At 34.3% G+C, this 72,089-nt stretch overlaps 1 protein-coding gene and 1 long non-coding RNA gene across 4 annotated transcripts; one reads left to right on the top strand and one right to left on the bottom strand.

The window, feature by feature from the left end:
* Positions 1-41,869: 41,869 nt before the first annotated feature.
* On the bottom strand, positions 41,870-53,700 carry LOC131594788 (uncharacterized). The gene is made up of 2 exons (XM_058866991.1): positions 49,646-53,700; positions 41,870-46,288 (listed from the first exon to the last, which is right to left on the bottom strand). Exons 1-2 carry the CDS (start codon positions 50,654-50,656, stop codon positions 46,223-46,225), a joined length of 1,077 nt encoding a protein of 358 aa, XP_058722974.1. The 5' UTR covers positions 50,657-53,700; the 3' UTR covers positions 41,870-46,222.
* Positions 53,701-54,042: 342 nt separating this feature from the next.
* LOC131594789 (uncharacterized) lies at positions 54,043-55,681 on the top strand. Of its 3 annotated transcripts, none has more exons than XR_009281529.1 (4): positions 54,044-54,275; positions 54,410-54,629; positions 54,719-55,123; positions 55,360-55,681. It is a non-coding gene; the product is annotated as an uncharacterized LOC131594789 (long non-coding RNA). The 3 variants fall into 3 exon arrangements; XR_009281528.1 differs by having other exon boundaries at positions 54,051-54,275; positions 54,410-54,593; XR_009281527.1 differs by having other exon boundaries at positions 54,043-54,275; positions 54,410-55,123.
* The last annotated feature ends 16,408 nt before the right edge of the window (positions 55,682-72,089 follow it).

Here is a 72,089-nt window from a genome sequence, read left to right as displayed (position 1 = left end):
AACAAAATAAATGAATGGTTTAAAATTTTATATAATATACATATATATATATATATATATATATATAATAAAATATATAACAAAATTAGAAAAAAATTAATATAAATAAACATAAAAATTACAAATTATAGTGATTATAATTTTTATTAAATAAAAATAATAATTTAAAGGTAAAAAATAATTATAATAAATTGATATAAGCAATAGAGAAAAAAGAAAGAAGAAGAAGTACACGAAAGAAAATAATAATTTTGAAATAATAAAATAAAATTGAGGGTATTTTAGTAAATATATTAATTTATTAGTTATCAACAGTCACATCCCCTCCCCTCCCTCCGAATCCCCCCGATTCGGGGGACGCAAAAAGTGTGATTTGGAGGGATTTTGCTCCCCTCCCCTCCCCTCCTCTACCCTCCTAAAAATTGAACCAAACACATTTTATTATAAACATTCCCTCCCCTCCCCTCCATTTACCTCGAACCAAACACACGTAACACTTTTCAAATCCCTCCATTCTCCAACTGCCGTGTGTATTTTAGTAAATTCTAAACTATAACACAATATGTTATTATTCCAGCATTCCTCCATCCTCAACTGTCTTATATATTTTAATATAATAATCTAACGGCTGTTATGCATTCTTGAAACATTCGTGATATACTTATTCGTTATGAATTTGCATCTTTCTTTATCTATTTATCTATTTATTAGTATTATTTAAAGGTAATGTTAACGAGTGCTCCTAAGGCACTAGTTAAGAGATGAAAAAGGTAAGTTGAATATTATTTAATAAAATTAAAAGATAAATTTTTATCTAAAATATATGTATTTAATGCATTGAAAACATAAATAATTAACTTTTTTATAAAATATTGTGTGTATTCAATGTATTTAATGTTTAACCAGTGTCTCTGGGGCACTCGTTAGCATGACCCTTATTTAAATTATTAATAGTAACTCATTTGTGTTATATTTTTTAATAGACATTCAATCCATCATAATTATAATTAAAGTATATCAATCAACATTGCATATATTTATTTATTATTTAAACTATAATAAATATTAATAAAATAATTTATAATACATATTAACGAACATCAATTACAATGTTAATTATCAATAAAATGATATGATATAATATTATAAAATAATAAAATAAAAATAGAAGATAATTGTTAGGATTCCATATAAATAAAAGGCAGGAGTGAAACATTTAAAAAAAATTTAAAGATTATATTAATTTCTTTTAATATAATAAACTTATTTGAACTTTTCTTATTATCACTTCTCAAATTTTTTATACTGATCAATGTAAATAAATTTAATTGATGATACTATTAAATTTTGTTAATAACCATTAAACATTAGGGTAATGCTAACGAGTGATCCAGGGACACTAGTTAAGAGTTTAAAATGGTATATTTCGTTTATTAAATACTTTTATTAAATATGGTGAAAATTAAAATAATTGACTATTGTAAGAAATAAAAAGTATGTTTTTCTTAAAAACACTTGTATTCAATGCATTGCAAGTTTAAATAATTGATTTATTTAAAGAATATTTTTATATTTGGAATCCTTAACCAGTGCCCCTGGAGCACTCGTTAGCACGACCCTAAACTTTATTAACACTCACTAACTTTTATAAATTTAATTGCCATTAATATATTTCAGAAAGTGAAATATTTTTACTCATTAAATTATTTGTTAAAATCTTAAAATGTTTAGATAGATCATTATAAACATTTTTTTATTTCAATGTAATTTTAACATTTTTTTCTTATTTTGGAAAGGTAATAAAATATATTTAATAATTTTTTTCACTATTATAAGTCTCGATTATTCAGAAATTTACAAACTTAAAAATTATAAATTTCTAAATATAGGTTACAATAAAAGTAATAATCAAAATCTTTCACTTTAATCGTAAGACAAAATCAAGAATTGAGCCGGATGATTAAATATTTTGTTACTGTGTCATTTTTTTAGGTTATTCTATTTTTCTTATATATTCTTCTATAATATCATTTCTATTAATTATTTGATATGAACTCTTCATATTCTAAACTCTTAAATATTATAAGGAAATTGTAATTTTTAGTTAATATTATTATATTGTTATTATTATTATTATTAAATTTTTGTTTATCAAATTATTATTAACTTTTAACTTTAATTACCATTAAAATATTTAAGACTTACTCTTTTTACTCTAAGATCTTAGAGTGTCTTAATATCATCACAATTGTTATTAAATAAAGAGAAAGAAGATAAAAGAGAAGAGAGAAAGATGAGAATAATTCTTTATTATTTTATTGGTTTATCTTTTACAATGAGGTTGGTCCTATTTATAGGACAATATACAGACAATGTAATAAATACAAAATATTATAAATAAGGAATAAGATGTTCGAGGGACAATCATCCAATTATTCATAACACCCCTTTGGATGATTGTTTTGGATATGCCTCGTTAAAATCTTACTAGAAAAAACCCATTGGGAAAAATCTAGTGAATGAAAAAGAGTACAATATCCTTTGAATGAGAATTTTCTCGTTAAAAACCTTACCATGAAAACGCAGTGGGACAAAACCATGGTGAAGGGAAAAAGAGTGCATAACATATTTATTTCTCCCCCCCATGCATACATTTATATGTGAGACAATATTCTTTATAGTAGTTGCTTAATAGTTCTTCTTGGAAGTGACTTCATATATTGCTAATAGTTATGAAGGATTTGATGAAGTTGTTTCTTAGATCTCCATGAAATTGGTGTACCTCGACAAGTAAACAAGTGACATATTTGTGATATACCATTATAAGCACTACGCCAAATTTAAGTTTTAGCAGCACCCCTACTAAAGCGCTTCTAGTAAAAAGCGCTGGTATAGGTTGCACTAAAAACAAAATAAAAAAACACGCTAAAAAAGCGCTCTTAAAGGGGGGGGGGTAATGAAAGCGCTTTTCAAAAGCGCTCTTATAGGGGGTGGGTATGAAAGCGCTTTCTAAAAGCGCTCTTAAAGGGGGGGGGGGGGGGTATGACAGCGCTTTTTAGAAGCGCTGGTATAGAATGGGCTACGAAAGCGCTTTCTAAAGCGCTGCTATAGGGGTAGGCTACGAAAGCGCTTTTCTCCTAAAAAGCGCTGGTATAGGGGGTTCTTCTAAAGCGCTTTTCAAAAGCGCCCTCGTAGGTGTTTTAAAATTAAATTAATAAAACTTGCCCCAATTAATTTCTCAGTCTCTCTTCTTCTCCTCGCGACAGAATCCCTAAATCAATTTCTCAGTCTCTCTTCAACCCTCCGCCACGACCTCCGCCACGACCTTCAGCCGTCTCCGCCGCTCGTTTGCCGTCTCCGCCGCTTCAGTTGCCGTCTCCGCCGCTTCAGTTGCCGTCTCCGCCGCTCGTTTGCCGTTCTCCGTTCTCCCTCCGCCTCTGGTTTGCTGCATGTCCCTTTAGGTAATTTTTATGTAATGTTTGTGTTCTCTTCTGCTTCTATGTTGTCTCTTCTGCTTCTTATTCATATTGAATCATCTGGTTCATATCATTCTGTATTCTAGTGTTCTCTTCTGCTTCTTATTCATACAACGAAGCTTAATTACTGCATTGGTCTCTTCTGCTTCTTATTCATATATTGTCTCTAATGTTATGATATCATTGTATGAATTAATGAATTCTAATGTTCAATTGAGTGTATGTGTTTGTGAGTGTATGTGTTGGTAACTTTGATTGCTCGATTGATGCTTTGAGTAGTGTCGGTAGTTTTTTTGAATTTGATTAGGTTTTTGAAAATTCCCGGATTATATTTGGTTTGGAAATTGGATTCTTGTTGAAATATATTCATAAAAGAGTGAAGATAATTTGAGTGATTGTAGGTTATGTGGTGTGTAAATACAACACGACACCGACAAATTAGTGAAGATATTTTGAGTGCTATCTTATTGATTATTAAGATTTAATAGTATCCTTTGAAATTAACGATAGAATAACATTCTTATTTAGATTTTTCCAACTAACATGTATATAAATATTGTTCACATCTTTTCATTGTTAATGAGAAATATTCAATATTCAAGTAAAAAGAAATTAATATCATTGATGTTAGAAGTGACTCTTAAACATAACTTAGGCACTATTTAGATAAACAGTTTAATTAAGTACTATATTACATTAGTGCATATCATATAAGTGCCTATCTATAAGCTATTTCTATAACAAAAGATAAAGATAAAGCATCTAGCCAAAACATATTTGAGCATTTCGGTTTTGTAAATTCGGGTGTTTGTAGTTACTAGCTAATTCATAATTGATTTCATATCATTTAAAATAATTGAGTTCTATATTGGGGTTTTTTTGATATTGTGTTAGTGTTATGCTGCACACTTTTGCAGCACCATTGACTACCAAAACTTTCTCTGTGGGAAACCAAACGGAAAAGAAAGAAGTGTTATGCTGCACATATAGAAATTAATGGTCTATTTTGTTTGAGAATATATTCTATTTTCATATTTTGCTTTCAATTTAAACTATAAAATTACTATTTTATTTTCATTTTATTTACCATTTTAAAATAATTGTACAGGAATCAAGTTTATTGAACAAATAGTTGAATATGCCACAGTATGCATATACTTCCTTCACTTTTATGATATTTGTATTTAACTGCATCGTGTGTGTGTGTTTAATTTTACAGTTACTTTGAAGTCTCTGGTTTCTACTCGTACAACGCCGATTCAAACCTACCCATCTCCCACATCAAGTCTAACTCAGGTTACTATCCCTTTCTTCTTGCTTATAGTTTGTTATTTTCTACTTATAGTTTATTGTTTATGGTTCTATTTAATATCAATTTAATGTCTCTCAACCAGTTTTTTGGTTTGTGGACTTATATTACCTTGAAATAAGGTAATGTCTTCTTTAAGAAATCGGGTATTCTGATTAGGTATTCTATTATGATGATAGCTATTTATTATCTTGACAGAATTCCTTAGTACCTGATAGAGAAACCAAGAAGCATTTGTTTAGCTTAATTAAGACATGGATAAGACATGGATGAATTCAAACCGATTGTCGAAACAGTACGAGAAAGGGGTATGGGAATTCGTTGAGTTTGCGGTTGCGCACTCCGAAGACCCGCTTCGAATGCCGTGTCCTTGCTTGGGTTGCTGTTATGGGGGTAAGGTTGACGGGAAACAGTTGGGATCCCATTTACTACGGTTTGGAATTGATAGAAGTTATACATGTTGGACAATGCATGGTGAGAAAAGTAACGGGAATGCTGAGTCGAGGTGTAATAGGAAGTATGCTTCAAACGACGATTGCACAGACACATACGATTGCGATCGAGTCGAAGAGATTGCAGAAGCGCTTGAAGAAGATCTTGCGGATTGTCCCAAAATGTTTGAGAGGTTGGTAAGCGATGCAGAGAAACCGTTGTATGATGGTTGTTCAAAATTCACAAGATTGTCTGCGGTGTTAAAGTTGTACAACTTAAAGGCGGACAATGGATGGTCGGATAAAAGTTTCACAGAGTTATTAGCCCTTATGAAAGATATGCTACTAGAGGATAATGTTCTTCCCAATCGAACGTATGAAGCCAAAAAGATGTTGTCCTCTATTGGCATGAGCTATGATAAGATACATGCATGTCCAAACGATTGCGTTTTGTTTCGAAACGAGTATGCAGCGTTGAATGAGTGTCCTAAATGTGGTGCCCCTCGATATAAGAAAAAGTTGTCTCCTGCTAAAGTCTTATGGTATTTTCCTATAATTCCGAGATTTAGACGCATGTATCGTAGTGAGACCAATTCAAGACACTTGACTTGGCATGCAGATGAAAGAATTATTGATGGAAAGTTGTGACATCCGGCAGACTCACCACAATGGATGAAAGTTGATACTGATTATCCTGAATTTGGAAAAGAAGCAAGAAACCTTCGGTTGTCATTGTCTACTGATGGAATGAACCCGCATGGTATTCAAAGTATCTCGCATAGCACATGGCATGTGATTCTTATGATCTATAACCTACCTCCGTGGCTATGTATGAAGCGTAAGTACATGATGTTATCTATGCTAATTTCTGGGCCTAAACAACCAGGGAATGACATAGACGTATACTTGGCACCGTTAATCGAAGATTTAAAGTTTTTGTGGGACAACGGTGTGGAGGTTTACGATGGGTATAGGAAGGAAAGTTTCAACTTGAGGGCGATGTTGTTTGGAACAATTAATGATTTTCCAGCATACGGAAATCTATCCGGGTACAGCAATAAAGGTCAAAAGGCGTGTCCCGTTTGTGAAGATGAAACCGATACGACACGATTGGAGCTTTGTCAGAAGAATATCTTTCTCGGCCATCGTAGATTCTTAAATTCTAATCATCACTACCGTGGGTGGAGAAAAGCATTCAACGGAAAGGCCGAACATGGTACAACCCCGCCTTTTTTGTCAGGTGATCAAATTTTTGAAAAGGTGAAAGATGTGAGCACTCAGTTTGGCAAGCCTTTTGCACATTCACTTGTCAAGGGTGGGTGGAAGAAGAAGTCCATGTTTTTTGAACTTCCATATTGGAAGTCGTTGTACGTAAGACATTTCCTGGATGTTATGCATATTGAAAAAAATGTATTTGACAGCGTCATAGGTACGTTACTCAATATACAAGGAAAGTCTAAGGATGGCCTTAACATAAGGAAGGACATGGTAAACATGGGGATGAGAACTGAATTGGGACCCGTGACGAAAGGAAGACGAACATATCTGCCACCTGCTGTTTACACTCTATCTAGAAAGGAGAAGAAAACATTGTGTAAGTTCCTCAGTGAAGTTAAAGTTCCAGAAGGCTACTCTTCAGATATTAGAAGACTTGTGTCCATGAAAGACCTCAAGTTAAAGAGTTTGAAGACGCATGATTGTCATGTTATAATGGAACATTTTTTACCAATAGGTATACGTTCTATTCTGCCAGAAAAAGTAAGAAGCGCAATAACTAAGCTGTGTTTCTTCTTCAGGTCAATTTGCAGTAAGGTGGTCGATCCCGCGATCTTACCAACATTGCAAAAAGAGATAGTTGTTACTTTATGTGATCTTGAAATGTATTTTCCTCCCTCGTTTTTTGACATAATGGTTCATCTAGTCGTTCATCTTGTGAAAGAGACACAATTGTGCGGACCAACTTATATGAGATGGATGTACCCTGCTGAACGTTATATGAAAATATTAAAAGGGTACGTGAAAAACAGAAGTCGACCGGAGGGTTGTATTGCCGAACGATACGTTGTTGAAGAAGCGGTTGAGTTTTGTACTGAATATCTGTCAAATGTTCAATCAATTGGACTCCCCAAATCTCATATTGTCGAAAAAAAGAAGGAAAAAGGCTAATTGGAAATAAAGTTGTGACAGTATCAATGGTCAAACGGGATCAAGTGCACTTGTATGTTCTGCACAATGAGATTGAGGTTGAGCCGTATGTTGAAATGCACAAGGTTGTTCTCCGAGATTTAAATCCAAATAGAAATGAGAACTGGATAGTACGAGAGCACAATCGAAGTTTCATACCGTGGTTTAGGGATCATATTTATTCAAAGTATCGTTCAGATCCTGCTTCAGTAACAGAAAGGTTGAGATGTTTAGCCTATGGTCCAACTGTAATTGTGCTTTCTTATAGCGCATACGCTATTAATGGATACACATTTTATACCAAAGAACAGGATGATAAAAGTACTATGCAAAATAGTGGTGTTACCTTGGTAGCTGAAGCAATGCACATATCAAGTGCGAATGACTTAAATCCGAAATTTGCAAATTTGTCATATTTTGGGGTTATCGAGCGCATTTTGGTGTTTGATTACGCGAAGTTTCAGATTCCTGTATTTGGTTGCAAGTGGGTTGAAAATAATAGTGGCATACGAATGGATAAGTCAGGATTTTTGCAAGTGGATCTCAATAGGGTAGGGTACAAAGATGAGCCTTTCATTCTAGCCTCTCAAGCTAAACAAGTGTTCTATGTCAATGATCCGACAAGTACGAAATGGTCTATAGTGCTTTTATCTAACAAAATAGTTGATGAAAACATTGAAGATCAAGGTGATATTGGTGTTGGCATTGAATCTTGTACAAGAAACGATCAAAATGAGAATGAATCTTGTACTAGAAATGATCATAATGAGGGTATTTGGATCAATCCAACCGTCCGCGTTGTTAAGAGACGCGTAGAACACAATCCTACCAAGAAAAGAAAGAGACGTTAGTGATAAAGGTAATAGTATACATATTCCGACTAATTTGTTTTATTCAATTTGTACCGATTGTTTTAATCAATAGTATAGTACTTATTCAATTTTGGTGCATATTCTCGTTTTGTACATAACTTTTGAACCATGTATCCGTTTGTCGACTTCTTTACATGTAACTATACTATTTTGACGATTCTGGAGCTGCTCATGCACTTATCTTTACATTTCGGGACTGTTTTTTTATCGGTTTTGCTTGTACCGATTTCGTTTCCGATACACTTGTACATGCATGGTTTGACTTCCATTTGACTTGTATAGATTGTTAGCTTATTAATAGTGTGCTAATGTGCTTTAGTTTGTTTGATACAGGTTCAATGGCTCCGGATGGAGATGCTCCTAAAGAAAACTCACAAGAAAGAGATGCTCAAGAAAGAGATGCCACGGATACAAATGCTCCACCTGATACTGAAGCAAAAGAAGTTGCACGAGGCATCACCATTATGAAGGGAATCGTTCGACATAGAGACCAAGGATTAGTATACCGTTTGGATTGGAATTCTGATAAACAAGCAATTGGTCCTAATTCTGCAAAGTTGACAAGCTATATTGGTACACTTGTTCGTATGCATATTCCGGTCTCCACAGCTAAATGGAATCTGAAAAGCGAAGAGTTGGATGCGAAAAAAAAGCGATTTGGGACGAGCTTCAGGTATATATCATATATGGTTAATTGTTGTTATTATCTTGACGATAAATTGTTTAAATTACTTATAATAACACACTATGCGTATGTTTTTTTGCAGAGGACTTTTGAGATACCAGATGATCGTAGACGCTACATACTTAGTTTGACCGGCAAAAGATATAGAGGGTGGAAAGCTTTTTTGACAAACACCTATCTTAAGGATAAAGATGGAAACTTTCTTGAAGAGGCACCGGGACGGCCAAAAAAGTATGAGATCTTCATTGGTGAAAAAGATTGGACTGAGTTTGTAAATCAAAGAGATGAAGATTTTCGGAAAAGGAGTGCCACGAATAGCGCGAGAGCATCCAAACCCGCGTATCCATACAAAAAAGGGCGTATGGGATATGCACGCTTAGAGGATAAACTTGTAAGTAAATAGAAATGCATTTTAATTAATTGTCTAAATGTGTTTTATTTGACGATTTTATCATTTGTGTCAATGCATAGTTAGAGGAGACTAAAAGTGAGGAAACCTCACTTCCTGTACATGTGTTGTGGAGGGAAGCTCGTGTGGGCAAGAATCAAGCTGTCGATCCCAAAGTTCAGAGAGTTTTTACTGAATGTGTAAGTATAATACTGTGTCTTTAATTAAATCAAATGTTTTTTAATATATAAATGGATTTTTAATGTAAATGAATTACAGGAGACCTTGTCGCAATCGGCATCCACCGATGAGGGGAGCGTACTTAGTAGAGCACTAGATGCTCCTGAGTATCCCGGTCGGGTGAGGGGTAAGGGTCATGGTGTGACTCCAACCTCTTTTTACAAGAGTCCTAGGAGAAGAAATCCTACCAATGAAGAAGTGTTGCAAAAGTTGCAGGAATTGCAAGCACAAGTCTCTGAATTGCAAAGAGATAAAGAGATGTATATGAGAGAAAAGTGCAACACTTCATCGGTGAATGAAACTAGTGATAAGGCTAGTATCAACTATCAAAGGAAATTTCCCGAGGTAATTATAATTTTTTTACCTTTTAAATTGTTCTATTTTATTAATGATAATGACTTTATATTTACTATTGGTTTAGGGCATTTCATCTTGCCAACTATACTTATCGGAACCGAATTATCGACTAGTTGGCAAGGGAAAAGTGCACAACACTTTGGGAGATTTACTTCACCATAGACCGCTCCCGGATGGACACCTGAAAGTATCGGTGGATGTTGTAGTAAATCATGATGCGATGCTACCGGTACCTGACATGGTCTCAGAGACGACATTGCTGCGAGATGCAATAGGATCATTTGTTGCATGGCCCTCGGAGCTCATTACCATTAGTGATGAGGTATATTGAAAACGATTATGAATCATTTAGTTTTCGAATATCAATTCTAAACCGTTTATTAATTATTTTTTACATTTTAATTTTAGACTGCTCCTATAAAACCTGCAATTAAGGGTAAAGGGATTTTACAGGAGGAGGAGTCCGTTGCATCACTAAAAGAGGTACATTTAAAGTGTTAATAATTAATCTGAATCTAAATCTGCATGATTTTATATTTTACCTAACTTATATGATTTTTAGGCATCCGCTCGGGAGTCACAACAAGTGACGCAGCAACTTCGTACCGTACCACCCACTGGTCCTCCGAAGCCAGCGGGAAAAAAAGGCGGTGCTTTTGTGCCTCGATACAGGTCGACGCTCGCAACAATGGTTGATATGTCCGATATGAAGGATGGTGCTTTACGTGAAATCGATATGGATGAAAGTGTCTTCGGTATTGAATTCAAGTCACTTATTACAATTGATGACTTGGAGGAGATTTTTAGGCATGATCAACTAGGCGTCACTAACATGCACTCATACATCCGGTAATATTCACTCATCCGATATATTATTTAATTAGTCCCACAATATAATTTATTTACACATTTCAATGAAAATAATCTAATGTTTATTACAGTAGAAACTCTTTAAATTAATACTCGGTAAATTAGTAAACTCTCTAAAATAATAAATTTGTCCGGTCCCGACTTGGGCCAATGTAAAAAATTGAAAAACTTGATAAAATAATAAGATAATAATTTTTCGGGAAATCCCTTTATAATTTTCAGTCCCATGAAAATCATAAATTAATAATTCATAGAAACTTAAAAATCATGTAAGTTATATATGTCAAACTTGCTTAAGAATACATTGAACACATTTGTTCATCTTGTTTACATTTACTGTACTTCAAAAGTCAGTATTGATTTCCAATGAATATGAACACAATAGTTATTAATTTACGTTGAGTCCCAAGGTTCGCTGCAACGTAATTCTTAGAGGCATAGACTAATTTGCCTTTTTGTTTGGTATGTACAATATAATTACTTAAAAACTATTTAAATTAATAATTATTAATTTATCGATAAATTAATAACTCTCTAAATTAATAAATTTCTCCGGTCCTGACATTATTAATTTAAAGAGTTTCTATTGTATGTTTTTATTTAAGGTTGTTGTATGACAGAGTGTTGCGCGCGAATCCATTGTCTAACAGATTCCGTTTCGTGTCTTCCGCCCATTGCAGCGGAATGGCAATTGCTTCGGAACCGGAATCAGTTAGACAGCGCTTAGTCGATAGATTCATGTCCACCGGCAATACAGAAAGTCTGCATCTTTGGGCGTATAATACCCGACCAGTAGGGTTAGTTTCTCATTCTTTGTTCATCTAATCTCTGTTTCTTTTGTGTATAGCAAAATTTTCATATAACCTATTGTTTTAATTTATAGAGCACACTGGTTGCTGCTTGCTGCTTGCTATCAACCCTATAAGGGAAGTCGTGTATTATCTGAATTCGGTAAATGGTGAATGGACCAATTATCCGGCTATGAAGGACATCGTTGATTTGTAAGTGGGATCGTTCTAAATATATATTCGTGTATATTTATATATTTACTTATTTGTGGGATTGATCTAAACATATGCTTTTATATATTTGTTAATTAGATCAATACAAGTGTTCCGAAGTCAACGGGACGCACAGGTATCCCGAACTAAATCTAACAACATTACTTGGATCCAAGTGCAGGTACATTATTTTTCACAATTTTGCTTATAATATATTTATGCTACTTGATAAAACAAGACAACTATAGAGTCTTATTTGTTTTTCTATGTAGTGTCCGCAACAGCGAAACAGTTACGATTGCGGATACTTTGTATTGAGGTTTATGAAAGAAATCCTTCAGGCAAATCAATTAGAGATTCCGCTCACGGTATGAATTTATAACTTAAGATGATTTCATATAATTTATTACATTTAACTAAATGTATCATTCATATTATGTTTTTGTTTTGTAGTACCTTGACGAATTTCGTGCTGCTGGGTACCCGAGACTTAAGTTGGAAGAAATAAAAGAGGATTTGTGTCAATTTTATATTAAGCGCTTTTTCATGTAGGATTTGTGTCGATTTGAACTATAATATTATTGATGTTGTAATGATGTATATATATAATTTTGGATATTATAATGGTATTATATTAGTATATATATTGTCTTACTGATGGCTGAAATAATATCGTCGAAAATAAATTACAGGTCGAAAATATTACAGGTTAAAAACATATTACAGGTCGAAAATATTACAGGTCGACTGGGAGGATTAAATTACAGGCTGCACATTAAAATACCTCATTTAGCAACGACAGCGCTTTTAAAAAGCGCTCTTAAAGGTCCACCTACTAAAGCGCTTCTTTGTAAAAGCGCTGCCAAAGATTAATAAAAAGCATAAAAAATAAAAAAAAACGCAACATACGAAAGCGCTTTTGGAAAAGCGCTCTTATAGGGGGGGCTATCAGAGCGCTTTTTCCAGAAAAAGCGCTCTTAAAGCCCACCCTATAAGAGCGCTTTTCCAAAAGCGCTTTCGTATGTTGCGTTTTTTTTTTATTTTTTACTCTCACAGGGGGGCTATCAGAGCGCTTTTCTGGAAAAAGCGCTCTTAAAGGGTGGCCTACCAGAGCGCTTTTTCCAGGAAAGCGCTCTTATAGGGTGGCCTACCAGAGCGCTTTTTCCAGAAAAGCGCTCTTATAGGGGGGGCCTACCAGAGCGCTTTTTGAAGCGCTTTTGTTACCTTTGCCAGCGCTGCCTTTCACAACGCTTTTAAGCGCTTTTAAAGCCCATAAAAAGCGCTTTTAAAGCCCTTCCGTATTGTAGTGAAGGATCTGGTAAGTAACATAAACCTCTATGGTAACAAAGTATTTGTCTGACTTTGTTTCAACTTCTTTGTGTAGGTAAAGAAATGTATATTTCTAATAGATTGATAGAAATTCATAAATTATGGCATGTATACTTAGCAAGACATATCAGTGCTCGAATTACACTAAGATATGGTACTTCTAAAACAAGTAGTTTTCCTCATCTTCTCGAGTTCTAAAAAAGTCTTATCCAATTCAATGGTCTAACATCGAATGTTTTAATACCTTTTCTATATAAGGTTCTTAATGTAGAAATACTCTACTTTCGAAATGCTTAATTTGTATACATAGACATGACTTTGTCTTTTCTATGTCCTTTATCTCAGACCGTTTCTTTAAGAGATTTATAAATTTTGGAATCTCTTCAATAATTCCAATAATTTTATGTCATTCACATATAGAAAATAATTTTCTAAACCTTTTTCATAAAATTGCAATGACATATGTGTTTATTTGTATGTCTCTCCCTTAGTAAATATGCATTGAGACAATTGTTCAATTTGATGGAGTCGCTTTCTCGTGATCCAAAATTATCTATATATGAGATATTAAATCCTTTAGAGAGTTTCAATAAATATCATTATCAAGTGAGTCGTATAAGTAAGATGTCACAACATCAATCATGTTCAAATTAAGCCCTTCATATGCCACAAGGCTAATCAAATATTAAAAAATTAATTAAATCCACTACAGGTGGATATGTTTCATCAAAATCAATCTTAGGTCTTTGTTAAAATCATTGTGCAACAAATCAAACTTTATGCCATTCTTATTTTGATTTTTCACAAAAACTCATTTATATCCCATTGGTTTTACACCTTGAGGTGTTGGGACTACATGTTCAAAATTGAGTCACTTGTAAAGTGAGTTTAATTCTTCTTCTATTGAATATATTCATTTTTGGCCAATTCTCACTTTGTCTACAATCTTTGATAGACTTTGATTCATGATCCCTGTTATCATTTATTGTCTTGAGCGTTAAATTTTATCCGAAGACAATGTCAATATTGACTTTATTTTGGTTATCTTACTTTCGATTCCATCACATTTCATTAATGACATAAGTTATCGAGATCTCTTTATTTCATATTTCAATTACTTGATTAGTTCTTCTGGAATTGAAAAATAAATTATGTCAAAGTGCTCTTAGAATTTTCATATTCTCACTTGGGTCATCTTTAACTTTAGTTTCTTTTCTTAGTAGAAGATTTTTAACATTGGAACCAACTTTCATACCACGCTTCAAGTGCGACTACAACCCATTTGTAATATGAGTTTATCCAATAGGAGAATCCACTTTTAGTGAAGTATTAATAGCTGGTAATTTGTTTCATAAATCTTGCAAACAAACAATATTTTGAACTTTTGGTTCATATTGGTTTGTACGAGGATCAAATAAATAATTTATTTTATCAATTGAACTTCTGATTCACATTTGAACTTTTGATTCACACTTTCAGTTGCTTATTCTCCCCCCCCCCCTTAATATTGAGAAAATTAATTTATCAATTGATAGACAGCCTACTAGGCTTCAAACAAGTATCCAATTATTGGATCAAGATACATCCTCAAATACAGGATTCAAATAAAATATATTTTCTCAATATTATTTCAAAACTCATCTTAGCGTACTATATTGGAGCAATTGAATAATCATAACACATCCAAAATTTTGCTTATATGAGATATTAGGTTATTATACTAAAATAATTTGTAAGTTAAGAGGAGAATTAACATATACTATCTTGTAGGCTTAATGTGAATGAATATATTTATATTTATATTTTGTGTTTCAAATATCATGATCTTACAATTATCAATCATACAATTAACTTTAGACGTCTAAAGAATGAATCTTTAGGTCCATTTTTTTTATGAACATATGCTACAAGATGTTCGATATTAATTTTAATAATATATGTGATACTTATCAATAAAGTTCTGAAAAATTCAGAAACTGAGATTATAATCTGAGAAAACAACTTCACAAACTTCTGGATGTGGTGAGTAGACAATAAATATTTGCATAATATTTTAGTCGATGCAATAATTAATGTCATGAAAAACTCAATTTCTCAGATTTTTATTTTTATTTAGAAACACACAAAATTTATTGGATTGAAGAAAATTTTGGTTCTTCAATACTAGTTTTTGCATCATAATGCATTCGGGATTGAAGAAACTTTTGGTTCTTCAATACTAGTTTTGACATCACAATAAATTCGGGATGACGCAATCGATTTTGCCAACATTCTTAAATTTAATTTGTAAACTTCTGATTTACAATTATGCTTATGTTTTATGCTTGTTTAATATGTCAAATTTGATTTGTAAACTTCTGGTTTACAATTATTATTTGTAAACCGATTATGCTTGTTTACAATATATAGTGAAAATATCATTGAAATTTTGTTATCAAAATATCAAGATAAAAATATATATATTTTAAACAAATGATTAATTTTCATTTGATTTAATTGTTATAAACTAAATTTAAAGAATAAAAAAATATATTTATTAATAACAAAATAAAATAAAATAAATACCATAAGCATATTTCAATAGAATAATATAATGAATAAATAAGAATCAGAATAATCAATATTGATATTAAGACATTATCATTATAATATAATATTTTAAACTACTATATTAAACATAAATGAATATAATAAAATATTTTGAAGATATTCTTGAAAGTATTTCCTTGATTGTCTGATTCTTATAGAATTGACCAATTTTTTTTCCGAACATACATGACGATGATATAAATATATATTTAAAGATACAATCAATTTGTTCCAATATTAGAAAAACGATTTTTTTCGATATCTAAAAAAACAAATATGATCAATCATAAATAAAAAATGCACATATTTGTTTTGCTATCCTTGAAAGGTTCTTCAAGAACTATATAGATAATTTGTTTTGCTATCCTTTAGGGACGCTTAATAAGTTCTTTAGGAACTATATAAATAATTCGTTTTGCTATCCTTCAGAATGCTTAATAAGTTCTTCAGGAACTATATATATAATTTGTTTTGATAACGTGTTATTTATAAATATATTGATTATAAAATATTAAATATAAACAAAAAATTAAAATGAATAATAGTACCTTCTAAATCTTAGAGCTTCGTGCTGATAACATGTTATAAAATAAAGAGAAAGAAGATAAAAGAGGAGAGAAAGATGAGAATAATTTTGTATTATTTTATTGGTGTATCTTTTACAATGAGGTTGGTCATATTTATAGGACAATATACAGACAATGTAATAAATACAAAATATTATAAATAAGGAATAAGATGCTCGAGGGACAATCATCCAATTATTAAGCAACTACTACAAATAATATTGTCTCACATATAAATGTATGCATGAGGGGGAGAAATAAATATGTTATGCACTCTTTTTTCCTTCACCGTGGTTTTGTCTCACTGGGTTTTCATGGTAAGGTTTTTAACGAGGCAGTTCTCATTCAAAGGATATTGCACTCTTTTTTCCTTCACTAAATTTTTTTCCAATGGGTTTTTTCTAGTAAGGTTTTAACGAGGCATATCCAAAACAATCATTCAAGGGGGAGTGTTATGAATAATTGGATGATTGTCCCTCGAGCATCTTATTCCTTATTTATAATATTTTGCGTTTATTACTTGTATGTTGTCCTATAAATAGGACCAACCTCATTGTAAAAGATACATCAATAAAATAATACAGAATTATTCTCATCTTTCTCTCTTCTCTTTTATCTTCTTTCTCTTTATTTTATAACAATTAATTATTAAAATACATACCAATTATACATTTTTATAAAAAACTAGCGTGATACCCGTGCGTCCGCACGGGTACCCGTTGTGGCCGTGTTATTTTGTTCAATATATATATATATATATATATATATATATATATATATATATATATATATATATATATATATATATATATATATATATATATATATATTATTCTAGAGGTAAATCTCATAAAACCAGATGTGTAAAATATAAAACTTTCTTTTTAATAGGTTGGGGCAAAGTTTGGGATATTTTCATCAATAAAAATTATTTTTTCGTTAATATTCAATATTTCGCTCAATAACTTCATGTTCCCGTAAATATTTAATATGTTTATCAGTAATTCATGTTCTCGTTAATATTGAATATTTTATTCAGTAACTTTATGTTCCCGTTAATATTCAATATATTGATCAGTATCTTCATGTTCCCGCTAATATTCATTATTTTGATCAGTAACTTCGTATTCTCGTTAATATTCCAAACTTGTTCCCGTTAATATTCAATATTTTTATCAGTAACTTCATGTACCCGTTAATATTCTTTATTTTGATCAGTAACTCCGTGTTCCTGTTAATATTCATTATTTTGATCAATAACTTCGTGTTCCCGTTAATATTCCAAATTTGTTCCCGTTAATATTGAAAAAATTTATCAGTAACTTTATGTTCCGTTTGTATTAAAAAAAATTATCACTAACTTCGTGTTCTCGTTAATATTCAATATTTTGTCAATAACTCCGTGTTCCCGTTAATATTTATTATTTTGATCAGTAACTTTGTGTTCCTGTTAATATTCAAAATTTGGATCAGTAACTTAGGGTCTGTTTGAAATAGTTTTTGTTTTTAGTTTTTAAAAACTGAAAAGTAAAAATCAAAACACAATTTAGCCATTTTAGTTTTTTGCTTTTAAAAACTGAAAAATTGTGAAGAGTTTTTAAAAACACATTTGTAAAATATTATATTCAAACAAGTTTTTGATTTTTAAATTTTCAAAAACTAAAATAGAGTTTTTAAAAAGCCTTTCAAACAGACCCTTAATGTTTCCTATTATATTAAAAATTTTGATAAGTAACTTTGGCTTCCGTTAATATTCAATAATAACTCCGTTGTGGCCTTGTTATTTTGTATAATGCTGATATTATTGCAGAGATAAATGTCCTAAAAATAGATGCGTAAAATGTAATAATTTCTTTTCAATAGGTTGAGCCAAAGTTTGAGATATTTTTATCAATAAACATCATTTTTCTTATAATATTCAATATTTCGATCAGTAACTTTATGTTCCCATTAATATTCAATATTTTGATCAGTAATTCATGTTCTCGTTAATATTGAATATTTTATTTAGTAACTTCATGTTCCCGTTAATATTCAATATTTTGATCAGTAACTTCATTTTCCCGCTAATATTCATTATTTGGATCAGTAACTTCATGTTTCCATTAATATTCATTATTTTGATCAGTAACTATGTGTTCTCATTAATATTAATTATTTTGATTAATAACTTCGTGTTCCCATTAATATTTCAAATTTATGCGTATGATATAAGTACTCGTGCGTATTCATACTATATTATTTCGTATTTGAATGGAATTGACCAATTAAAATTTTAATTTTAATATTTTAATTATTTTATATTATATATATAGATAAGTATATATTAGATACAATAATAATTAATTTATTAACTTACTAAATAAATTAGACACGTATTTTAGAAAATAATAATTAATAAAATATGATGATTAAATTTAGAAAATACTTATAGTTAATTAAATAAAAAATTATTAATTTTGTAAAATGTTAACCCCATGAATCCAATAACTCTGATATAGTAATTTTCTTTTTTAAAATAATGATGCTTAATTAAATACAAATGAAAATTTTGAAAGTATGAGTTTTATTTATTTTTCTTAAAATAAATTTTTGAGTTAATTTTAATGATTAATTAATTATTTATTCTTCTAATGTAAAAATGAATGTAGAATAATGATTACGAATTAAAATTTTCAATTATAAGCCACATGAGATAATTGAAGAAGTGGGTTTAACCATTTATTTTTTTTAATTAATTAACTGAATGCCTTAATCTATAAATATATTAGCGGACGGAGTTACTGCTTTGTCTTTTCACATCTACCAGAAATTATGATCAATTTTATTATCCATACAAATTTTACTGTCCATACTTATTTAAAGATAAATCATTAGATTCAAGTAAGTTTTGACCATTACCAACTAAACTAATTGTTATTCCAGCAAAACCAAATCCATACAAATTTGAAGAGATTTATTAAATAGTAATGGATCTTATTTATTTTACATTTCGACAAAACATATTATAGATAAAAAAGAAAAAACACATCAGCTCCCACAGAGAGGAGGATAGTATAAAAAGCACACAATTTGTCAAGTTTAATGGAGAAGCTTTTATAGAAATTAATCTTTCAGACACTGAAAAGTTATGCAGGATAATTTCCTTGTGTAGTTGTACCGCCATGCGCCAATCATTGTGTCATTATGAAAGGTTATATGCATGAACAAAAACCAGCAGACACAACTCTTAACTTGTTTATCTATTGGTATATATATATATATATATATATATATATATATATATATATATATATATATATATATATATATATATATATATATATATATATATATATATATATATATATATATATATATATATATCGATTGCCATGTGTAATAAATATTAAGATTAAAAAAATATAATCACTTACATGTTTAAATAATACATCACAGTATTTCAAGTTAAGTGAGCAACACGACATGTAAAAACATTGCAAGCAAACATAAAACAACATCATACATAAACCAATTGTGCACATTTAAACTTGAACATACACATATCACAACACCGTATAACCATACCCCTCATACTCTCACAAGAAATACATGATACTTTAAAGAGATATGCTACAAAAACAGTACCAAAAACAATTCAATCTACCGTACGTCGCTCTCAAACAGCTCTTCATGCATCATGACGGTAGAAACGATTCAAAAGGTATCGTGATACATGTGCTATATCGTCACGATGGTTCAAGCAAAAGAGTAAACTTCATACCAACTTGGCGGCAGCAAATAGAAGAATCAACAGTCATACAAGCCAGAACTTCAGGCCATCGGTACCGAGTCGTCGTGCACTCAACACTGAATCAAACCGCTAATATATCACAGATAACTTATCACCAGTCCTCTTGACATCCCTGCATCACAACACTAATCAGTTCAGCAAAACTAAAACAATTAAACCAACGCTCATCAGAATTAAAACCGGCTTTTTTCAGAACTAACTCAGGAATAACTCCCAACCTGCATAACCAATTAACCAGAGTTTTCACACTATTTGCTAACATTATTTTTGTAACAGAATTTACATATAGCTATATCGGGGAATAGAATTTATACTCTCAGTGACAACAACAGTGGTCTCTTTAGTAGAAGAGTGAATCAAGTCCTCTGCCACTTTGCTAATGGTCTTGCCATATTGAACACTGGTATGATACTGCAGAAAAGTGTAGCTAACCAATACTATAAATAACAAAACCATGTAGGAGTTACAAACTCTTCATTCCACTCTTCATTACATAACCATAACCGATGCTGAAGCTGAATGGAAAGAAGCATATAAAGTCCTCATTAAGTTCTACTTGTAACACATAATAATGGAGCATAGAAGATGCATGGACAAACCTAACTTAATTCCAATTATGTGAGACATCAATGGTGGAATATGGAACAACATACCTTCATAACTCATCAAAATTACACATGGCGCATCAAGAAGAAACAAATTCTACTCACAGACGAAGCCACTTGGCAGCACCACATAGAAAGTTCAAAAAGATAGAACTTTCTTATATTATAGATAATATATTTTTTAAATTAAAAATATCATACATGACTCTTACAATGGTAATAGAAGTTACAAATAAATATTATGACAATTCATTATAAAAATATGGACAAATTATACATTTGTATACAAAATAATAAATATTGGTAAGACAAAAACTTTTATTAAAAATTATAACTCACAAATTTATTAATTAAAATTTATTATTAATTAATATCATTTTAAGTGATTACTTTAAATATTTAATATTTAAGGAATAGAATTGAAAAATATTTAAAAAATTAGTGTAATTAAGAAATATTATTATTAAAATTTTCTTGTGTATCATATAATAAAACACCAAATAGCATTACATATATACTTGTAACAAAGTAACCACATATTTTTAAAAATCCATATAAATGTATAAAATCAATGGAGAGAAAAAATAGTATATAAAATATGGAGTATGTTAGCAACCAAAAGAAATAATGAATGTGTTTTTTTATGATTAAAAATTCACAAATAACATATTCTCACTTACCAAATCCACACTAGATTTTGTCAATTAAAAAATTGTTTTATGATCACATGTGATTCAACTCTTTTTTGTTGATAATTATGTAATTTAAATCTGAAAAGGTTAAAAATAATTAAATTATACTGTGTAAAGTCACCTATATTTAAAATTAGAAAGATAAAGAAAGACCAAAAAGAAAAAGTTTTAGAATTACTAATATTTCTACTTTGCCATGAGCAGTTGTTATTTTTTCAATTGGATTTATATCAATGATACACCCAATCACATATAACTAAGAAAAAAATGTAATATCTCTTATATATATATATATATATATATATATATATATATATATATATATATATATATATATATATATATATATATATATATATATATATATATATATATATATATATATATATATATATATATATATATATATATATATAAGGTTAAATAGTAACACAACAAACAAATTAAAAAATATAGCGAGAGATTTTTCCGTAATGGCATTCTTGAGCAGTCACTTTTGTAGCACCTTACAGTTGAAGCATTGAAGAATTATTTTCAACAACATCTTATCTTGTCTTATTCTTTAACACCTCAAAACCTTCAATAACATAAATGATCCCTCCTTCCAAAACTTTCTTAATATCATTGCAGGTATGTAATTTAGGGGTGGCAAAGCGGGCGGCCCGCCCCGTCATATGCCCACCAAAAAAAAGAGCGGGGCGGGCAAGCCTGCAAATTGAAATGGGCATAAAAACCTAGTCCGCCCCACTAAGGTGGCTGGTTGGGGGGCGGCGGGCTTGCCCGCCTATTTATTTATTTATTTATTATTTTTTTAAGTTTTTTTAATAGATTTTTTTACATTTTAATTAGATTTTTCACATAGTTTTTAGAACAATTTTTTATAAAGCATTTTTTAACAAATTTTACTTAAAAATATTGCATATATTCACAAATAAATGTATAAAATAAAACCATCAAGAATTAAAATTAGTAGAATTAACTTAAAAAATAGCGGATTTTGATGGAGCGACGAGTTTTGATGGGCGACGGGCTTTGGCGGGGCGGGTTATGACGGACGGCGGGCCTAAAATATCAACCCAACCTGCCATTTTTAGGCGGGTGCGCGGACCGATCCGGCGGGTCACGGCCTGTTCTGCCATCCCTAATGTAATTGCTCTACAAAATTTAAAAATTAAAAATTAACAAAAACTAATTTAATAAAGGAATAGATGAAATAAGAGTACCTTTTCATCTATTAAGGTCATATATGTGCGAATTAATTCTTTTTTCCTAGTAATGTTCAGATTATCCCACATCCGACTGATTCTAACTTTAATCGTATTGTTTGACATAATATCAGTAAGATCCTTGAGAAATATATGACTCGAATCCATGTTTGTACTTACTGCTTGACTATCCCAATTAGAATTAGAATGAGAATAAATAGGATAGTTGAAAAGTAGGAAACATGAGACAAAATATATAGAATTGAAGAATAAACAATGGAAGAATAAAATAAAAATCAATTAAATGTGCAAATGAATTTTATAAACGATGGAATAAAATGTCTAATGAATAATAATCTTATGATATATTTTTTTAAATGATTTTTTTAGTTTTTCCAGCATTTTTAATGAAGAGATAGAGAGATAAAAATAATTGAAAGTTACATGTAAAAATCAATTTTGACAAATATAAAGTAAAAAAATCATGTTCATTTTACTTTTTATAAAAAAAAATATTATTATTACTTTTATTAAAATTTAATTGTAATGTAATATCTTATTACCTAGCATTTTTTAATTAAAATAAAAAAGATTTAATAGTGGTAGTTGATTATATTGTTGTTATTATTATTATTATTATTGTTGTTGTTGTTATTATTATTATTATTATTATTATTATTATTATTATTATTATTATTATTATTATTATTATTATTATTATTATTATTATTATTATTATTATTATTACTGTTATTAATAGTGATAGTTGATATTATTATTATTATTTTTAATAGTGTTACTGTAACACCACGTAGATATATGTCTAGAATAATATGTAGTGATGCTATAAATGGTACGAGAAACATACATAAGCAGAAAAATGACAAGAATTAAAAATCGTATACAAAACAATTCCTATTTAGAGAATATACAATACACTTGTCCATAACACTGCACAGCGGAAAGATATCGTCTGATGAGGTCATCCTGCCATCTGCTCGCCCACAGTCTTCAATACGAACCATCTAGCAATTCTTCTACTTCTAACCTGTTGTTTACCAGTGATTTCTGACAAACAACCGCTAGTCCACCAAAGTGTTTAAACAATCTGGTTACTCGCAGGATTGACTAGATTGATCCTAGGAATAGTCAAATAGTATTTCAGTAATTTGATTCATATTCAATAATCTCTCTAGTTTGTGAATATATACAACTTTCTAGTGTAAATTGCAATAAGTAAATGACTTTAAAACGAAATAAAGTAAACGCATAAATAACATGACTTTTAAATATAACTTTGCATTGAACAAATAACATGAAATGTAAATATGATGTTCTTCACACATACATTGTTTCAGCAAAGACTCTTTTCTCTCACGCTGGTACTTCGAGTATTTATGTGAATTTTCTTTATATTGATTCAAAAATATCAATCTAAACAATAGCTCTCCTATTTATACTATTTCAACCCTAACAGTCTCTACATAGATTTCTTACATCAGTCTATATCATACTCAAGAAGAAATTGTTTCGGATACAAAACACATAGCATTCCTAGGTATGTGGTTATCTAAGTTCGTCTTTTGTTGTAAATCTTTGCAAGTTGCAAAGAGGTTTATGACACTTGCTAACCAATTGTATGCTGGTCGAAAAATATGCCTAAGTGAACTTCTCTTAGCAAGTTTATATGAGAGTTTAGGGTCTGCGAGTGAAAAAATAAAGAAATATAAACCTGGCACTAACTTGCTCCTGTCCAGACCTTATCGATATTCAAAATCTAATTGATCAAATCCAGGCGGAATGAAACAGAGAAGTGGATGCTACTACGCAAATCAAATCAATCGAACGCACCAAATCTACTGAATTCGACAAAGAGCTTGTTGCCTACGAAGCTTCTGAGAAATTGCTTGCTGCCTAACAATTAGCGCGAACTAGCTTCGACAATTATGCTTCTTCTATCAAGCTTTGGGAATCTCAAATCGACGAGTTAAAGCAAAAAATCTCCAAAGCAAAAATAGAGCAAGTTGCTATTCAAGGTTTGGACAGCACCGAGGCGGACAAGTTGGCGAAGCAAAGTGTCGAACATGTTGAAAAAGCTACTGCTATGAACACAGAGGTTGCTCGCCTGAAGGAGATTCAAGTAGATTCCCAGTACAAGATGGACTTGTGTGGTGTCGTTTTCTTTTACCTCCCTGTTTCACTTGGGAGGACGGCACGCTAAACCCTTCACGCGAAATTTGGAAGGAGAAAGCGCCAGTTGCGGGATGAATTTTATTTCAGTTCTTCCTACGATAGTGTCATACCCCAAAATTTGCCCTCATGTTTCTAATCCTAATTGGCTCTTGTTTCACATTCATATGCATTCTCGAATTAGTCATAATCATGCATTTCACAAGCTCCTAAGACATGTGATCAAGATTTTTTTATGCAGAGGTAATTCATTTGGCTACTACACTCAATTTGAGATGCAATGTGAATGTCATACATCTCGTATATTTGCAAATGCAATCTTAAGTCGAATGAATGCAACGGCCTAGCGGATAGCATGGTGAGGTTGAGGATTTAAATATGTAGAAAGATCTGAGTTCGATCCCTAACACCTCTATTATTTTGATACTTTTGCTTTTAGTCTTATTATTATTATCATTATTATTAGTCTTTTAGATTTAAGATTTATAGTTTAATTTTAATATTTTTGTTTTAGTTTTGAATTTTGTTTCTTAAAGATTTTTAGCTTTTTCTAGAAAATTTCAAATCTCATTATTATTACTATTATTTAAAATATCAATAAAAAAAAGAAAAAAATATATTCAAAACCTTTTTGTTTTAAGTGTCACGCTTTTAGTAGTAAAGTTTTTATTATTATAGAATTTCAGGTCCTTTTATTCTAGGTAGAGTTTATTATTAATTCAAAAAATGCAACAAGAGATGTTCCCTGAAAATATCAGATTCAGGGTAAAACAAAAAAAGATATCCAAGATTCAAATCGGAAAGAAATCTTCAATTACACATCAAATCTTCCCTTTCCCAAACTTTCAATGAATTGTGAATCAAGGATTTCGTTGCAAAAAACATCCAAATACAAAGCAGTTATAATTTCAATTTCAATCTAATAAAATCATTCCAAAAGTGGAGATCTTCAATCATCCTCAAATCATTCAAGACCTAGAATAGGATTATAAAAGGACAGGAAGCCAGGGTTCGAAAAAAAAGGGGGACGGAAAAAAATCAGAGAAAAAGGGGAGAACGAAAAAGAAGAAAAGTCTGGAATCCATAGTAAATCCTACGGTTTCGTAGCCTGCTTTGAACAGCATCATTACAACAGACGCCTCTCAACCACACAACCACGCAACCGCGGAGAGAGTGGCGGCCAAACAACTGTATTCGTGCTATCCTGCCGGCGACGAGTCCGCAGATTTCCGATCCTGTATACGCAGTGGCAGTCGTCGGGATATTCTCCCACCACCGTGAGTAACATCTATCTCATCTCAGATTTTATTGACATGTATTTGCTCTTGAATCTATGACCATGTGATTTGTTTGTTGATTATAAGTGAAAAAAGAAAAGATTAGAAAGAGAGAGATTATGAGAAAGTAACTAATAGTTGAAACTTGAATTTTTTTTCCTCTCTCCGCGTGCAACATGATGATTCCATTTTTATTATTTATTTTTTTAATTTCTCTTTGTTCCGCCACGTGTCGGCATACGGTTGGACCGAATTGGGAAGGAACTAGTGGGACGGACCACTTCTTTATCCTGATACATCTTTCTTAGTTGTTAGCTATTATTTAGGGTGGACCGAATTGGGAAGGAACTAGTGGGACGGACCACTTCTTTATCCTGATACATCTTTCTTAGTTGTTAGCTATTATTTAGGGTGAGTTTGTTTATTTTCCTTTAACTTAGACTTTCTCTTTAGATTAGTTTAATTATATGACTGTTAGATTATTCTAGTTAGCTTTTTACCACACAAAAAAATATATAACAAAATCTCCTAATAAATTGATTCTACTTTTCTCTTAATAAAATAAAAAAGGGACGTTGCTTTCATTTTATAAAAAAATTCTAATTTAGTCTTAATTAATTAGTGGGGTATTTAGTGGTATTAAACAATATAAATCATAAGATACAAAATTCATTTTACTAAGACTTAGTAATTTAATTTAGTCTTATCGAACATTCATTAGATTAATATCAACCATTTAGTTTTGATCATTTAAATTATAAAAGAAAATAATATAATAAAAATACACTTATTTTGCTAAAAGGTTGTAACCATCTTATTGGTTATGATGATTAGCATACCTTATCAATTGGTTATTATTTGTAATCGTATTAATCGGTTATGAGAGGTAACAGTATAAAAATACAAATTCATAAAATAATAAAATACGTTAATTCATTATTAGTGATAATCGAATCAATCGATTTGAACTGGTAATGGTGCAAAACCCCAATCTTTTAACTATGGTGATCAAACCTATTGATCATTGCGGTTAATTGTGCCAAATCAGGGTTGTACGCCCAAAATATCTAAAACACACTAAACCACGATACTACGGATTTTTATCCATTCAACTGCGATTTTCAAATCACAAACTACGACAGGCCATTCAAAAAGCCTTCAAACAACTTCATCTCAATTCAAAGGCGTACAACCCTGTGCCCCGAACTACGTAGACTCTGATCCTCCCTAAGGAGGTACGTAGGCACTTGGCAACAAGGCGAGTCCCCCTCTTCAAAATCCTAATCATGTCATTATAATTATGTTTGCCACATTTCTTTATAGACCTTGCCACATAAACCTTTATCTTTGAATGTTAGCCTTTAGGAAAAGGTTGAGGGTGCCTAACACCTTCCCTCGACCTGAATATAGTATCTTACCCCGATCTCTCAACTACGTAAGGTTTCCTATTCGCCTTGGTAGAATAGGTGGTGACTCTTAGCTTTGAATTTTTAGGGCAGGTTGCTACAGCTGGCGACTCTGCTGGGGATAACTATTTCGGTGAATTACTATGCTCCTATAGGTTTTAGGTTTTGGCAGGGTTTAGGTTTGGCAGCTTTTTAGGGTTTGGCTAACGCGCCTTTTTCAGGGTTTATAATTAATTTTTTTTTTTATTTCTTATTTTTTAAAAATTGTTTATTTATTTATTTTTGTCTAAAAATATTTAATTATTTATAATATGTTTATATTTAACTGTCTATGTGAATATATTTATATTCTTATTAACTATTACATTTTTATATACTGCTGGATATATTATGTAGTGTTAAAACCCTAAGTGTGGGAGTTAACTTTGAGACCAAAAGGGGACATGAATCGCCTTACGAGTCTCACTGATAACTCCACTCGGAGTGGGTTAGGTATTTGGAAAGGTCCGAAACGAAGCTTGACTTTGTGGAGGGCTAGACTGGATACTTAGCTGATCTCTCCGGGAACCTACCCCAAAAATTCGAACCTCATGGATAAAATGAGTTGTTCCAAAATCCGAAGAGACGAAAAAGTCTCGGAGGCTACGAACGACCCCATGAGACCTTCTAGAACCCCCCTATTAAAAGGTTGGCTCCCAAGAGCAGCTACGTCGAACCTATGAACTTATGTGATTTGTGCTATATGTATATATTGTGTTGATCATTATTTTTATTATTTCTTTTTTCATTCATCATACATCATGTGCATTCTTGCATCATATTTTATTCAAAAAAAAAAAAGAAAAAAAGATATCATACATATCATGCATGGCATACACATCATTTTCATGACATTAAGAGAAGATTCCTCTTCTATCTCCAGCAAGGGACCATTGGGAAGGATAACCTAACATCCCGACCATACTATCAAACAAGATTTCAGCAGAAGAAATCAATGGATCAGTTGGAACAGAATCAAGCCGCCCTTCGTGAGGAAGTAGATCAACTGAAGGTCAGCGTGGAAGAGGTTAAAGGAGGTATGGCTCAGATGCTAGAATTCATGAAGGCCCTCCTAGACAAACAAGACAAAGCAAAAGAGGTTCAGTCTGGGGATACCCTGGTTCAGGATGAGATCCCTAATGACGAAAACCCGCTGCTAGGGTTTGTTTCAGGCTTTGGCCCAGCTAAGGACAAATCTCAGGCCCGATCCGTCAGGAGAGCTATCCAATTCCAAGAGAAAGGAGAAGCCTCCCAAGAAGGATTTGTCCCCACTCCACAAACAAAAGGGACAACCCGCACAGTGCGCATTCCTGCTAGCAATGTCCCTAAGGACGATGATTACCTGGATCTACAGTACGGAGTGCAAGAGGTGGACAATACAGACCAAGCACCTCAGACGCAACAGTCCAATCCCGACTCTAGGGAAGACTCCAAGGATAGTGAACAAATCAAGGCGCTGGAAGAGAGACTAAAAGTGGTAGAAGGATACGATGTCTTCGATGTGGATGCCTTCGAAATGAGTTTGGTCTCAGACTTGACTATCCCTCGCAAATTCAAGATTCCCGACTTCGAGAAATACAAAGGACTCACATGTCCGAGGAATCACTTGCGCATGTATGTGCGAAAAAATGGCTGCTTATGCTCACGATCAAAAACTGATGATACACTTCTTTCAAGAAAGTTTAAGTGGAGCATCTATTGACTGGTATATGCAACTGGAAAAATCCTATATCAGAAACTGGAATGATCTAGCTAATACATTTTTGAAGCAATACAAGTACAACTTGGACATGGCACCCAATCGGATGCAACTACAAAACATGTCACAGAAGAAGGATGAATCATTCAAGGAGTATGCCCAAAGATGGAGGGAAATGGCTTCTCGAGTTCAACCTCCTCTAATGGAAAAAGAAATGGTGGACATATTTATGAGCACCTTGCAAGGACCATACTACGACAAGATGGTCGGAAGCATATCTTCAGGATTCTCAGACTTGGTAGTCATTGGTGAGAGAATTGAAAATGGAATCAAGAATGGGAAGATACAAGGGGCACCCTCAGGTTCCTACCATCCAAAGAAGTCATATGACGCAAAGAAGGAATCCAACATTGTGGGGGCAGTCATGGGTAATCAGACTCCAGTGTCACATCAACGGGATCAGCAAAAACAACAGGGTGGCCAACGCACCTGGAGGCCTAAGCCAAAACGATCATTCACTCCGTTGTACATGCCATTGGCTCAAGCTTTGCAACGTCTACTCAGTCAGAATCTGATAATTCTGCTACCTCCATACTCAGCTCCAGCTAACCCCGCTCCCGGGTACAAGCATCATGCTAGGTGCGCTTATCATTCAGATAGTCCTGGTCATGATACAGAGGATTGTGGCCCATTGAAGCACAAGATCCAAGATTTGATTGAAGAAGGGCTCATTGAGTTCGAAGATCCTAGCAAGTCTAGCACCATAGGTGGCTAGAAGGAGGATTTCTTAGATCATTAGTTTTGTTTCCATTCGCAATTTCTTTCCGTTTGTTTAAACATTGGTCTTATGACATATGCTATGTACTTTTCAAAAAATCATTAATGCATTGCTTACGTTTGTCTCGATTCATTCCTAGTGTTCTCACTATATTTAAAACTGTGTTTTACTCGATTTTCTCTTTGTGATATTCAACTCTCGATTAAAGTCGTACACCTTTTGAGGGAGAATGACGAAAACGATACCACAATTTCATACACTACGCTTTCGAACAGACCGTGTTGACGATGTACAGGCATTGTTTCAATTCCTAAATAACGGAGATATAAGGATGTTAATCCCTCGTCAACCCCTTTGAGCCCAAAGAAGTAGGAGTTTTCCTTCATACAAAATAAAACCCTTAATATATAACCTGGGGTAGGGTAGCTGCTCAGTTAACTTAATTATTCCAAGTTGTTCCTTTGAACATAATCACCGATGGTTCCCCATCATCATTAAGTTCGGCAGTCAATGACCTCAAAGAAAGAGAAAGCAATACAAGAGCCTGCTAAGTCAAAACCTATTAAGGAGACTTAGGCAAAATTGGGGCATCCCGCTGACTGTAGTTTTAAAACAAACAGTTCAGAAAAAGTTAGGGATAACAAAGTCGAAAAAGGTTACTATGTACCTTCGACAAAAGGAAAATGCTACAGAAAAGGAGGATGACTGCCTTTGCAGATAAACCTTTGGTTTTTGAACCATCATAAATGTCAATGTCACAATTCCCAAATTCTTTTGGAGACTAAATGCATAGCTAACTGAGCATAGGACTGGAGAACATCACGAAGATTGGGATGGGTACAAATAAACTTTGAGCCTTTATCTTTTGTTTCTTTAAACCGTGAACCAGGCCACGTTACAACCTTTAAAAGTCCTAACTGAAGCATGGTTAGTTCGAAACATAGCGTTACTAAAGGTATCCTGACTCCTTAAGGTCTACTATAACTCTTGAGTTGATATCACTTTCTTAAAATAAAAAAAACTTTGTTTTACTCAAAAAAATGTTTTCAAACTTTCAAGACAGACGTATGCATTTGCATTTCATTATAAAGTACACTTGTCTATATAGATTTAAATGTTAACATCAGGGAGAAGTTGCATGGGGCATGGTTAATGTCTAAAAATCCTACTGACTGACGAAGTAGCTTTTAAAAGCTTGTCGAAAGAAGAAGCATCTCTCACACATGACTGAGATAGCTGAGGTGCACACAGGGCATAACCCGTCATTTTCCCATTTACATGGGGCAATCTCATCAAGATCCATTGGAATCTCTCAAGGACGCTGAGTAGCCCATGGGGCAAGTCCATTACCTGGGGGCACGTTGCAAAGGTCGCTCAGTATCAGATGATGTCAATGCCACTCTCACATCCTTTTCAGGAGCATTTATAGGGTACTTTTCAATCTCTCCATATAGTCTTCTTTAAGGCATGTTCAAACACTCCTTACCCTTTCTAGGAGCCTTTTTCAGACAGTCTTTTAAAGACTCACCTTCTTATCCTTTCTATTTTTCAAACCCTTTCAAACAGTCTTCTCTAAGACATATTCCTCACTAAGAACCTTTTCTAGGTAGTCTTCTGTAAGACATCTCTTAACTTTTTCAGTTAGTCTTTTAAGACATATTCAAACTTCTCTTACGCTTCCAAAAAACCTTGTCAAACTTTGTTTAAAGTACAGAGTCTTTTCTAAGACAATTCACCGTCCTTTCTAGGGGTAATCTTCTCCAAGATGTCTTTTCCTAAGTTTTGTTTAAAACACCACAAAAACAGTCCTTGTCCTCTATAGGAATATTTTTGACACTCCTCACAAACATATCCCTTTGAGCTTTGTTTAAAGCGCGATCTTATTTAAGACAATCTTCCATTTCTTTCCAAGGACCTCTTCAGGTAGTCTTATAGAAGGCATCATCTCATTCTGAGTACTCAGCAAAATCACTGTCCGTCGGGTGCAACCGAAACGCATGACTCATTCTGAAAAGCATCTGCTTCACATTCAAATCAACACTTAGCATCAAGGAGACCCCGAAATTGGTCTAATCAAAGACGATCATTCCTGATAAAGACTCTTGAATGGGGAAACCACATCCAGAGGGTTTTTCCTAAAATAGGGGCATACAATCAAGGATCCTATTAACTAGGGGCATATCTTTCAAGAATTCAAACACTGGGGCAATGCATATCAGGCAAGACATGGTGAAACTCGAGTTCTCTCTAAAGGTCCCTCCTTCAGATAAAGGGGCATGTCTCACGATTTCTGATATTCGGGAAGTCACACTAGTATCACCCAAGGAGCATTGTTGCGTAATTGATCTTCCCACGCGCACACTATTTACATCCCGCAGTGTGGGATCGGCATACATGCATAATTCTGATTTATTTTGAGAATCTCATTACATGACACATGCATCATGACATTGCATAAAACTAACGCTGCCTTTTCAGGTCACTTCATATTCAAAAGGATGTTATCATCCAATTACAGTGCAAATACGATCGTATCAACGATTCAATCTTAACAGATACAATTCCAATACCTCATTCCAAGTCTTTCTTCAAAGACAATCCAGAAGCAATCAAAGAATTTCTTACCTCTCCAGGTAGTCTTGTCCAAGACAATTATCCTAATCTTTCCAAGCAGTCTTGTTTAAGACATATCCTAACCTTTCTAGGTAGTTTTGTTTAAAATATTTCATAGCCTTTATAGGAACCTTTCTAGGCAGTTTTGTTTAAAACGTTCCACGACCTTTATAGGAACCTTTCTAGGTAGTTTTGTTTAAAATATTTCATAGCCTTCATATGAACCTTTCTAGGTAGTTTTGTTTAAAACGTCTCACGACCTTTATAGGAACCTTTCGAGTTAGTTTTGTTTAAAACATATCGTGTCTTTTATAGGAACCTTTATAGGTAGTTTTGTTTAAAACATGCCATACCTTTTATAGGAACCTTTATAGGTAGTTTTGTTTAAAACGTATCATGCCCTTTATAGGAATCTTTCTAGATAGTTTTGTTTAAAACGTATCACGCCCTTTATAGGAATCTTTCTAGATAGTTTTGTTTAAAACATATCGTTCCCTTTATAGGAATCTTTCTAGATAGTTTTGTTTAAAACATATCTTCCCTTTATAGGAACCTCTCTAGGTAGTTTTGTTTAAAACGTATCGTCCCCTTTATAGGAACCTCTCTAGGTAAGTCTTGTTTAAGATATCCCGTATCCTATCTAAGAGCCTTTCCAGGTGAGTCTTGTGTAAGACGTATCACACCATTTCCAAAAACTGTTCTAGGCTGGTCTTGTTTAGGACATATCATTCCTTTCTAGGTAATCTTCTTAAAGACATGTATCCAATCCCTCCTTATCCTCTCCAGGAGCCTCTATAGGTCAGTCTTGTTTGAGACATATCCAAGTTAACCTTATAGTCTTATTTAAGGCACATCGTATCATTCCCGAGAACCTTTCTAGGTTAGTTCTGTTCAAGACGTTTCATATCTTTTTAGGAGCCTTTCTAGGTAAGTCTTATTTAAGACATATCATGCCTTTCTAGGTAGTCTTCTTAAAATGTTTATCCAATCTTTTCTAAGACATACTTAGTTCTTTTAAAGAACTTCTCAGTTAGTCTTCTCCAAGACATCCTTCCTGAGCATTGTTCAAAGCCTAAGCTTCTTCGCATCAACCTTCGATATACCCTATTCAGGAACCTCTTCAGGTAGTCTTATGTAAGACATTACTTCCTCTCTCCTCAGATACAATCAAATGATCCAGGTCTAAAAAGCACATGCTTAGACAAGTTCCCTACACAAGCAAAATTCAGGGCATTTCAGTGTCCAATCATCTTCTACCTCTTCAGGTTCAAGAAGATTGAACAGGGGCAGCTGTCATACCCCAAAATTTGCCCTCATGTTTCTAATCCTAATTGGCTCTTGTTTCACATTCATATGCATTCTCGAATTAGTCATAATCATGCATTTCACAAGCTCCTAAGACATGTGATCAAGATTTTTTTATGCAGAGGTAATTCATTTGGCTACTACACTCAATTTGAGATGCAATGTGAATGTCATACATCTCGTATATTTGCAAATGCAATCTTAAGTCGAATGAATGCAACGGCCTAGCGGATAGCATGGTGAGGGTGAGGATTTAAATATGTAGAAAGATCTGAGTTCGATCCCTAACACCTCTATTATTTTGATACTTTTGCTTTTAGTCTTATTATTATTATCATTATTATTAGTCTTTTAGATTTAAGATTTATAGTTTAATTTTAATATTTTTGTTTTAGTTTTGAATTTTGTTTCTTAAAGATTTTTAGCTTTTTCTAGAAAATTTCAAATCTCATTATTATTACTATTATTTAAAATATCAATAAAAAAAAGAAAAAAATATATTCAAAACCTTTTTGTTTTAAGTGTCACGCTTTTAGTAGTAAAGTTTTTATTATTATAGAATTTCAGGTCCTTTTATTCTAGGTAGAGTTTATTATTAATTCAAAAAATGCAACAAGAGATGTTCCCTGAAAATATCAGATTCAGGGTAAAACAAAAAAAGATATCCAAGATTCAAATCGGAAAGAAATCTTCAATTACACATCAAATCTTCCCTTTCCCAAACTTTCAATGAATTGTGAATCAAGGATTTCGTTGCAAAAAACATCCAAATACAAAGCAGTTATAATTTCAATTTCAATCTAATAAAATCATTCCAAAAGTGGAGATCTTCAATCATCCTCAAATCATTCAAGACCTGGAATAGGATTATAAAAGGACAGGAAGCCAGGGTTCGAAAAAAAAAGGGGGACGGAAAAAAATCAGAGAAAAAGGGGAGAACGAAAAAGAAGAAAAGTCTGGAATCCATAGTAAATCCTACGGTTTCGTAGCCTGCTTTGAACAGCATCATTACAACAGACGCCTCTCAACCACACAACCACGCAACCGCGGAGAGAGTGGCGGCCAAACAACTGTATTCGTGCTATCCTGCCGGCGACGAGTCCGCAGATTTCCGATCCTGTATACGCAGTGGCAGTCGTCGGGATATTCTCCCACCACCGTGAGTAACATCTATCTCATCTCAGATTTTATTGACATGTATTTGCTCTTGAATCTATGACCATGTGATTTGTTTGTTGATTATAAGTGAAAAAAGAAAAGATTAGAAAGAGAGAGATTATGAGAAAGTAACTAATAGTTGAAACTTGAATTTTTTTTCCTCTCTCCGCGTGCAACATGATGATTCCATTTTTATTATTTATTTTTTTAATTTCTCTTTGTTCCGCCACGATGTCGGCATACGGTTGGACCGAATTGGGAAGGAACTAGTGGGACGGACCACTTCTTTATCCTGATACATCTTTCTTAGTTGTTAGCTATTATTTAGGGTGAGTTTGTTTATTTTCCTTTAACTTAGACTTTCTCTTTAGATTAGTTTAATTATATGACTGTTAGATTATTCTAGTTAGCTTTTTACCACACAAAAAAATATATAACAAAATCTCCTAATAAATTGATTCTACTTTTCTCTTAATAAAATAAAAAAGGGACGTTGCTTTCATTTTATAAAAAAATTCTAATTTAGTCTTAATTAATTAGTGGGGTATTTAGTGGTATTAAACAATATAAATCATAAGATACAAAATTCATTTTACTAAGACTTAGTAATTTAATTTAGTCTTATCGAACATTCATTAGATTAATATCAACCATTTAGTTTTGATCATTTAAATTATAAAAGAAAATAATATAATAAAAATACACTTATTTTGCTAAAAGGTTGTAACCATCTTATTGGTTATGATGATTAGCATACCTTATCAATTGGTTATTATTTGTAATCGTATTAATCGGTTATGAGAGGTAACAGTATAAAAATACAAATTCATAAAATAATAAAATACGTTAATTCATTATTAGTGATAATCGAATCAATCGATTTGAACTGGTAATGGTGCAAAACCCCAATCTTTTAACTATGGTGATCAAACCTATTGATCATTGCGGTTAATTGTGCCAAATCAGGGTTGTACGCCCAAAATATCTAAAACACACTAAACCACGATACTACGGATTTTTATCCATTCAACTGCGATTTTCAAATCACAAACTACGACAGGCCATTCAAAAAGCCTTCAAACAACTTCATCTCAATTCAAAGGCGTACAACCCTGTGCCCCGAACTACGTAGACTCTGATCCTCCCTAAGGAGGTACGTAGGCACTTGGCAACAAGGCGAGTCCCCCTCTTCAAAATCCTAATCATGTCATTATAATTATGTTTGCCACATTTCTTTATAGACCTTGCCACATAAACCTTTATCTTTGAATGTTAGCCTTTAGGAAAAGGTTGAGGGTGCCTAACACCTTCCCTCGACCTGAATATAGTATCTTACCCCGATCTCTCAACTACGTAAGGTTTCCTATTCGCCTTGGTAGAATAGGTGGCGACTCTTAGCTTTGAATTTTTAGGGCAGGTTGCTACAGATAGCACACAAACTTTTTAATTATCCTACGAGGAGGAAGGGGAAAAAGATCTCAAATAAACTCTAGGAGTTTGCTAAGTGTGGGGATTCACCTAGACTAGAAATTCTGGAGTCCGGGAGGTCGGTTATACATAGGGAAGGTTTTAAGCACTCTACATATTCGTAGTACTCTACGGGAACCTTCTCTGTGTCCATGTGTTTGTGTTTGTTGCTAATTGACTGGGAAAGTTTTTCCTTTGTGTTAAGAGAGAGAATTGAATTGAATTGAATTGAAAAAAATAGATAGACAGACTATTTTTTGTTTTTTGATTAGCTCGCTGAGATTCCTTATGAACCTCATGCCTACATATCCCTAATGGAAGTCAGAGCTTTTTGCAGTTCGGGGAACTAATTAGGGAAATTAATTGTTTTTGGTGCCTTGCTTGAAGCTCAAGGTTGAAGCTTGGAAATTGAATCTCTATTTACAATAAAGAGACATGAAGTCATCTTTACAGAGAGGTATTTCTACTATTCCACCACAAACATTTAAAAGTGACAGAAAAGATGAGTTTGTTTCATTAAGAGAGGGACCTTACTTGTGTGTGTGCAAGTATGCCAGTCGCGTGTCTCTTGAATGAAAGATTCTCGACCAAATTAGGGAAAGTTACACAAGTCTGGGGATACGAGCCAGAGCATGCCTTTCAAGAGTCCTAAATGGGAGAATGTTTGAAATGATTGTTTGTGGTGAGATAGGAGAAATATCTCCCTATAATGATAAGCTATGTCTATCTACTGTTTGAAAGATTTGATTTTTTAGCTGGCTTGTATGAGGCCTAAGCTTGAGGCTTAAAAGGTTTTTTATTGACTCTGGGAGATGACTCTACTAGGACTTGACTTTTGATTGAATGATTTGTGTTCTGTATGAAGCCCATAATTGAGGCTGACTCTAGTTGAAGAGTGTTTATTTTGTTTAATTGAAAAGGTTTATTTAGTGTTCTGTACAAAGCTCAGAATTGTGGCTGACTCTACATAGGGTGACTCTATTTTGTGCCTTGTACAAAGCCCAAGGTTGTGGCTGACTATAGCTAGGGAAGACATTGTTTTCTTCCTTGTATGAAGCCCAAGGTTGTGGCTGACTGTTGATAAAACTGAGTATGGATGATTCTCTGGGGAAAAGATCCTGAAGGTTAGGAATCTTTGACACAGGAAATGTGGTTTATCTTCCTTGTACAAAGCCCAAGGTTGTGGTTGTTTGATGGAGGAGGACTCACTGGGGAGACTCTATTATCTGCCTTGTACAAAGCCCAAGGTTGTGGCTGACTCTGGATAGGGGAATTCCTATGAGTAGGGTTTTGACTCTAAGGGGAGTATGTGCCTTGAACAAAGCCCAAGGTTGAGGATGACTATTAAATGGGGAAAGATCTACCAGTGAGGGATCTTGTGACTTAGAGGGGATTACTCTGTTGTTTTAGAGATTAAAGGTTGACCCTTCTGGGGATTATGCCTTTGTTAAGCAGGAATTGATGAATGAAAGACCCAGGTCTGAAAATTGACCTTACTGGGGAATCTATTTGAATGATTGACCTAAAGTAGACTCTACCGGGGAATTGGTTTTTATTGACTGAGACTGACCTAGGTGGGACTCAACTGGTGGGTTTTGAAGTTTTAAATGAAAGATGGTGGAAGCTGACCCTTTCCAGAGAATTTTGTGCTTAATGAATGATTGGGTAGCACTCCATTGATTATTAAAGGATGAAAGGATTGATTGAGACTTCTTGTTTAAAGCCCAAGATTAAGGTTGAATCTGACTGGAGATAGACAGATGTCGAACCTAGACTCTACTAAGGAGGAAAATTGTTGAAGATTGGAAGATAAAGGTGACAGAGACTGTCCATGTCTCTCATTCCAAAAGGTGAACTCAATACTGAGATTGAGACATTCTTAGCTTGTTTAAAGTCTGGTTTAAAGAGTGGAAGAATCTCACCAGGGTAGGTTAAAAGGTGACTAAAGACACGTTCCTATGTTTATAAGAAACCTGATGGGTCCTTGTATACAAGCTCAAGAGAAAGCTGGGAATGCTTTTAAGAAGCTTGTGGGTCCTTGTATTGTAAGCCCAATAGGAGGCTAATCGAGGGTCATCGAGGGTCCTTGTTATAGCACGAGAGAAAGATATGTGGTTTTGAACTTATTTTGGCTCTAAGCAAATGGGTAAGAGGTTTCACCGGGAATAATTCCTCTTGGGTGGATGTGCCCTATTTTTGTTCTAAGGTTTTGTTTCAAGATGTTTCACCGGGAATAATTCATCTTGAGGTTTAAACTAAGGAAATATATTTAGGAAAGAGCCTTCACCGGGAAGACATTCTCAATCCTAGGCCATAGTCCTATAATATATAAAGTTTATCTGTCCTAAGGTTGTACTCAGACGTAGTTCTAAACAAATATATATATATATATATATATATATATATATATATATATATATATATAGTTTATATTTGACAGTAATTTAAATGAAAGCTTGTAAATTGAAAGCTATAAAGTCTAACCTGGATGGAGAGGAGGCATTTGAAAGATGTATGTACAAAGTCTTACCAGTAACTTGGTTGTTTATTTGCAACAGTTTGAGGGTTTGATTATGAACAGTTTTGAAATGTTTTTGTTTTGAAAACAGAAGAAGTGAAGATGGACACTAGGTCGCATAGGTATCTGAAGAGTTTCACCGGGAATAATGCCCTTCAAATACAAGAAGAATGTTTTGAAAACAGGTGAGAAGATTTTGTAAATACAGTTTTGAAAAACAAACTATTAAAGGAAAAAGGTGTTGAGTCTTACACTCTATTAGAGGCCCAGAAGATTGACTTACTGTTTATGAAAAACAGTTGAAGAAATGTTTTGAAATTGAATTGATTACTGTTGTGAAAACAGTTGATTGAAAATGAAATTGAATATAAGAAAGAAAATGGGTTGGGACTTACACTATATTAGAGGCCCAGTAAAAATAATTTACTGGTTGACTGTTATGAAAACAGTTGAAGAGATTTGAAATGATACAAGGTTTTGTTGTCTGAAAACCTTGATCGTCTGTTTAATCGAAGTTGAAAACAATTTTTGAAAATTGACAAAAGTCAACTTAATTAGGGTAAAGACAAAGTCTATACCTAATTAAGACCTAAATGATTAGGGTTTTATCACAAAAATATTTACAAGAGATTAGGTTTTGAAAATCCAATAAAAACATGTATTAAAAGTATTTTAAAATACTTAAAAATACACCATTTTAAACTTAATAAAAATATATCAAATAAATAATATTTTTGTGATTTTTTTTATTATTCATGAAATAGGTACATCCAATGACAAGTGTGTGAAAAATCAATCAAAAATGATTTAATTTGAAGGGTGAATTAATTGGTTGAAGTTGTGAAGAAAATTATATGGAAAAAGTGGTAAAAAAAATGGTTTTGTCTCCACCAAGGCTTGAACTCACGTTCTCATGGTCACCACACAAAACAAAGCCAACTGAGCTACACGCTCAGTGTGACTAAAGAGGGGTTTTGTTTGGTTATATGTGAAACACGCGTGATAAATGGGAAAAAATAACAAAAGGTCTGAGGGGGGATCGAACCCCAGACCTTGTGGCAAGAGAGAGTGGAAACGCATGTGACCAAGTGAGCTAAACGATGTATTCGTTTAGAATACATCTTCAATTCATTATATTTTAAACTTGCCCCTGAGATTTTGAAAAATGGCGCGCTTCACCATCTTCGTCTTCAACCTCAAGCTCCACCATTTTTGAATTTCTAACTCTCTCAAATCTCAACCAATTGCAAAAGTGTAAAGAGAAATCTTGCTCCAAATTCACTCACGATTCTAGATATATAACTAATATGAATTTATATTAACTATATCTACTGAATTAAACAAAATACGTGAAGAACCCTAAAATTTAAAAACAAAATTAAATGATGATGCTGAAGAATAAATGAATGGTGATAGAGGGTTTTTAATCCTCTGAGGATGCTGAATGAACTGGTATCGAGATATATTGCAAAGAGTACTTAAATAAGAGTGTTAGATTTTGAAAAAATACCTCTGAAAATAGAGGTCAATGGCTATGGTGGAGAGCTTCTGGCTATGTATAAATGATCCTGAAAGCTTCCTGGTGACTCAGTGATGCTAACTGAATGCCTATTGCAACTTGAATGCTTCATAATTGCCCTACTCGACACCTTCTATTTGAGCTTCAAGTGAACATGGAGATTGGTGATTCTGTGGTTACAGATGTGCTACAGGCATCTGAATAGCTTCACTACACCTCTAAGAACATGTTGATGTGCTTAGATTTGTTTGACACCCTCTGAATTATTCTACTGACCCCCAACTGCTTGAGCTTCAAAAATGAAAGTGAAGATGGTGTTCTTGCACTTTCAGAAGTGTTCCAGGTACTTGGATCACTTCTAATGAACCTCCTTGAGATGTTAGAAGGCTTACTTTCAAAAGAAAAGCTCTGGTTTGAAGAATTCAATTTTTCTTGCCAAAGAACTTTTGAAAACCATAAGCATGAAGGAGAGGATGAGAAAGCAAGAATTGGAGTTTCTTTGGTGTGTAGAATACTGAGGAAGACACTTCTATTTATAGGCAAATAGCTCAGTACAATTGGAGAGAGTGAGCTTGCTTAGTGAGGTAGTTTTGGTTTCTTGGCCATGAATAAATTCAAAGAATCTCACAAATACAATGATGTCAAACTCGGGCTAGCTCTCTATCCATTGGTTGGGAAGAGATTCCTTTGGTGATTCACCATTTGGCCATAAATTTCACAAAAGCAATCATTACATAATCACATGTTCTTGTTTTGGGAATATTCTTCAATCCTTATGCAATGATGAAAATGGATGTATGGCATCTTTACTGATGTGTTATGTGACATGTAGCACCAATTGGTAGAGGCAATTGCACAAATTTGCAAAGTTCCAAAATTGAACATGACCTATAATTTCACTTCATGAGCCCAACTTTGAATAAGCATAACTCTTAGCTCAAAATGAATTTGAAGATTGTTGAACACAATTTGGAAAGCCCTTAACATGTACTTCAATTTATTAGTTTGGTGTTTGCCCAAAATCCTTAGGGAAATTAGTGAAAAAGTCCCATAAAGTTTGAAGAAAACTAGGGTTTTTGCTAGTTTCATGAAGGCAGTCACTTTGAAACTCCATATATCTTTAATGGTTGATTTCTAGCCAAAAATTCATATGTGACAAAGTTGTTTTCAGTTTGTACTTGAAATTTTGAGATATTTCCTTCCAAAGTTTTGAAAAAAAGACCTTTAAACACTTAGAAAAATCTCTAAGTATGAAAAGTCAATCTTTGACTTTTTGATTCTTGATTGATTTTCTTGATTTGTCTTGGTCAAATGACTTAAATAATCATATATTTATGATTTTGATCCTTAGAAGTCATGGTTTGACCCAAAACCCTAAAAGTCAAAGGTGATCTTGTACAGTTGACTTTTTCCAAATGAAGTGAAATCTTGGACTTTTGTGATGAATCAAATTCTCCTCCTCAAATGAGTGATATGAATGGAACATATTGAGGTAATAGAAGTTCTTGAGCCATGTTTTGAGTTGTGGATCCATGTCCTGATTAAAAGTCAACTGTCCAGGAGAATTAGGTCAAAAACCCTAATTGTAAGCTAGATGAAAATGATGACTGTAGATCTTGAATTGAAGTATAATGCCCAGTGGATATTGTCATATGGATCATTTGGAGATGATTGAATCCTTTGAGTGATGTCTTGGAGCTTTTTAGGGTTCCCAAATGTGGTCCCTGATTTTAGTCCTTGATGGGCTCAAAACCCTAGTCTGGTGATCTGAGCAAACCCGAGTCTTGATGACTGGTGTCTAATTAATCATAGGTGAATGAATAAATCATTTGAGTCTTGTGATTGTTTTAGAGGTTATTCTCATATTGATTCATCCTTTGCCTGAACTCCTTTGTTCTTGAACATCCTCGATTGAGTAACAGATAAACAAGTGACTGCTTTGTGTACCTGTCCTGAGCTGATGAAATGTCTGGAGGTGTGACATCTTAGGGGGGGGGGGGGGTCAAAATTAGGGTATGAAAACTTGGATAAATAAAATACCAACGAATGAAGGCCTCTATTCCTTTTTAGTCTTTGGATTATGTTATTATTTTCTTTTTCTTTTTCTTTTTTGCCTTTGAATTAACTTTGCTTGCAATTCTTCTTAAGACAAAATTTGGATTTTTGACGACTCTGAATATTTCAGTCTAATTATTACTTTAACTACAATGATTATCTCTATATTATGAATATTCGTAATGTTGGGCATTCCCCATGGTCATTAATTATCGATTAGACCTTTGAGTGCCCCAAGCGCGTAGCCATCAGCTAATCATGACTCACGTTTTCCCAAACGTCTCTTCAGTTCTCAGACGTGCCGGTTATGCGATAATTTGGTTTCAACTTCCAAGGCACAATCGTGGCGGACTGTACAACTCCCCCTAGGGATTCAACACGTGGTCCACTATTACTGCTTTTGCGTAACCAACCCCATTGTAGGTTTCTCCTATATAAACCTTTCAATCCTTCTTATTTTCTTATTCCAAACACAACGATAACTCCATTCTCTTCATCAAGAACAAACTTTCTTACTTTCCTCATCATCTCTCCATCTATCAAAGAAATTATTCCTCAAATCATTAAGGAAAGGATCCTATCTCCTATTGATTTTGAAGAACAAGGGGTTGATCTTCCCCGTATGTTCGCAAAACAAAATCTAGAGTATTACCTGACCATCTTGGATGGACCTATCTATCCATCTGTTCTTGCAAAATTTTGGAGAAACACAACTGTTCACCGGGATCGTGAGGGCAATGGATCTATTCGCTCCACCATCTTTGGTTTCCCCACCACTATCACTACAAAAATCATTTCAAAAATGATTTAGTGTGAAGATGTTAGAGCTCCCATTGCTGAACATGACAGCAAGCTTATCTCTGATATCTTTAGGGTGGTGTTTACTAATCCCAATGAGGAATTTACTACCTTTATAGGTATGATCTGGCACAAAGTTGTAGTTTTTAACTTCCGTCCTAGGATGGAAGATCAAGACAGAATAATGCTTGAAGACCTCAGGTTTTTATATCCCCTTCTTCGTATGGAAAAGATCAATACACCTCTTGCTATTTTCCACTATCTCAAGAAGGAGATCATGGACTCACGTCAAGGTAAGGTCTTCTTCATTCCTTACGGAAGACTTCTAACTCACATCTTCATCAAGACAGGTGTGATCAGAAACATGCGCGCAGCAGGATTGTCAGATTTCCTTGCAACAGAGTGTGGGGGAAAGTTAGACCTAGATAAGTCGCGTCTTGGTCATAATTGAAGTTATTTTCTGGGGTTATATTTTTTGTTTTGTTCTAATGATGATGTGTTCTCAGCTTTATGCATCACTTTTGTATTTCTGTTTAAATGTAGCCATTTTGGCGAAATGATCATTTTGGAATGAAATATATATTCGCCATTTTAGCTGCAATCTTAACTTCTGATGTCTACGTTGTTGTGATCTTAACCTCATCCATAAACGGTTTATACTTTTTTAAATATTTCCCATTTACTTTTAGGATCCTTCGATCCTCTGCTAATTCTTCTACCTCATAAGCATTATTTGAAAATTCTTTCAGAATTTGAAAAGGTCCTTCCCAATGTGGAGACTATTTTCCTAAAGCCTTATCCTTTTTATCCATAGGTAATATAACTTTCCAAACTAACTCGTTTACAAAGAAAATTTTACCTTTGACCTTTTTGTTATATGCCCTTGCTACTCTCTCCTTCTGTCTCCTCAAGACTTCTAACGCAAGCAACCTTTCTTCGTCTAATTCTGTCAACTCGTTCATCATCATCTCCCAATATAGGTCATATGGATTTCTCCTTGCTTTTGGATCCGTACCGATAGCAAGTAGATTTCAACAGGTAAGACTGCATCATGTCCAAATGTTAATTGGAAAGGTGTACTATTTGTTGCTTCTTTAGGAGAGGTTCGGAAAGCCCAAAGTACTTGATCTAGTGTCTTGTGCCCGTTTTTTGGCTTTGTTCCTACATGCTTCTTTATCAAACCAATAATTACTTTGTTTGCTGCTTCGACTTGTCCATTTGCTTGAGCATAATAGGGAGTCGAAGTTAACAACTTGAATCCCATTTCTTTTGAGAATTCTTGCATCTCTCGACCAGTAAATACTAATCCTTAATCTGTTGTTATAGTTTATGGGATTCCAAACCTATATAGTATTTGTCTCTGAATGAAGTCTATGACCGTTTCTTGGTCTACATTTACCAACAGCACTGCTTCGACCCATTTAGTAAAATAGTCAATTCCAACAAGAATGTACCTTTGACCTTTAGGTGAAGTAGGTCGAATATCACCAATTAAATCTAAAGCCCAACCCCTAAATGGCCAGGGTTTGATAATTGCATGAAGCTCACTCGCAGGAGCATGTTGGATTCCTGCATGTATTTGACATTCTTGACAGCCTTTAGCGAATTCTATACAATCCTTTAGCATGGTAGGCCAATACATCCCATATCTGAAAAGCAACCATTTCATTTTATGGCCTGCTTGATGTGCCCTACATGTTCCACTATGAACACTAGATAACGCTAAATATGCCTCATTTTTGCTCGAACATTTTAGTAAGATGCCTTCAGGAGTCTTCTTGAATAATTCGTTTCCCATCAAAATGTAAGATAAAGCTCTATACTTGGTTTTTTATCCGTGTTCATCGAAGGATCTTTAAGATACTTTATAATCGGAGTTCTCCAATCTATGCTTGTTAAAGTATCAATAGCCAACACTTCGAATTCCTCTTCGTTAGCATAACCTAAACGATTTCTTTCCAAATCACTTGGAGAAAATTTGGTTGCCATTGCTTTTCCTCTTACTTCGACCAATTCCTCTAACTTTTCCCTTGAGATTTTATATCCTGAAGCTATTTGTGCTAAATCATTAGCCTCTTGATTTTAATTTTAGGGACATGCTTTATGTCTACATATTCAACTTTTTTTAAGCAACCTATTTGCAATGAAGAAATACATGATCAATTTCTCCTTGATGCACTTATATTCCTTCGTCAGTTGTTTGATTACCAATTCTAAGTCACCTTTAATTTCGATCCTAGTTGCCCCCAAATCCAACAAGGCTTCAAGTCCTACTATTAAGGCTTCATATTCTGCCTCATTGTTCGAGCACAAGGGCCCTTCAATTCTATACTTGAGTTTTGTTGGAATTCCATCAAGAGAAATTAGTAGTATCCCAACTCCACTACCATCTTTCTTGGTCTACATTTACCAACGACACTGCTTCGACCCATTTAGTAAAATAGTCAATTCCAACAAGAATGTACCTTATACCTTTAGGTGAAGTAGGTCGAATCTCACCAATTAAATCTAAATCCCAACCCCTAAATGGCCATGGTTTGATAATTGCATGAAGCTCACTCGCAGGAGCATGTTGGATTCCTGCATGTATTTGACATTCTTGACATCCTTTAGCAAATTCTATACAATCCTTTAGCATGGTAGGCCAATACATCCTGTATCTGAAAAGCAACCATTTCATTTTATGGCCTGCTTGATGTGCCCCACATGTTCCACTATGAACACTAGATAACGCTAAATATGCCTCATTTTTGCCCAAACATTTTAGTAAGATGCCTTCAGGAGTCTTCTTGAATAATTCGTTTCTCATCAAAATGTAAGATAAAGCTCTATACTTGGTTTTTTATCCGTGTTCACCGAAGGATCTTTAAGATACTCTATTGTCATACCCCAAAATTTGCCCTCCAGATTCTTTTTTAAGCATATGCTTTGCATATCATCTGCAAATTAACTTAGTTTTGCATTTTTTTCGAAAATATATAGAACATGTTCATCTTTGCGTATTTTGGTCGTTTTTACGATTTAACAATATTTTCAATTCACTAACCCCTTTTTAGGCTTACAATTATAATTTTAATTCAATTTAGATTTAAGTTGAATTTTAATCGAAATTAGTAAATCATTTTATTATATCTACATATTATTCTATTTTCCTTTTGGTTTTTAGATGCAAATAGAAATAAAGTCCATTGAACTTAAATTGGTCCAAGCCCATGGCCTTGAAAGAAGTCTTTAGTCCTATCATTTTTATTTTTATAAATTTTATTAATATTTATTTGAGTTTTTATTCATTTAAATATTAAATAAATTATTAAAAATATAAAAATTGGATTGTAATCACAAATTATATATCTTCCAAAAAACCAATCCAATCTATATGGTAGAAAAATCGTACAAGCTTGATTGAAAACCAAAAGAGAAAGATTCAATATTCTTGCTAAAATCAAATATCAAAATCTTGATTTGCAAAGATTATGTTCCATGATTCTAACCTAATTCAAGCAATATAAAAGCACAAAATTGATCAGACCAAAGGGACCTTTTTGGCTGGACACGGATTGCAGCTACCCGGACCTTCACTCAAACGCAAAACGCAAAACGCAAAGAGGATTTGGTTTCGGTTTTCAACCAAAAGCCAATTCAAGGTGTGGAAGAATTTCAGTTGTGTTCCTGGACATTCTTTGAAGCATATACGATCATCACAGACGGTTGAGGCACTGGCTATCGTCTTCATCACGGTTACGGTTTGATTTTCTTTCGTTTAAATATTGTATCTTGTTCATATGCACGTGATAAACATGTTTTGAATCGATATTTATGATCATAATGGCCTATAAAGCATTTCCGGATTATTTGATTTGAGTTGGAAGCCATGAACAGCAAAACACCATTGACAGGTTTCTCGAAGTCCCGATTTGGGGCTTCTTCTTGGAAGCGAAATTAGCCATAAATAAGGGCATTATTGTATTCGGTAGAAGATTTCCCATTGATTTATGGTCTTGGTCGGAATTTATTTGCACTATTGTTATGAATTTGATAGATGCAGGGCTATAGTGACATGGAACAACCGTAGGTGAAGGTGTTGTTTTCTGCAGAAAACCAATGGGGAAGATGAAGATCCCCTGGGCGTTTCTTTTTTTTATTTATTATTTTCTGGTAACTGGTTTGATATATGATCTACTGCGCGCGGTGTTATAACTGTATAGCGATTCAGCACAAGTGGTAAAGGGAAAGACTGGTAACTGGCCACGCGCCGGTTCGATTCCCCTCTCCTGCATTAATTTTATGAATTAGCAAGTTTCTGATTCTACGCGCGCTCCCCCGGAAGGCATACGATGCACCCTCGTCTCCAGCCCTTCAGATCCTCTCAAAGCAAGATCCAACGCGCCCTGTCATGCAGATGCACCATGATCTACATACGAGTACCACACCAGATCCAGCTAAGTGTTTTCTTTAATTTTTTTATTTATTTTAATTATATAAACTCCTTTTATTCCCTATTTTTTTTTATATATTATTTTGTTATAATTTCTAATTTTTATGTTTTTACTTATTCTCAAAAATAGTTTTTTTTATATAAAATCATAATTATTTGTTTTCTTCAAAAATATTTATTTTATAATTAATTTGACTTAATTATTAATAATGTAATTTTTATATTGTTATTATTAAATAATAATGGTTTGTTTTCAATTAATTCAATTATGTTAGTTTTTTAGGTTAGATAATTTAATCGAAAACCTATTTTTGTCGATTTAATTAGTTAGGTTAAAAAACCCGATAATTAATTAATATTATTTATTCTATTAACCATGGTTAACTTGTGCCCGAATCAGGGTTTACGAGAATTAACCCTACACTAAAAAATCTTTTCTTTGTGCATTTCTTTTCAGGGTTAGCAACAGGGTTTATTCCGATTACGCGCCTCGCCTTCTACGAAGCTAAGTCATCATTTATTTACATTGTAAAATGGTTATCAGGTTTAGACCCTCGAAAATCAATGGACTATTTTTGCACTCACGTTTGCCTCTTTTTCCATTTTTTAGGGTTAACCTCGAGGCTACTCCCGATTACGAACCATATCAGATCAAATTCAAAGCTAAGTGTCTAGCTATTTATTTTAATTTATTTTATCCGTTTATTTTGATTAGGGTTAGTCATGTTTGCATTTGAACCGATAATGCACTCACCCTACTATTGTTTCTTATTTTTCCCGCCTTTCAGGGTTTGCCAAATGCCAAAGCTTCGTATAGTCGGTAACCCTAAAACCCTTGATCTCAATTATTACTTGTGTTAGACCTATAATATTCTCATCCCGCTGGTTTCAATTCCCCTTTCCTCCGCTGGCTTCAATTTCCCTTCCCCGTTATTACTGTTTATATTATACTGCGTGGTTAGTAATCTTAGGGAGTGCAAGCCTTGAACTGAATTAGCATCACTAATTATAAGATTAAATTTCTGAACTAATCACGTGATTGGTGCACACACGCACACTTTTGGGGTAAACTCTCTGTTGCCTTGTTGCCTGTTGCCTTTGTGTTTTTTGCAGAATAAGCCATGTCCCTCGAATACGAGGATACCTCAGCCATGTTGCCTCGATTAAAGGTCATGGTCCCTAATGATGCTGCCTTTGATACACTAACATGACCTCGACCCTCGAAAGTTGCCTACGGAAAAGGCTGAGGTATCTTCTGGTTGCCTACGAAAGGCTATTCTGGCCCTTCCCCTTAGACTACCTGCCTCTCTATGGCATGGGTCAGTCTCATGGCGAAGGATATTTCGATGATCCTTCTACCTCCAAACGAAAGGCTTCCTGCCCTCTTATGGCAAGGATAGACCCTTTCATTCTGAAAGGCTAAAAAGAGACCTATCATCTGAGTTTAAGGTAATTGCCTCTAATTGCCTTGCCATGCTCTATTTTCTATATTCTTTTTCAAAATTCTTCAAAAAAACTGGGTACGCTCATTTACGAGCTAAAGTCCATTTTTCCTCTTTCATCTACATTTTCTGAAAACGAGCAAGCAAAGCAATTAAGAGCCCATGGAAAACCATGGATGCGAAGGGTGCCTTACACCTTCCCTTTGCATAAATTACCCCCCGAACTTAGATTTCTTTAAAAGGTTTTTTCTGTTTCTTTTAGCCTTTCTGAATTTGTTTGGATAAAATAAAAGTCGGTGGCGACTCATGCTTAACCGCGACATTTCGATTATAAAAGTCAGTTCACCGTATTACATCTATAATCGGAGTTCTCCAATCTATGCTTGTTAAAGTATCAATAGCCAACACTTTGAATTCCTCTTCGTTAGCATAACCTAAACGATTTCTTTCCAAATCACTTGGAGATAATTTGGTTGCCATTGCTTTTCCTATTACTACGACCAATTCCTCTAACATCTCCCTTGAGATTTTATATCCTGAAGCTATTTGTGCTAAATCATTAGCCTCTTGATTTTTAATTCTAGGGACATGCTTTATGTCTACATATTCAAATATTTTAAGCAACCTATTTGCAATAACGAAATACATGATCAAGTTCTCCTTGATGCACTTATATTCCTTCGTGAATTGTTTGATTACCAATTCTGAGTCACCTTTAATTTCGACCCTAGTTGCCCCCAATTCCAGCAAGGCTTCAAGTCCTACTATTAAGGCTTCATATTCCGCCTCATTGTTCGAGCACAAGGGCCCTTCAATTCTATACTTGAGTTTTGTTGGAATTCCATCAGGAGAAATTAGTAGAATCCCAACTCCACTTCCATCTTTATGGGTGGAACCGTCGAAGAACAATCTCCAAGGCTTTAACTCAACTAGGAGTTGAGGAGTTTCGACCACTGCGTGATCTACTATAAAATCTGAGACTACTTGCCCCTTCATAGCTTTTAAAGGCACAAAGGCCAAAGAGTACTCAGTTAGGGCTAGAGCCCATTTACCAATTCGACTGTGCATTATTGGCTTTGATAACATGTACTTGATAACATCAAAATGTGAATATACATACAGATTTATTGGCTTTATATAATATTTGAGTTTAGTACATGAAAAATGCAAACATAGACACAACTTTTCTATCAAAGTGTATCTAGTTTCTGCATCATTTAATACCCTGCTTAGATAATATATGACCCTCTCAATGCCATTTTCATCTTCTTGTGCTAACATACTACCTATAGTAGTGTCTGAAGCTGATATATACAGTCTCATAGGCTTCTTTTCAGATGGAATCTTTAAGCCTGTCTCATACATCTTTTCCAACACTTGGACGACATCTTTAAGCCCGTCTCCGACAAAAGTCCCTACTTCAGCTAGGGCAAATTCTTGGATATTCTAGTATTCAATCCTCTTCTACCTTCAGATTTCGACTGGCACATGCCAATCAACATCCTCAGGTATACAAAGATTGAACAGGGGCAGCTGTCATACCCCAAAATTTGCCCGCATATATTTGCAAACGTCATTTTATTTTAAATAAGTGACGTAACACAGTTGGTAAGAATTTGAGGTTAAAAGGTACATGAGCGAGAGGTCCCGGACTCGAATCTCACTTCTAACATTTCTCCTTTTTTATTTGTTTTCTAATTTTAATCCTAACTTTATTTCCATTATTCAAAAATCATAAAAACTGCATTTTTTTATTATTTTAATTTAATTTTCGCACTAATTAAATATGCATTTTTTAGAATAGTCAATTTTCACTTTTATGCATTTTTTGGTCAAAAAATCACCAAAAATCACAAAATATTCAAAAAATCCAAAAAAGAAGGTTTTTACATTATTTGTTCTATTAATAGCCCTTTTCATATCTTAGGGAGCAAGTCAATCTCATTAAATTATTTTGATTTAATTTCTTGCTAGAATTAAAACAGATTAATTTTTTGGCCTTGATTTGATTCATAGATTTTAATTTTCCTTTTTTACTTAACCTATTTTTTGGGTATAAATAGTCACTCTTTTCACACATCTAAACACAACAATTCTAACTCTTACTCCCTCTCTCTCTCTCTCTCTCTCTCTCTCTCTCTCTCTCTCTCTCTCTCTCTCTCTCTCTCTCTCTCTCTCTCTCTCTCTCTCTCTCTCTCTCTCTCTCTCTCTCTCTCTCTTCTCACAAACACAAAAAATACTTTTCCTCCTTCTCTCTAAGATCAAACTTCACTTTCTCTCATGAATATCATAACAACTTCATAGCTTATTGAAGAACATCAAGAACACTTTCAAAAAACTCAAGAACTCATATCTTCCTCTCACCGTAGAACCGAGCGGTTCAACCTCCGCCGAAGAATCCACCGTAGAACCGAGTGGTTCAACGCGCATCTTTCTTCCACAAACCGCCATCAAAGCCCTCAGGTGGTGTTGTTTATTTTTTTACTAGCTTTTTATTGATTCAATTGATGATATTCATGATTATTGTTTTGAAAGTGTTGTTTTTATTTTGATTGGATTTTGTTTGTGTGAATGGAGAAGAGATAATTTTCGCTACCGCAAAAATTAACAGAGTCGCCACTAACATATTTATCCTGAAAAGGAAGGGAATTCCAGCAAACCACAAAACAAAACAACGGTCTCACGACCAGAGAAAAAGGGTAAGGGAGTCGGTTACGCGAGGGGAAGGTGATAGCACCCCTCGCGCCCATCGTACTCGATGGTATCCACGCCTGTGTCTAAATCTATGGGTGTGTAAGCAAACTACGCTAATCTGGACTAAAATGAATGCAAAATGTAGGGAAAAGAAAGGATTGTGCTCGCACGGGCCCTACCCCGCTGCCTACGTATCTTTTTTGCAGAATCAGAGCTACCGTAGCTCGGCTAACTAATTTCTATTTGTTTTATGTTTTTTAGGTGAACGAGTTACATTCACACTCCGCTGCTCGACCTTTGGATACTTATGCTTGGGAATGGAGCGGAAATAACAAGCTCTTAAGAAAAGAAAATCAAAGAGTGTGGTTTGTGTTTTAAAAGATGCATGAGGAAAACCTAAGCTAATGGGGAAAGCTTGCTACCTAATGTTATCATACAAAGGGTACAAGTCTAAACTAAGCTAGCAACCTACGGGGGAAAAGGCGAAAGCAAACAATGAGCAAACAAACGAGCATCCGCTCGTAAAGCAAACAAACCAACGGTACTGACCGAGTGGTAGAAAAGCGGTCCCGCCATAGCCAAGGGGAGCAACTCGACCCAAGTCAACCAAGCATTAGACCTCGCGAAAATGATCGGGCCATAGACAAGAGGAGCGGATCCCTCTCAGCAACCAAGTCGTCACGGATCGGAAAGGAAAACGGTGCGTGCGTACACTGAGCATCAACGTCGAGCGACGCGATCTATAGGAAGTGCGGGGGTCCGGCTGCATGAACCCTTTTCCTGACATACTCGATAACAAGATCTTGTGCTAGTTCGGAAGCGAGCAACGCGTAGCGTGCGCATAATGAACAAACTCGATGAGACTAGGCGGGGGTTGATTACTAACCCTTTCCGCATGCCTTCCTTGAGGACTTAACGGAGTGCCATATAGGAATTATTACACCGTGACTCCCTGCCGCAAAGCACAAATGTAAACACACCAACAAAAACAGAGCCTCTTTTGAGGGCTTGGCCAGATGCATGTCTAGGTCCTACTTCTCAAGTTATAGGATGATGCGGAAAGCGGTAAAAGGGACAAGGAGACAATACTAAACGGATAGCAAATCCGTAATGAGCTAGAAAGCGTAAGCAGAGAAGTCCGAAATACTTCGCGTAAGCCATCATCAAGCACAGCGAGTCAGAAAGCGTTGTCGTGAAAGCCATCATCAAGCAAAGTTACAAGCGACATGTGGCACGCGTCGAGCATAACCACACGAGCAACCTGCAAGAGAACACAAGCCAGGCAATACAGGGATATACATCTCAATGAAGGAGAGATCAGGTGAATCGCATCGGGAATAAGTTCGTGTCCCACAAATAAAGCGGAACACAATGCAAATCAACCGCACCGGAAGCGAATTTGTGTCCCACAAATAAAGTGGAACACAAAGTAAGTCGAATCGCAATCGAAGGCTCTCTCGAAGTACCTCGCACATCTCAACAACCAAATCAGTAATAACAAGGAAGCATGCACCGACCATAGAAAGTACTAGCAATTAAATTCTAAATGAATTCTAAAAGAAAATCTAGCAAGATTAAATTGTTTTTTATGGCATTTTCATCTAAAAGTAATAGAACTAAACTATGTGACAAAACAAATAAATTCTAACAAGAGAACATATTACATGTTTTTATTCATTTTATATCATGTTAAAATCTAACAAAAGCTATTGATTTTTATGTTTTTTGTTATGCTAAAAATTATAGAAAACAAACTAGATGAAAAAACAAATCTAAAACATAAAGCTATGCACACAGGGGGGTTCATTGTGTAAAACAGTGGTGTAGTATTGTAAAAGGCGCAGGAAGCCCAATCATATGGCCCAAACAGATTTTTTGTATTGATTTTCAGAAATGGCAAGAAACTATGTACTATGGGCTCACAGTAGGGGTGTGCGCAGGAAATTGTATAGAGGCCCAAAGTGATTGGATTCAAACTTTATTCAGATTTTTATACCATGATTTCCTAATTACTTACAGGAATTCTATTAAATCTCAATTTAAATGTCAAACTAATCTCAATTAATCTCACTTAATTCACTTAACAACAAATTAACCAAAAAGAGGAAATTAGGGTAAACGAATGTGACGCATCAGATTACCTCTGAATAATTCACCTCTCTCTCCCACGCGAAAGCGTAGACGGCGACCGGAATCGCCGTCCCGTCTCCGATTGCCCACTCCGACTCCCTCTTTCGATCTCCAGTTCCATCTTCGATTGGTTCTCCCGCTAATCTTCGTCAAATCACCGGTAATATTAAGCTTCCGTATTCTATTTCTTCTTGATTTTTCTCTAACGTTTTCAATTCAGATTTAGATGCAAGGTGATGACGATGTTGCTATATTGTTGTTGTTGCGCATCTGATAGTGGAGATTTCTGTGCAGGCTCTTCGATATGATGACGATGAAGCTCGGTGAATTGGTGCTGATGGAGATGCGATAATAATGATGAAGAATCGTGAAAAAAACTTCTGGAGATTTAGGTGTGAAGATGATGAACGCCGATGAATATTGATGATAAAGGTTGTTACAATTGCACTGATGAAGATGATGAATTTGATTCAAAGAGGTAAGATGGATGAAGATTAGAGAGAGTTTGTTACCGGTTAGAGTTTGTTACGTTTCTCTCTTTTTTCGATTATGAGTTTCTTTTCTCTCTTCTGTTAATTTTGGTTCTGGAATTTTCTATTGAAGATTGATGAATGATGTTACGGTGAATCATTGAAGAATCATGACGCTGAACGAGAGAGAAGCTTAATTCGTTACAGTTCAGTACCATTCGATAATTGCTTTTTCTTGTAGTTTTCTTCAAATTGAAATGAATTTCTCAGAGTTGAATGAAGATTCAAGATCCAGTTCTGAGATTGGTGAGTTCTTGAAGATTGCTGAATTCAGTGATGTGAGGTCGATGGACAAAGAGAGAAGATGAATTCAGTATATTGATTCTGTTTGAAATTCGGTTATATGAAAGTGAAGAAGCTTGAATTTGTGGTGATGGCTGAGAATTCCCGATTGGGAGAAGAAGGTTCAAGAATATGGAGAAGGTAGATTGAAGATTTTTGAGAAGAAGATCCCAGAGAGAGCCAGAGTTTGTTACAGGTTTGGTTAGCGTTTTTTCTTCTTTTTTTCTGATCTCCATTCTGTTATCAACTTCCTCTGCTCTGTATCTTTTTCTGAATTTTTATGCTGAGCCTTTTCCGTTTGAACCGGTTTTTTCGTAAGCTAAAGTTTTGTTCGGTTTAAATGCTGCAATATCGATTCGGTTTGATTGTGACCAAGGAGTTTATGCTGCCAGTTTTATTTGTATTTGCTTGAAGCTGGTATTGATTTTGCAGGGTCGGTTCTAGCTTAATTGTGTGGCGGTTTTGTTTTGAGGCTTGGATAAGGTGCAGGCTGCGGTTTTGTGGTTCACCGCTTAAGACATGTCATGGTATTCTCGCACATGGGGCAAATTTGAAGGTCGAAGAATTTGAAGATTAGCATAGTAAAATGGATTTTAGGATGACCACTTACTTATCTTTTGCAACTTATCCTTTGTAACTCAATTTTTGTAACAAACTGTATGCATTTTCCTTGAATTTGAACGGATTTGGATGTATGTATTTTTCTTGAATTTGAATGGATACTTGGATGAATGTGAATGATATTTGTATTTAAGTCTTCGAATAATATCCGAAATCGAATTATGTCTTCCAATGATTCGAATGAACAAGTCTTGTTAGTTACTTTCAAAAGAACAAATCTTTCAAACTTTGCGTGCTTTGAACAAAACTAGTCCATTGAATAATTTGAACCGTTTGAATCAATAACATGAACCAGTAACAATTCAATTCTTCAATCCACATTCCATTTGCAATGAAGGCACAAACACCATCATTAACCTCGATCATAACACTATCTTTACGCCTCTTGCCATTCAACTCATAAGATACGTTAACCTGACAAAATTCATCCTCGCTTGGCGCTCTTTATTATTTTTCATGCTTTTTAAGCGACGAAATAAACATCGCTCATAACTTATAGTACGGAGAAAGAGGGCAAATTTTGGGGTGCAACAATAATACATATGGGGAAGAAGATGAAATCACATGGAAAATAATCTACCAAAGACGTAGAAGAGGAAAACAAAAGAGAAGTGGAACTCAGTCAGAACCACCGAATCAACCGGATTCACAACACTCCTTCACGCCTTAACCACCGGCGATCCATCCACTAACACCAAAAGCACGCTGGCACAGCTGGTGGCATACAAGCCCCAATCACCTTCCCAACCCGGGTTCGATCCCCAGGTTTATCCTTTCTTTTTGTCAATTCTTTCTTCTTTCTCTAATCACATAATTAAAATCAATCCATAACTAATTAGGATTAGGATTAGGATTTAGACTATTAATTATTTTCTCTCTCACCTTTTTGTTTAATTAATTTAATTTTAGTAATTAGGTTGTTTAATTCATCTAATTTCCATAAAATCACAAAAACATTTAGTTTTAATAGTTAATTTGATTTAATTGTCTTAACATTTATTTTAATTGACTATAATTAAGATTAGATTATATTTTTTAATTAAGACTAAATTTCAATTTAAAATTCAATTAGATTAGATTTAATTTGATTTGATTTAATAATTAGATAATTTCTTCAATAATTGATTAGATTTAGAATATTTATAATTTAATTTAGGATTCAATTAACATTAACTTAAAATATTTTTCTAAACATCAAATCTTTTTCCTCCTCTTCTTCGAATATTTTCTCGATTTCTCAATCCGTCCGCTATTTACTTTCTCGCGTAATTTTTTATAATTTACGTAACTGCTCCTGGTTTATAATAGTAATTAGGATTTTTATTTCCGTATTTTATTATTCTTCGTAGTTTTTATTATGTAACTGCTAAGGTTTGTAATAGTTAATTAAGATTTTATTTTCTGCATATTTTTATGTAACTGCCCCAAAGCCATGTAATAGTTGTAGGTTTACTTTCTGCTTTTATTTTCCGCATTCCCCGGTTTTTTTTGGCTATGTATCCCCCTCCCCGAAGCCTTGTAATAGCGTAAGACTTTTATTTTCTGCTTTTATTTTATATTAACTGCGCGGTTAGTAAATAGGGAGTGGCAAGATAAAAATTGAACATAGCTCACCTTATATACAAGATAAAATATTCGAACTGAATCACATGATTGTTGCACCCACACACCTTTAAGGTAATCCCTCTTATGCTGCCTTTCGATTATAATAGTCAACTCCCTTCGAGCGTAGGGATACCTTAGCAAATGCTGCCTTCGATTCTAAATCATCATAGTCCCTCCGATTTAAAGATCATGGTCCCTTCGATGTTGCCTATGATAAAATGATCTCGTCCCTCGATGTTGTCTCGATAAATGATGATCGTCCCTTCGAATGCTAAGGTATCCTTACTTGTTGCCTAAATGACTATTCTCGTCCTTTCCTAAGACTTCCTACCCTTCTTATGGCATGGATAGACTTATGGCAAACGATGACCCTCGATGACCCGTACATCCAATGAAAGGACTACTTACCCTCCTTATGGTATGGATAGCCCTTTCAAACGAAATACTTAAAGAACAAGAAAGATCCACTCTTAGGATAGGTGCTCTTAGTTGCTTACTCACTATTCAAACTCAAATTACTTTTCACACCTCTTTACAAAAACTTTCGAAAAGGCTACGCTTATTTACAAGCTAAAGTCCTTAACAAATATTTTTCCTATTCACACACTACACTTCAAACATTTCAAACAAACAAAGTGAGCTAAGCAATTAAGAGCCCATGGATAACCATGGATACAAAGGGTGCTTACACCTTTCCTTTGTATAACCTACCCCCCGAACTCAAAATCTTTCAAAGTTCTTTCCTGTTCTTTTTGCCTTTCCAATTGCATAAAATAAAAGTCGGTAGCGACTATTGCTATCCGCACATTTAAAAAAGTTAGTTCTCCCACTGTATTATAGAACTGGCGACTCTGCTGGGGACGCTTTCGAATAAAAAGAGGGGTTACCTTAAAGTTTAGGATTCACTTAAATGTTTTCAATTGTTTGATTTGATTGCTTTATTTTAAAGGCTATTTTGGGTATTCTGTTATGTGAAAGATCCTACACCCGGATCTAGTGTACCTTAGGTATGTGACAATAGACCAAGGAGATTGTACGACATGTATCGTTATGGTTGATCTGGTGGCCACCGTTAGTGCGACACATTGGTTTGTCCTGATGGCCCTTGAAAGTGATCGAGGAGGCATTTGGCTACCGCGTTGTGTCATTAAGCACTAATTCGCCCTTAGAACCTTAGTTGAACTTGAATTTGGCCTATAAGAAGTAGCGAGATGGTTGGCTTTGGATTCTTGACTGAAGTCGGTTGATACTCGATGCTACATTCATTGAGATTGGACTCTAGGGATGTTTTTGGTTGGCCGATCGAGTGCCATGTTGAGATAATGCCCACGAGAAAGATCAGGGATATGAGCACCATAGAACCCAGTTACTATTCTAGGACAGGTTGAACCAACTAAACTTCAGTGGGGAGGGTACTTACCTACGGAATTCACGCAAGCCTTCAAACCTAAGGACACTTGGGTGACTTGCTTGTGTGTGCTACTAACCCTTTGGTTTCCTTGCAGGTTTTGCTTGTAGGACATTTCGTCCTTATTACCTCATGCTTTACCTATTGTATTACATTCGCATGACATTATGACATCATAACATTGCATGTTAACTAACCCTTTCAAGGATCTTAGGAATTTAGGGCGCACAATTTCAGGTGCCCTTATCAAGGACTAAATTCTCATCAAGGGGCAAGAGGATTTATTTTTCTATGGCCACACATCTTCCAATTCAGAGACTCAGTACCTATCAAGGGGCAAGAGGATTTACTTTCCTCTAGCCATGTACTTTCAAAATCAGAAGTATCCCGAATCAGAGGCTATGACCCACTAGATATGGTGAGCTTGATTCCTAAAGAAGGACGCTCAAAGACCAAAAATGAAAGTTCTTCAACAAAACTACAATTACAATGTCGCAAACTAAATTCCTTAAATATCCTTGAAAACATTGCATTTGCATTCATAACATTGCATAACAGGTTCCCGCCATAGGACTCTCATTCTCTCTCGCTGTTTATTACAGCACCAATGGATCTCGAGCAATCCGTCAAAAATCTCCAGGTTCAGAACGACCAATTCCAAGAGATGATCTTTAACTTAGCAAAGGGGCAAGAAGAATTAAAGGCACTGCTGATCAAGAAGGAGAAGGATCAACATAGGCAGCAAGGTAGTCAAGATAATCGGAAATCCAAACCTAAGCGATCATTCACTCCGTTGTACATGTCGATGTCTCAAGTTCTGCAACAACGGCTCAATCAGAACTTGATAACCATATTGCCTCCATATTCGGTTCCTGCCAATCTTGCTCCTGGGTACCAGTATAATGCAAAATGTGCTTTCATTCGAACAGTCCTGGTCATGATTGTGGACCATTGAAGCACAAGATTCAAGATTTAATTGACGACATGATCATTGATTTCAACTCCCTGAGAAGCCTCATATAGCTGATGCTATGTACAACCAGAAAAGTCGTAATGAGCACAACCTATCTGTTGGGGCAATTATGATCTCCACACCGGCACCTCAACAAGGTCGTCAAAACAAGCAAGACATGCCTAGACGTCAGTTTACAAAGATCGATATGTCACTGGCTCAGCCATTACAACATCTGCTGAAGGTAAACTTGATTACTGTAAGGGATCCTCCTAAGAATCCTAACACCTCCGCTCCTAGATATAAGCCCAGTGCAAGGTGCGCATATCATTCCAATAGTCCTGGACGTGACAAAAATAATTGTTGGCCGTTGAATAACAAGATCCAAGACATGATCGATGCTGGTGAAATCGAGTTCGACACTCATAAGACTCCTGTGGTGATCACCGCTCCTATGCCTAGTCATGACAAGACTGATTGATGTCTAGACGGAGGAACTTTTGGATCATTAGATCTACTTTCATTTGCAATTTCTATTCTGTTTGTTTAAACATTCGACTTATGATAGACATTATCTGTTTTAATAATCATCATTAGTGCATTGCATATGTTTGTCTTGAATAAATTATTTCGCTATCACTCATTTAAACTGTGTTTCCACTTTGTTTTGTGTTGTGATATTCGACTCCTGCTAAAGCTGTATGCCTTTTGAGGGAGGATGACGAAAACGATACCGCAACCTCATACAATATGCTTTTGAACGGACTATGCTGACGATGTACAAGCATTGTTTCAATTCCTAAACAGTGGAGATATAAGGATGTTAATCCCTCGTCAACCCCTTTGAGCCTAAGGAGTCGAAGTTTCTTTCTCGTACAGATTAAAACCCTTGATCATAACTTGGGGCAGGGTAGTTACTCAGTTAACTCAATTATACTAGCCGTTGTTTACACAAATAATGATGAGTTCCCGCAACCACTAAGTCAGGAAGTCAATATCCACCAAAAAGAAAAAGTTGTTAAGTCAAAACCTATGAAGGAGGCTTATCGAAAATTGAAACATCCCGCTGACTGTAATCTCAAAATAAATAGTTCAGGCAAAAGTTAGGGATAACAAAGTAAAAAAAGAGGTCACTACAAATCCTCAACAAAAGAAAAGGAATTACAAAAAAGGATGACTGCCTGTCCAAATAAACTGTCGGTGCTGAAACCATCATCAAATGTCAATGTTACAACTTCAAACTCTGCTAGGACTTAAACTTATAGTTACTTGAGCATAGGATCGAAGAACATCACGAAGATGGGGTTTGGGTACAAATAAACTTTGAGCCATTATCCTTTGTTTCTTAAACCATTAACTAAGCCACGTTACAACCCTTAAAAGTCCTAACTGAAGCATGGTTAGTTCGAAAGCATACTGTCACCAAAAAGGTATCCTGACTCCTTAAGGTTTACCACAAATGATGAGTTGATATTTTGTTTTTACAAACATCACGTTTTCATAAACATCACGCTTTTACATCTCCCGTTTTAATGTTTTTCAAAAACTCAAGACAGACATATGCATTACATCTCATGAATTCATTATTAAACATATTCTGCTACATAATTTCAAGTGTTAGGATCAGAAAGAATTTTCACAGGGTACGACTAATGACTAAAAGTTATCCCAATAGACGAAACCATTTCAGAAGCAACGTCTCCTATGTATACAGGAGGCATGACACAGTTTATCCAGTCGTTCTTGGGAAATCGGGTCAAGATTCCGAGAATCTCTCAAGAATGCCAAACAACCAGGGGCATGCATCCAAGTAGGTCTGAAGCTACTTCCCAATCAACATAGGGCATTGTCCTAAGTCTATGATTAATGGGGGGCATGTCATCCATAATACACATCTCATAAATTCCTCGCAAGGCAAATGTCTTCAAAGTCCCTACTAGCTGGGGAAAAGCTATACAAGGCATGTTCAAACACTTCGATCAATACTCATTGGTGTGTCCCGATCAATACGAGTCCAAGAACGGAAATTACTATAATCACGGGGCAATGTTCAAGGCATCCATGTTTTCCCACAGAGCCAGTGTCACAGGATCATATCCCCACAAAGTAATCTTTAAGTAGCTATCTTCCATCCCTCCTCCAACAGGGTCTATTCATCTCTCTTATCCCCAGTCAGGGTGCATCAAAGATCAATTATCCAAATGGCTCTCATCCCCAAGCAGAAATCATAAATCCCCAGCTGAGCATCTTCAAAACAAGATCAGACATCAAAATAAAATGATATAGAGATTTATTTTCTCAATCAAGAAAAATCAGTAATATACTCCAGATAGCATAAACCATGTTCATACATCATATATCATTACAATATTCATACATTGCATATAGTGTCTCATGATAAACTCATGCACAAGATACAAATTTCTCATTTATTTTGAGAAACTCATCATGCATACATCATGACATTGCATAAAATTAATATTGCTTTTTCAGTCTATTCCTACAAATCAAATGAACATTATCTTCTAGATATAGTGCCGAGATAATCAAGTCAACGATTTAATTCTGACACTCATTCAAGAAAGAGATTTAGTTCTGACACTTAATTTTGGATATCTTCCAAAGATAGTTCAGAGATAATCAAGACCATGATTTAGTTCTGATACTTAGTTCCGGGTATTCTCTAGAGATAGTTCAGAGATAATCAAGACAAAGATTTAGTTCTGATACTTAGTTCCGGATATTTTCCAGAGATAGTTCAGAGATAATCATCTTCTTAAGATCTAAATCAGTTACTACACAAGGCGCTGAGACGATTGACATTACAAGATCTAAATTGGTGACCCCACAAGGTGTTGAGATGATCAACATTCTGAGATCTAAATCAGTTACTATACACGGTACTGAGACGATAAAAAATCCAAGATCTAAATTCATCAATACAAAGGTGGATACGATCATTCCAAGATCTAAATTGGTTACTATACACAGTACTGAGACGATCGACATTCCGAGATTTAAATCCGTTACTATACACAGTACTGAGACGATCGACGATCCAAGATCAAAATCTATCATCACAATGGTAGACACGATCATCCTTCAAAGATCTAATTCGGTTACTACGAACAGTGCTGACACGATCAATAGTCAAAGATCTAATTCTATCATCACGAACAGTGTAGACACGATCATCCTTCCAAGGTTTAATTCAGTTACTACGAATGGTGCTGACACAACCAACATTCAAAGATCTAATTCTATCACCATGAACGGTGTAGACACGATCATCTTTCCAAGATCTAATTCAGTTACTACGAACGGTGCTGACACGATCAACCTCCAATAAACACTTCTCAATACATCTGAGCTCAGATACAACCTAACGTACAGCTCATTCTGGTACTTCTCAATACAAAGGATCCGGTCTAACGTACGACTCATCCTAGGATACAACCTGACGTATGATGTATTCTGACAATTATCAACACAGGGGACCTAGTCTAACGTACGACCTGTCTTTCAGCCTAACGTACGGCTTATCCAGACATTTATCAATGCAATTGGACCTAGTCTAACATACGACTCGTCCTAAAGTACAGCCTAACGTACAGCTTACTCTGACACTTATCAATACATTGAGTTCAGTCTGACGTACGACTCATCCTAAGTATATCCTTCCAGATACAGTCTAACGTACGACGTATTCTGACTTTCAAACTTATCAAGCTAGATGGAATATTTAAGCCCATCTCAATTAATTCCCTCAATATCCTGGTGGCATCTTTAAGACCACTTTGTATCTTCCGCTGATGGCATCTGTAAGCCCATCTCCGACACAAGTTCCAGTATCAACAATTCACTTTTGACACTCACTCAAGACACAAACACAATTCTAATGCTACATCCCGATCTTTTTTCCGGAGATAAATCAGAAACAATCTAGGATCTGAATCATTTACTACGAACAGTGCTGACGTGATCGACATTCAAATCGATGTTCAAAAGTCATGACAATGGAGTCACGACAATTGAGTCACGACAATTGAGTCACGACAATTGAGTCACGACAATGGAGTCACGACAATGGAGTCACGATAATTGAGTCACGATAATGGAATCATGACAATATGGTCGCAACAATGATCCCGACGCTCAGGGAAATCGAGCCAACAAACCTCTCTTAACACACCGAGTTCGGATAAAGTCTAATGTTTGACTCATTTTGACTTCCATCCTACTAGATGGCATCTTTAAGCCCATCTCCAATAAACGCCTCTCAATACTTCAAGCTTGGATATAGTCTAACGTACGACTTATTCTGACTTTCGTATTTATCCAGATCAGATGGCATCTTTAAGCCTGTCTCATACATCTTTTCCAACACTTGGACGACATCTTTAAGCCCGTCTCCGACAAAAGTCCCTACTTCAGCTAGGGCAAATTCTTGGATATTCTAGTATTCAATCCTCTTCTACCTTCAGATTTCGACAGGCACATGCCAATCTACATCCTCAGGTATAAAAAGATTGAACTTGGACGACATCATAAAAATTGCATTTTTTTATTATTTTAATTTAATTTTCGCACTAATTAAATATACATTTTTTAGAATAGTCAATTTTCAATTTTATGCATTTTTTAGTCAAAAAATCACCAAAAATGACAAAATATTCAAAAAATCCAAAAAAGAAAGTTTTTTATATTATTTGTTCTATTAATAGCCTTTTTCATATCTTAGGAAGCAAGTCAATCTCATTAAATTATTTCGATTTAATTTCTTGCTAGAATTAAAACAGATTAATTTTTTGGCCTTTATTTGATTCATAGATTTTAATTTTCCTTTTTTACTTAACCTATTTTTTGTGTATAAATAGTCACTCTTTTCACACATCTAAACACAACAATTCTAACCCTTACTCCCCCTCTCCCTCTCTCTCTCTCTCTTTTCTCACAAACACAAAAATTATTTTTTCCTCCTTCTCTCTAAGATCAAACTTCACTTTCTCTCATGAATATCATAACAACTTCATAGCTTATTGAAGAACATCAAGAACACTTTCAAAAAACTCAAGAACTTATATCTTCCTCTCACCGTAGAACCGAGCGGTTCAACCTCCGCCGAAGAATCCACCGTAGAACCGAGCAGTTCAACGCACATCTTTCCTCCACAAACCACCATCAAAGCCCTCAGGTGGTGTTGTTTATTTTTTTGCTAGCTTTTTATTGGTTCAATTGATGACCATGATTATTGTTTTGAAAGTGTTGTTTTTCTTTTGATTTGATTTTGTTTGTGTGAATGGAGAAGAGAGAATACATATGGGGAAGAAGATGAAATCACATGGAAAATAATCTACCAAATACGTAGAAGAGGAAAACAAAAGAGAAGTGGAACTCAGTCAGAACCACCAAATCAACCGGATCCGCAACACTCCTTCACGCCTTAACCGCCAGCGATCCATCCACTAACACCAAAAGCACGCTGGCACAGCTGGTGGCATACAAGCGCCAATCACCTTCCCAACTCGGGTTCGATCCCCAGGTTTATCCTTTCTTTTTGTCAATTTTTCCTTCTTTCTTCTTTCTCTAATCACATAATTAAAATCAACCCATAACTAATTAGGACTAGGATTAGGATTTAGACTATTAATTATTTTCTCTCTCACCTTTTTGTTTAATTAATTTAATTTTAGTAATTAGGTTGTTTAATTCATTTAATTTCCATAAAATCATAAAATCACAAAAACATTTAGTTTTAATAGTTAATTTGATTTAATTGTCTTAACATTTATTTTAATTGACTATAATTAAGATTAGATTAGATTTTTTAATTAAGACTAAATTTCAATTTAAAATTCAATTAGATTAGATTTAATTTGATTTGATTTAATAATTAGATCATTTCTTCAATAATTGATTAGATTTAGAATATTTATAATTTAATTTAAGATTCAATTAACATTAACTTAAAATATTTTTCTAAACATCAAATCTTTTTCCTCCTCTTCTTCGAATATTTTCTCGATTTCTCAATTCGTCCGCTATTTACTTTCTTGCGTAATTTTTTATAATTTACGTAACTGCTCCTGGTTTATAATAGTAATTAGGATTTTTATTTCCGTATTTTATTATTCTTCGTAGTTTTTATTATGTAACTGCTAAGGTTTGTAATAGTTAATCAAGATTTTATTTTCTGCATATTTTTATGTAACTGCCCCAAAGCCATGTAATAGTTGTAGGTTTACTTTCTGCTTTTATTTTCCGCATTCCCCGGGTTTTTTTGGCTATGTATCCCCCTCCCCGAAGCCTTGTAATAGTGTAAGACTTTTATTTTCTGCTTTTATTTTATATTAACTGCGCGGTTAGTAAATAGGGAGTGGCAAGATAAAAATTGAACATAGCTCACCTTATATACAAGATAAAATATTCGAACTGAATCACATGATTGTTGCACCCACACACCTTTAAGGTAATCCCTCTTATGCTGCCTTTCGATTATAATAGTCAACTCCCTTCGAGCGTAGGGATACCTTAGCAAATGCTGCCTTCGATTCTAAATCATCATAGTCCCTCCGATTTAAAGATCATGGTCCCTTCGATGTTGCCTATGATAAAATGATCTCGTCCCTCGATGTTGTCTCGATAAATGATAATCGTCCCTTCGAATGCTAAGGTATCCTTACTTGTTGCCTAAATGACTATTCTCGTCCTTTCCTAAGACTTCCTACCCTTCTTATGGTATGGATAGACTTATGGCAAACGATGACCCTCGATGACCCGTACATCCAATGAAATGACTACTTACCCTCCTTATGGTATGGATAGCCCTTTCAAACGAAAGACTTAAAGAACAAGAAAGATCCACTTTTAGGGTAGGTGCTCCTAGTTGCTTACTCACTATTCAAACTCAAATTACTTTTCACACCTCTTTACAAAAACTTTCGAAAAGGCTACGCTTATTTACAAGCTAAAGTCCTTAACAAATCTCTTTCCTATTCACACACTACACTTCAAACATTTCAAACAAACAAAGTGAGCTAAGCAATTAATAGCCCATGGATAACCATGGATACAAAGGGTGCTTACACCTTCCCATTGTATAACCTACCCGCGAACTCAAAATCTTTCAAAGGTCTTTCCTGTTCTTTTTGCCTTTCCAATTGGATAAAATAAAAGTCGGTGGCGACTCTTGCTATCCGCACATTTAAAAAAGTCAGTTCTCCCACCGTATTACATATTGGTTGGTTATTATCGAAAATTTTACCACTCCTAAGGTTCATATAACACAGACGGCAACGAAAACACTAAATCTACAAACTAATTGAAATGAAAAACACTTGACAATAACACTATGAGACGGTCCCACCGAGCGTGCCAATTTATTTACCAGTGATTTCAGACAAACAACCGCTAGTCCTCCAAAGTGTTTAAACAATCTGGTTACTCGCAGGATCGACTAGATTGATCCTAGGAAATAGTCAAATAGTGTTTCAGTGATTTGATTCATATTCAATAATCTCTCTAGTTTGTGAATATATACAACTTTCTAGTGTAAATTGCAATAAGTAAATGACTTTAAAACGAAATAAAGTAAATGCATAAATAACATGACTTTTAAATATAACTTTACACTGAACAAGTAACATGAAATGTAAATATGATGTTCTTCACACATACATTGTTTCAGCAAAGACTCTTTTCTCTCACGCTGGTACTTCGAGTATTTTTGTGAATTTTCTGTATATTGATTCAAACATATCAATCTAAACAATATCACTCCTATTTAAACTATTTTGACCCTAACGGTCTCTACATAGATTTCTGCCACGTTCGACGTTTCGAACGTTTTCTTCGCTTCAGATGTTCCCACGCGTTCGCTAGACAAAGCCGTTCCATTTGAATTTCAAATCTCCCCGCTTCGGCATTTCGACTATGCCAGCGCTTCCTTCGAAGGATACTTGTAAAAGATTATAACAGTTATTCTTAGTCGAATAACATCTCTTCCAAAGACAAAAACCCTTAGATAGCTCTATGAGAACCATTTCTTTATCATAATCTAATACTTCGAGGTATTACAATTCTTTAGTCGAAATCTTCAGCTAACACCTGTTCGTGAAAAATATTAAGAGGATTGGGGTGAGATTACTAAATCTCAGTGAGTCTCCTTATCTTATAGGTTTACTCGGTTCTAAAAGGTATATGCACTCAAATGGATCCGGGGTTTTTCCTCATGGCCAGGTACAAACACAGAACAAGGATATAATCCACATTGGAAGTCCCTTGACTAACCAAAGAGATCAATAAAAAACCATGAGTACCAATTTCCTCCAGAATAGATCTTCAGAATTTACCTGCCAGCCTCCTGTCAGGCGCGACCCTCGAGGTCAGGTCTTCCGGGGTTACCTGTACTTATGCTATCGGAAACTCTCTTCAAGCCACACAAACAAGTATGCACACCCGTACCGGTGTATGAGGAATCCAGAAGTAAGTTCTACCTTTCTACTTAGGCTACACAATGCCACACCCTCGATGAGTTACCTCTTGTGCCTACGCGTTAAAAGACTTGTACATGCACACCGCTAGATGAAACAGATCATTCATGGATGGAATTGCATCTGTGACGAGTTTTCCTATTGCGACCTTTCCTAAGTGGCGTCACAACCCCATCAATCATCTATACGTAGATGTGTAACCGCTAGTGCAAATATGCCATAATGACTACACAAGCCCACCGGGTGAAAGCTTAGTGATAATCTACGTGACATCACTAGAGGTGAGTTTTCCTGACATGATATTGCCTACGTGACATTATATCCTCACCATACTGTTACGACCAACTTTTAATTTTAAGTTTCTAACTTAAACTACAGAGTCGCCACCTACGTTTTTATTCTATCCTAAGGATAAGGGTAAACATGGGAGAAAAACCTAATATTAAAGAGATTGGGTAAGTTAAGAAATTAGGGTTAAGGGAAGGTGTTAGTCACCATTAACCCTTCCTTAAGGTTTACAGTGTCTCTAGAGTAGGTTTATAATAAGAGTATTAAGGTAAGGTTTATGGTTTGTTAAAAAATAGGGTAAAGCATAAAACCTTAAACCTATTGGGGTTTAGGGAAAGGGGACTCGTTTCGGTTGCCTGAATGCCTACGTACCTCTTTAATGGAGGATCAGAGTCAACATAGTTCGTGGTTTGTTGGTGTTTTTTATGCGATTGTACACCACTATTCCGTATGTTGTAGGTGTTTTAGTGAATTAACGTAGATCGTGGTTCGTAGTTAAGAAAATAAGTTTTGTGTTCAATCCTTCTTTTTATGTTTTTCTTTGATAATTACTAATTAGTGTTTTAATTTAAAGTATAATAATTGTATATGATTTAATTATTTATTATGTAAAGATAAATAAAGTATTTAGCTAAGTTAATAGATTAATCTTTTGTGCATATATAGATGTTTGATTAAATAAGTTTATTGACTAAATTAATAACCTAAATACTTGTTTAATATATTTATATTAATTACCTAAAATAAGATAAAGACATAATAATTGTTATTTAGAGAATATTAAATAAAACAATTAGAAAAATAAAAATATTATTATTTATCTAAATTATTTACCCAAATAAAATAATTAGTAAGAAATGCCATTATATAATATTAATCAAAACGATAATTTAATTATTCGATTATTTATTGAAGTATATGATCATTACATAAACTATTTTGAATTTAATCATGAAATAATTTCAAGAAAAATTAAGTTTTAATTTATTATTATTAAATTTTTTTTAAATAGATAAATAAATTACTAAAATTTGGAGCCAGGGGTGTATTTTAAGTTATTGAGTAATTTTTATGGGTATAAATAGCAGAAGGCCTGGCCCAATAGACTCCAGGGTCCGTTTGGACAAGGCGTGGGTGGGTAGATCTCTTGATTCAGATCTAATGGTCCACAGAATTACGATCTGGGACGTAGATCTAAAATAAGAAGGATCAGACGGTCTGTATGTTAAATTAGTTGAGGGTGCACGGTAAGGGCTTGGTGGGCTGTTATTTTCGCCGACCAATCACGTGGCCTTATAGTGGCCATGTGTCGCATTATGATAGGACATAAAGGATGGTGCTTATCCCTAACTCTACTTTTGCCAAAAACTTTTCCTCTTCCCCACATAACTCTCTCTCGGTCTCTTCCCCTTTCTTCTTTCTATCTTCAACGAAAAAAAACCCAAAAAGAAAACAAAAACCTATAAAAAACAAAACCTAAACCCCAATGATTCAGTCCCCTAAATCAACATCTTAATGCTACGAAAATCAAATCAAACTCAAACTCCATAATAATCAAACATTCAGTTTCAACAATTAAGTTTTTCGAAATTCCTTGCCTTGCCGTGACTTTTAGGGTGTGTTTGGTTCAAATGAGGGGGAGGGGAGGGGAGGGATTTTAATGGAGGGGAGAGAAGGGGAGGGGAGGTGAGGAGATTTTTTTAATCAGATGGGTGTTTGGTTCAAACGAGGGGAGGGATTTTAATTAAAAATATGTTTGGTTCAGGAGGGGAGGGGAGGGGAGGGGTTTTATTAATAATTTACATTTTTATCTTTATTATCTTATATAAGTGATACAATATGATATTCAAATGTGAAAAGTCTATTCATATTTTTTGTTAGTAAAATTTCTAATATTGAGTGACTAAAAAGTTATAATTTACTACATAATGTTAAAAAATTGAGTTAACTTAATTCGAATAAAATGTTCAAAAACAAATTAAACTATATGTTGTTAACAACTTTGAAATCGTAATGAATTATTTAACACATAAAATATATAAAATAATTTATTATTAAATATTAATGGTTTAAATTTTTTAATAAAATAAACTAATTAATTAAAATGAAAATTTTAAAATTTGATATAAAAGAAAATATGATAGGATACATAACAAAATTAGAAAAAAAACATAAACAAACATAAAAGAGTTATAAAAAAAATCAAAAAAGTGAAATGATTATATATTAAGGACAAAAATTTCAAAATAATTTGAAGGTGGAGAATAATTATAATAAGTTGATAGAAGTAATCGAGAAAAATCACACAGAAGAGAACAATAATAGAAAAGAAAATAAATAATTTTAAAATATTAAAATTAAACCGAGATATTATAGTCATTATAATAACTTTTAAAATATTAAAGTTGAGATCCCCTCCCCTCCCCTCCAAATCCCTCAGATTTGGAGGAACGCAAAAAGTGTGTTTTGGAGGGATTTTGCTCCCCTCCCCTTCCCTCCCCTCCCCTCATAAAATTTGAACCAAACACATTTAATTAAAAATATTTCCTCCCCTCCCCTCCATCTCGTTCCTTATTGCTTTTCCCAGGTACCATCTTTGAGGATGGCGGACGATGGATCGAGAGAGGAAGCTTAGGGTTTCGGTTCCGAAACCTAAGTCTTTCGCGAGAAACCTCCTTGCTGAGACTTCGGCCAAAGCTTTAAACTATTTTCCTTCTACTCCTTCTGGTGTTAATTTTTTTTCGATCCCCTTCTTGTAGATTTTAGATTTAGTTTTATAGTGTTTTTCGGATTGATTCAATTAGGGAATCGTTTTAAGAGCTGTTATTCTTTGATTCATTTCGTTTTGATTTTAGAATTAAGTTTTTAGCATTTGATTATTATTAATTTTATGCGATTTTGATTTGTTGTGAGTTTTAGGATTGATTTGATTTTTATTCCTTAGATAAATCTGGGGATTTGATGCATTTTGTAATGTATTTGGATTATAATTCATGTAGTGACTTGGTTATAATGAATATTTGTCTTGAATGGATTTCCAGATTTGTTTATCAATTTTACCAATTAATTCGGTTATGAGTTTGTTTCAGATTTAAAATCTTTCCTATTTTGTTCTTGTTTTGCCGGGTTTGGGCTTGAATTTGGTTAGAGAAAATTAGGGTTTGTGGGTTGGAAGTGGTCGCCGCAGCTATGAAGAAGAAGGTGAACAGGGACCGCAAAAAAACCTTAGCTTTGACTTGGTCAACCAATAAAATTAAATAATGGATTTATAATGTTAATAATGTTATTCAGTAAATTAGTTATAAATAATCTTTTAAAGTTAATAACTAATACTACATAAAAGCTAAGAATAAAATAATTAACAGTATACTAATATAAACCAATAATACTAATATAAATTAATAAAGTAATATAAAAATGATATTTTTGTTGATTTTTGGAAAAAAAGTATATATAAATAGAGTATAATCTAAAATATAAAAACTTAAGTATTTAGCCCATTAATAGATTAAAATTTTAGCATGAGATTTTCAAATTACTTCTAATGGACCTAAGTCCCAATTGGGCCCAAATGATCTTTCTACAAAAAAATACACCCCCCATCTTGAATTAAACTTTTAAAGAAGGACTTAGAAAATGGGCTTAACAATCTAGATGTTAAGCCCACTAATTTAATGAACACCCCTTTTGAGATAAACCCCACACCAAAAGCAGAGGATTGTAACATGTCTCAATTAATAAATGAGATAGGGCAAATTTTGGGGTATGACACATACCAAGAACGCAGATGTTTACC

This window comes from Vicia villosa, linkage group LG4 (assembly GCF_029867415.1).
Source record: "Vicia villosa cultivar HV-30 ecotype Madison, WI linkage group LG4, Vvil1.0, whole genome shotgun sequence".
Lineage (NCBI taxonomy): Eukaryota > Viridiplantae > Streptophyta > Magnoliopsida > Fabales > Fabaceae > Vicia > Vicia villosa.
This window is presented reverse-complemented; position numbering and strand designations above follow the sequence as displayed.

What these genes read in the sequence shown, in the direction of transcription:
- LOC131594788 (XM_058866991.1), bottom strand. Translation starts at nt 50,656, where the DNA reads ATGTATGAGACAGGCTTAAAGATTCCATCTGAAAAGAAGCCTATGAGA. An exon ending in GGAGAACTCCGATTATAGAT is followed by an intron (nt 46,289 to 49,645) that starts GTAATACGGTGA and finishes ATGACAATAGAG; the next exon opens with TATCTTAAAGATCCTTCGGT.